At 41.2% G+C, this 72,089-nt stretch overlaps 1 protein-coding gene across 1 annotated transcript; it reads left to right on the top strand.

Annotated features, from left to right (window-relative positions):
* Positions 1 to 25,743: 25,743 nt before the first annotated feature.
* On the top strand, positions 25,744 to 63,393 carry LOC145407738 (glutamate receptor ionotropic, kainate 1-like). The gene is made up of 7 exons (XM_080278615.1): positions 25,744 to 25,845; positions 30,565 to 30,794; positions 31,310 to 31,438; positions 45,702 to 45,860; positions 52,110 to 52,200; positions 60,030 to 60,330; positions 63,383 to 63,393. The coding sequence occupies exons 1-7, from the start codon at positions 25,744 to 25,746 to the stop codon at positions 63,391 to 63,393; spliced, it is 1,023 nt and encodes a 340-aa protein (XP_080134741.1).
* The last annotated feature ends 8,696 nt before the right edge of the window (positions 63,394 to 72,089 follow it).

Here is a 72,089-nt window from a genome sequence, read left to right as displayed (position 1 = left end):
CACTCAGGCTCATGCTGCATGGGAGAGCTTCACTTGCAGACTCAGGTAGAACAGCTACAGTGCAGACTGGATTATTTTCGTCCCGCCTGTGATATAACTTAGCATGTTGATGTGACAAAGTTGCTTGTTCTTTCTACGATCTGGTGTGGCGATGACATAGTTGACATCACTGAGTTTTTTCTCCACGAAATAAGGACCACTAAACTTGGCTTGAAGAGGTTGCCCATGAACTGGTAGTAGAATCAAAACCTGATCTCCTGGCTGAAAGTGGCGTAACCTGGACTTCTTATCATACCAAGTCTTCATCTTCTCCTGAGCAGCTCCTAAATTCTCTCTCGCCAGCTGTAAAGCAGTGGACAGCCGTTCTTTGAACTTCATCACATACTCCAGCAGGTTGACATCATCTTCCTCCGACAGGCAGCATTCCTTGAGCAGCTTAAGGGGTCCTCTTACTTCATGGCCAAACAGTAGTTCAAAAGGTGAGAAGCCCAGTGATTCATTTGGAGATTCTATTGCGGCAAACACAACGAATGGAAGACCTTTATCCCAGTCTTTCTGATGTTCCAAACAGTATTTCTTGAGCATCGATTTGAGTGTTTGATGATATCTCTCCAACGCTCCTTGGGTCTGGGGATGGTAAACTGAAGACGTGATCTGGGTGATGCCCAACTCTTTCAGAGACTGCTTGAAAACATTTTTCATGAAATTACTTCCCCGGTCGGACTGTACCTCCTTGGGCAGACCAAACTTTGTGAAGAACCCTAGCATTTCCTTAACCACGTTCTTTGCTGAGATATTTCTAAGTGGAATGGCTTCAGGATAACGAGTAGCCATATCAATCAGGGTCAACACATAAGAAAATCCTGAAGAAGTCTTAGGAAGAGGGCCCACAATATCCACCAACACACGGGTGAAAGGCGCCTCAAAAGGAGGAATGGGAACTAGAGGTGCAACCTTTTTGGTCTGATTACACTTCCCCACAACTTGACAGGTGTGACAAGACTTACAATACCAGGAAACATCCCTGAAGATACCTGGCCAGTAGAAGTGTTTCAAAATGCGTGCCACAGTCTTCCTCACTCCAAGGTGTCCTGCCAAACTGGAATCATGAGCCACTCTAATGATATCCTGCCTACAAATACGAGGGATGACAACTTGATGTACAACCTCCCATTCACAGTCGGCTGATGCTGTTGGGGGTCTCCACTTCCTCATAAGTACTCCTGACTTTACATAATAACAAGTAGAAGCACCGGCTGACTCTTCTTCACTGTAAGCAGAGTTAGCTAGACCTTTCAACTCAGGGTCAGCAACCTGCAACTCAACCAACTCTTGACGAGACAAATTATCAACACTACGGGGTACTGCCTCATCTGGTAAGTGGTCCAAATTAGCAAGAAAAGTGTCAGCTAGGATAACATCATCATCATCATTATCCTCTAAATCACCAGTAACTTTAGACTTAGCCCTAGTGACAGCACATGCAGGGAACACATCAGGGACATCACAATCCTGGGTCGCAGCCACTGGCTCACTAGACAACTGAAGAGCTGGACACACTTGACTTCCACCAATATCATTTTCAAGTAAGAAAGTTACACCTGACATCTCAACCAACCCAATCATAACGGAACCATTAACAAAACCAGACTCTAAATTCACTCTGCACAGAGGGACAGAGAAGTAATTATTCCCTACACCTTGTAAGATTACAGTTTCATCAGAGGAATTAACATTAGAGCCTAGAACACTGGTCAGCATAAGGGATTGGCAAGCACCTGTATCACGTTATTTTTAACTGATTTCCTGTCATTATTGTCCAGAGGACTGACAAAACCATCAGACAGGAAATTAGCACATAAACTCTTGAGAGTGTCACCCACGTTACTGCTCAAAAGAGGAGCTCCATCATGAGAATTTAAGTTACCCCTCAAAGCAGGTTCAGTTAACTCAGTTAAAGAATTCTGGGAACTCTCAAGGGTGGACACTAGACCAATTGACTGAATATTTAAAGACTCCTTTTTGTTCACATCACGCTGTCTCCTGAAACATTTCTCCGTAGTATGACCAAGCTTACTACAATAAGTACATTTACTTTTCTGAAATCTAGAGGTGAAGCTGGTATTTACTTCCTGAGAAACATCATCTTTATTCTCTTTCCTGTTACCTGTACTCTGAGTAGAGGCAACGTACTCAGCTTTCCCTTTTTCTTTAGAATATCTCTTGTGAGTGAGAACATATTCATCAGCTAAAACTGCAGCATCAGACAAATTATCTATTCTTTTCTCATCAAGATATAGGCTTACATCTTTATTAACACACCTCTTGAAGTTCTCCAGCAAAATCATCTGCTTAAATTTACCAAAATCAGAATCCACATTCTTAGAATTTAACCACTGCTCTAACAGATCTTCTTCGATTTTTGCATACTCAACATGGGATTGATTATCTTGCTTATAAGTTGTCCTAAATTTTACTCTATAGCCTTCAGGAACAAGCTCATAGGCCTTAAGAATCAAGCTCTTAACTACATCATAATTATCAGATTGATCCTGAGGCAAAGATGCATAAGTTACTTGAGCTTTACCGGTGAGAACAGTTTGAAGGAGTACTGTCCAATACTTTTTGGGCCAATAAAAACCTGTAGCTACCCTCTCAAACAACTGAAAATACTTTGTTAAATCAGATTCATTAAAAGGAGGGACAAGTTTAACATTTTTAGCCACATCAAAATCATCAGAGCTAGATGATCCAGTTCCACCTTGTTTCATGCGATACTCATGGTCTGCCTGAATCCTAGCAATTTCAACTTGTGCCTCAGCCTCCTTAGAACGGGCCTGAAATTCAGCCTCCTTAGCACGAGACTCCGCCTCCTTACCACGAGACTCCTGCAGGGCTAGCTGTAACTTAGCTAATTCAATCTGTGTTTGCTCATTTGGAGGAGTTACATTAAACAAGCTTTCATTAATCATGTCATCAATTTGATCTTTAGAATGATGAGAGCGAACAGCAATTCCCAATTGTTGAGCAACAAGCTTAAGTTCATTCTTTGTTCTGTTTTCTACATCACACACTGTTTGCACATTTGACAAAAAATCTTTGGCTTCATAAAGTGTAGTAATAGTAGACATCATGAATAAGTAACAGTCACAAAATATCAAGCAATATCCTTATGATAATATCCTGAATATCCTGATGAGAGGTCGCCAAATTTATGTTACGGAACAGCGAAAGATAATGTACACTTTAAGTGAGAATACTAAAAATCACTACTGTCCCGTAAAGTTCCAGGTTCAAAACAAAGAGTTAAGTAAAATTACAAGTTAAAGTTTAATGCTCAAACTAACAACAAAACATTCAGGACTCATAAGGATAATGTAATGGCAAAAATAGGTTAAATATATGGTTAACTGCAATAGCCTCTATTAACACGAAATTAGCAAGAGTAAATTTATCTAAGTCAGCCCTGATAAAATGAAAATACACTGGGTAATGCTCAGTTAATGCTAGATTAATTATTACAGATACAAAATGCTGTTAAAAATGATGGCTGACAATAAGAACCTTTATATAAATTACAAAAACCCTACTAGGCCTAAGAATTAACCTTAGGCTACACAGTACAAGAAAAAATGCAATAACACTTATACTCAAATTACACAGCTGCTAGATGGTTGGAGACTTCCTGAGCACTCACAATAATAATAACTGTACAGGGGAGGACAGAGATGTGAGCAAAATGAGGAGTAGATCTAAGTGGCAATAATGCAGAGACTGAGCTCATTATATAGGGGCCGGCAGAGCTTGATACAACTTGTAAGAAGGACGTGCAAATGAAGCCATGGGGACAAAGAGTTGACAATCCTGCTCTGAACAACAGAAAGAACGACTTACTCTACTATAACGGTAGAAGGGTGGACTGAGGTAGAACACGCTCGTGATCAAACATGCAGCATGATGTACGTTAGAATTACACAAAGGATGATGAAATCATAGGCTATGTAACAATATCAAGACAAGGTTACCTCTGACAGGTACATCCACCCCTGCTTTAGTGTGAGGGGGGGTGAAAAACAATTATTTACGGGAGACAGGGAGGAGCGAATACCCTGGAGTCCCACCCTCCATAAACCCTGATCCGTGTGAAGGTATACTACTTTGCAAAATTTTGTATACATACTAAAAACTATGATGTTGTCCCCTGTGGGGCAGTCTCCCCCTTGGGACGTGGCCATCGAGAGTCCCACCCTGCTTAAAACGTGGCCTGGATGAATATCCACCAGTATGCAAATTATCATGTTTCTTGGTAAAAAAAACAGACCGTGCATTAAAGCTTTGGCCAGTATCCCCAGCGGCAGCTCGCCCTCCCCCATAGAGGGGGGCCTTTGGGGGTCTCTACTTGCCCAAAACGTGACTACAATGATGATCTACCATTGTGTAAAACTTAATAAAAAAAAAAAAACTATGGCGTTGTTCTCCCTGGAGCCTGTCCTCTGCCCCTGGGGGGTGGTTAGTGGAGTCCCATCCTGTCTAAAACGTGGCTGGAGTAAGCACCTACCAATAAGCATAATTTCGGGTTCATATGTTATTAAATATGCCCATGCATAATGGCTTTGCCAGGACGCCTGGGACTGTCCCCACGAGCATGAGAAGTGACCCACGATGGTTCCTTCCTTTCTAAAACATATGCTGGGATGAACATCCGTCAATATGCAGTTTTACGTATTTAGGGTCACATGTTGCTGTGGATGGAAGAATAGATGCAAAAGTGAAGTTTAGAATGAATGAAGTAGGAAAGGTGCTGGGAGGAATGAAAAAAGTGTTTAGATGTTGTTCACTTAGAATGGATATAAAGAGAAGGCTGTATGAGGGTGTTGTGGTATCGACTGCATTATATGGGGCTGAAACATGGAATATGGGTGTAGCAGAGAGGAAAAGTTTGAATGTAATGGAGATGACGTGTCTGAGGAATATGTGTGGAGTGATGCATATGGATCGAGCGTGAAATGATGAAGTGTGAAGAACTGGAGTTGTTCGGGAGATGGCTGATCGAGTTGAGCAGAGGGTGTTGCGATGGTTTGGGCATATGGAGAGAATGGATAATGAGTGATTGGTGAAAAAGATAACTAGATCTGATGTGAGAGGTGTAAGGCTGAGAGGGAGACCACGAATAGGATGGATGGACAGTGTGAAGAGAGCGTTGGATGCGAGAGGGATGTCTGTTGAACAAGGAAGTGTGGCTGTGTGTGACAGAAATAAATGGAGAAAAATTGTGAATGAATAAATGATGATGCAGCCCTGAGGGGATATTCTCTTGCATTTGGTCTGATCAACTAATCAGGTCAGGTGTAGGTAAGGGGATGGGTCTATTATGATGTGGCAGGGGTAAATCAGCTCTGCTGTCGGGCCCTGCTACGGATGTCACTGATTGCACTGTGCAGTTAACCCTCATGCGGTGTGGTGCGGTGAGGATCTGTCCCTTCTCCTCTTTTGGGCTAAGATGCAAATGAATGTTTTTGAATGGATGAGTAAATGGGGAGTGTGTCGTCCTGTCTCGGCTACCTCCCTTTCCTTGGGGGAGCCTAGGTATATAGATAGATAGATAATGGCTTTGGCTGATACTACCGTGAGCCATCCCTCCTGTGGGGGGTTGCCACATGGGGTCTCGCCAAATTTATAACTTAAGCGAGTGAAACTACCACCGTGCAAAAAATCGTGTCTCTAGGCCAAACGCTAACCGTGGCTAGAGGTTTTGTGTGGAGCATCCCGGATTCTGCCTCCTTTGAGGGGGATGACCCTTTTGGCTCCCACCCTGCCTGAAACCTGGTCTGGGGGAGTGCTACCAGTGAACAAGACTTAATTTTCCTAACACTCCTTCCATAAGGCTTGGTCTCCATTCTTCAAGGAAGAACAGTAACTCTGAGTGAGTGAGTGAGGGCATGAGGAAGTGACACAGTCTGGAACACGCACTATATATATTTGACTGTTCAAGTGGGTGCAGCAAAAGTACCCCAGCTAATACAGTCACACTGGTCATGAATGAAATAGTCCTGGGCGACTGGTATTAGCACTAAGGGCACGTAGTGAGACTACTGGGCCTCAGGGAACGGACTAGCAAATTTTATCCCATAGTTGTGCGCGTATGCACCAACACAAGATCGTGCAACGAGAATGAAAGAAGAGTTCTGGGCAAATGTGAGAGTGCCCGGAAAAGTCTGAGAGGAATGAGAGAGTGTTTTTGATAGGAGATATGAATGGAAATGTAGGAAATGTGAAGGCAGATGGAGTAGTTGATGAGTGGGGTGTGCCTGCAGAATTGGATGAGAATGGCAATGCTCTAGTGGACATATGTGTAGGGAGGGGGTTGGTGATAGCCAATACCCTCTTTAGGAAGAAAATGATCCACAGGTATATGCGACCAGTGATGGGAAGGGTGAGTAGTGAACTGAATGAATGGATGGCAATGATAGATTGTGTGTGTGTGGATAAGAATATGGAGGTATGTAATGGATGCAAGAACATACAAAGGATGAGGGAGTGGACTTTCTGACCACCACTTGATGGTGGTGAAAGTCAGAGTACAAATGCAATGGATGAACAGAAGGAGGGAAGGACACGGTGAAAGTAATCCATGCAAAGAAGATAGAAAGGTTGTAGGAGGATGGGAAAAAGACTGAATGTAAGGTAGAAGTGGAGGAGCAATTGGGTAAATATGATTTGGAGCAGATGGGTGAGGTGGAATGTGTGTTCAAGATATTCAGAAAGAAATCTGTGCAGCATGTGAGGTGGTGTGTGGGGTGAAGAGAAGACAAAAGGGGATGCATGGAAAAGCATGGTGGAATGAAGAGGTGAGACAAACTGTGGTGCAAAAGAAGAAACCATATAACGAGTGGACGGGAAGCAGAAATATGGAGGAATTAAGAGACGGAAGAGAGAGTTATATGTAGATAGGAAGAGAGGTGAAAAGATGAGTAAAAAAGAGTTATCTTGTAGTGTTACATAGCCTATGATTTCATCATCCTTTGTGCAATTCTAACGTACAGTATGCTGCATGTTTGATCACGAGCGTGTTCTACCTCACTCCCCCCCTCCTCCCTTATAGTAGAGTAAGTCGATCTTTCTGTTGTTCAGAGTAGGATTATCAACTCTTTGTCCCCATGGATTCATTTGCGCGTCCTTCTTACAAGTTGTATCAAGCTCTGCCGGCCCCTATATAATGAGCTCAGTCTCTGCATTATTGCCACTTAGATCTACTCCTCATTTTGTTCACATCTCTGTCCTCCCCTGTACAGTTGTTATTATTGTGAGTGCTCAGGAAGTCTCCAACCATCTAGCAGCTGTGTAATTTGAGTATAACTGTTATTGCATTTTTCTTGTACTGTGTAGCGTAAGGTGTTAATTCTTAGGCCTAGTAAGGTTTTTGTGATTCATGTGTTTTGGGTGTCAGCCCTTATTAATAATATTTTGTATCTGTAATAATATATCTTGCATTCACTGAGTATTATCTGGTATTCTCATTTTATCAGGGCTGACTTAGATAAATTTACTCATGCTAATTTCGTGTTAATAGAGGCTATTGCAGTTAACCATATATTTAACCTGTTTTTTGCCATTACATTATCCTTATGAGTCCTGAATGTTTTGTTGTTAGTTTGAGCATTAAACTTTAACTTGTAATTTTACCTAACTCTTTTGTTTTGAACCTGGAACTTTACGGAACAGTAGTGATTTTTAGTATTCTCACTTAAAGTGTACATTATCTTTCTCTGTTCCGTAACAGTAGAAACTGGATGAGGAATTTGGGAGGAATTTTGTGTAAAGTGAAAGGATTGTGAGAATATTTTCTGGAAGGTAGTAAGGAGAGTTAGACAGGATGAAAAAGAAGTTAGCAGGGGAGTGAAAGATAAAACTGGTAGGTTGATAGTGGTGAAGGGAGAAAAAGTGAGCAGATGGAGAGAACACTTTAAGATGCTGTTGAACATGGAGAATGAAAGTAATGCAAGCATAAGTGGCTGGGGAAGGGCTGGGAGAAGGAGGGAGGTGAGAAGGGAGGAAGAGATCTATAGTATGGAAGCAGTGGAAGCAATAAAGAAAGTTAAAATGGGGAAAGCCCCAGGAGTTGACGGAGTGTGTGGTGAAATGCTGAAGCATGGGGGACATAGAAATAGAATGAATATGGAAGATGTGTAGATTGACCTGGGAGGAAGGTAGAGTCCCAGGTTATTGGAAGTCAGATATAATAGGAGATGATGAACCAAGTTAAAAAAAGGCACAAATACTACATACTGGGAGAATTTTTAATTTCCAGTTTTATTTTGCGGCAATGCGGAGTGCTCACATACGGGTCTTTTTCGTAACAATATTATGTACAAATTTTTCCCATTCATTTAAGGTTAGCCCCATCCAAATAATGTCCCAATATACAATACTTTGTGATGTGGTTTGAATATTTCGTGGTGTTGGTTGTATACGTCAAGGGATGAAGATTTATCGGTTTTATGCATATGTATGAATATTTCTTGGTCTATACTTTTTGTCAAATACTCCCAGTGGTCACCAGCAAAGGCATTAAAAGAAAGTTGCTTCACCAGATGGTCGCTGCCTGCGGTACAACATGCTCTACAAATCAAAACACACCCACATGTTTTCTCGTGGCTCCCACTAGCAAGATTTTGTGTTATCTTCTTTCTTGAGTCCGATTTGCAGCCAGCCAAGGCACATATAAAGTGGGTCATATTAATTTTTGACAAAGTCTGTTGACAAATGCTCGTACCCCAGGCACCTTGGTTTTCTGGAGCCGAGACCGCATTCTGTATCTTTTTACAGCAGATAACTCTGCTGATTTGATATCACCGTAATATCCATGAGTTTACTATGGTGTGAGTTCATATAAAGGCGGATACTAAAATAGCTCCTTAGCCGTACTAATCGTTATTAACCCTATACATAAGATTCCAGCACCGGTTATAATGGTTCGGTTTGTGAAATATAAGCAGTTTTACGCATATTATCTCTAAATAATAATATTTAGACATATATTAACTATTATTTGCGTCTCAGACAGTGATCAGTTTCTCCATATATGAGTTGAGAAATGATTCATAGACCTTCATTGTTGAGTCTGTTCCTTTGCCACTGTGGCCTCTGTTCGTAGGAACAGTAATCTCTGACGAAAATCTTATTTTTTTCTTTTAATACCTTTGCTGGTGACCATTGGGAGTATTTGAAGAAAGGTATAAATCAAGAAATATTCGTACATATGTATATAACTAATAAATATTCATCCCTTGACGTAAAACACCACAAAACATTCGAACAACATCACAAAGTATATTGTGACCTCATTCTTAGCACGAGGCTCACCTTAAATGAATGAGAAAAATTGTGTACATATTACTGTTATGAAAAAACACCCGCATGTGAGCACTCTGCATTACCCGCAAAATAACATCGGAAATAAAAATTCGGGCAGTATGTTGTATCTGTGCCTTACTGCGAATGTTCCTATTACTCCCCTGTCCAGAGGAAAAGGGGAAAAGTGTGTGGTAATCATAGGGGTATTTGTCTTGGTGTAACAGAAAAATATATGGTAGATACTTATCGACAGACTTAGGGAAATAACAGAGGAATTAGTTGGAGAAGAACAGGGAAGTTTTAGGAAAGGAAAAGGTTGTGTAGATCAGATACTGATCCAAGTAAAAAAGTTTCTAGAGAAGAAGTTGTATGCAGCCTTCATGGACTTAGAGAAGGCATACGACAGAGTGGATAGACAAGGAATGTGCAAAATACTAAGAACATATGGAGTAAATGGGAATCTGGCTAATGCCGTGAAGAGTATGAATGGAGGCGCAAGGGATGCAGTGAGTGTGGATGATGAATGAGTGATTTTTTCTATCTGAATGGTGGACTGAAACAGGGATGAGTCACGTCTCCATGGTTGTTTAATCTGTATATGGATGGGGTTTTGAAAGCGATACAAGGTGGGGCAGTGGATGTTAGAGTGGCCCTAACGAGAGAGGGCAGCGTTTAAAAACTTCCTTTACTGCTGTTTGCAGATCTGTAGGCTACCTTTAGGTAAAGACGAAAGGAAACTACAAGGCTTGGTGAATGAGTTTGGGAGAGTGTGTACGAAACGAAATCTAAAGGTGACTGTAGGGAAAAGTAAAGTTATGATCTTCGAGAGAAATGAAGTCAGTGAATGTACAGTAAGGTTGGATGAGGAAATGGAATATGCGAGTGCATTTATGATCTTGGGTAGTGTGATGAGTAAGGTTGGAAGTCTGGAGGATGAAATGCTTGAAAGGGTACAAGAGGGAAGAAAGGGGACTGGTTCTTGGAAAACAGTGACACGAAACAAGGAAGTAAGCATGGAAATAAAAAGGTCGCTGCATGATAGTATTGTGATACCAACTCTGACGTATGGAAACGAAGCTTGGACCTTGTTGGAAGGATACAGGTCAAGAGTGAAAGCAGTGGAAATGAGTTATTTGAGAGGAGCATGTGGAGTTTACTTGGAGAAACGGACTGACAAATGAGGAAGTGAAGGTGCGTTGTGGTGTGGATGTGGATGTGATAGAAAATGTTAGTATAGAGATACACTGATGTGGTTTAGCCATGTGGAGAGAACGGAGAGCGAGAGACTAACGAGGAGAGTGTATGTGAGTGAAGTGGAAGGGGGGGAGAGGGAGGGGGAGACCAATGATGAAATGAAGTGATGGAGTGGAGAGGTATATGAGAGAGGGGTGCGTGGGCTGGGGGAGGGCAGCGAAATGGCGGCCGACAGGGCCCAGTGGGGGCAATTTGTTTGTGGCCACCCCTCACGGGATTAAGGCGTCTGGCAATAGATAAATGAATAGTTGGAAAAAAAAATCTTTCTCGATATGTGGGATAGGTTAAGTTATTTAGCTTCACAATTAGGTTAAGTCCGTTAAGTTGAGTTTGAGTGATTTATACTTTTAGATTTTCGAGATCATCGGATATTGAACTACATAGTAATACATACATGTACACAGGAACTACAGATAGCTGGTCTGTTGGCACATAACGAGGGTATGTTTTTGATAAAATATGTACTGCGATCTAAGTAACATGTATGAGAAAACGATGGGAAAGATGAAGGCTGTCCCTCATTCGCCACACCTTTCGGGCAAAACCTGAAGGAAAACGATAGAAATATGCTATTCTTGTTAGGAAGATTACACACAGAAATTTTTATAGGACAGGTAGAAGAAAAACTATACATCCTGTTATCTCCAGTCTACGAAACTGGAAGAAAGATCATAGAGAATCGCAGATGTTCTCGGAATTAGGCTGTCGTCTCAGTGTCGTCAGCATCTACTTCAGCTTGGAAATATTCAACACTGAATTAGTTATGACCTATGATCTTGCAATATTTGTCTACTGAATTTTAAAATGCATCATCAGTTTTTGCACTGATTATTGTTGCTTACCATACTCAGTTGTTCCATTATGCTAATATTAATTTCCCATCTATTAGTGTTGCATCTCTTGCTTATGAGTTTGATTCCATCATTTCTAGTTACAGTATCACTGTGTATTTCGAACAAATTATCATTGATAACATCGTCTTCTATGTTAAGAATTTTACATAGGACTACTTATATTAGATCTCCACCGAGTCGTCGTGTTTTTGAAGAAAACATACATAGTTTCTTTAGTCACCCTTCGTAGGGTCATTTCGCAGCGATGGGATGATTTTTAAGGCTCTGCGTTGCACTCGAGCTGTCTTCGTCCTTAATAAGGTTTCGGGGACCAGTGAAACACACAGTATTCCAGATGCTAACTAATGACGTATAGAGATGACATCGGAGAATTTATCATGGAAGTTCCATGCAATGAGGCAGAATATTTTGTTATTTTGTTTACCTCGTTACTGGCTGCAACGCTATACTTTGTTTAGAGTTGTAGAGGTCGTGACTGATAATACGAGTAACACTTTCCCACCCTTTGCTCCGTCAGTGGGGTATCGATCATAAAGTATTTTTATTTAATATTATTCTCACCAATGTGCATTAACTTATACTGATGAACGTTAAATTTCAGCTGCTTGTTTCGCTCTAAGATATTAATTTATCCAGGTAGTTTTGTATAAATTCTCACCTTCTTTCTTAATTACTTTGCTTCCAATCTTCGATTCATCTGCAATTTTCGCTGCCTTAGCAGCAAGTCCACTGTCTACATCGCTGATATAATATATTGTGAAAAGAGCTGGTCCCGGAACTGACCCTTGAAGTAGCTACTTCCACCCTACTAGCTGCTTGCTATTCGTTAGCCAGTCCCCAATTCGTAAACACAATTTTTTTTTTCGAGAGGCCGTGGGCTTTTACTTATTCTGTTTTGGAAATCTAGGCAGATGACATCTGACATTTTTGTGTCCCAGTTATCATATACTATCTATCTATCTATCTATCTATAGCCCGACGCCCTAATGCCGCAAAGGGTGGCCGCAGACAAAACGCCTCCAAGTCGCTCTGTCACCCACCATTTGACTACCCTCCCCCCAACTCACCCCCCCCCCTCATATACCTCTCAACTCCATCCCTCCACCTCATCCTCGGTCTGCCTCTCCCTCTCCCTCCCTCCACCTCACCTACATACACCCTCTTAGTCAGTCTTTCATTCTCCATTCTCTTCACATGTCCAAACCACCTCAGTGTATTTCTCCTAATCTTCTCAACCACATCCACATCCACCCCACAGCGTTCCTTCACTTCTTGATTCGTGAACCTGTCCCTCCACGTCACTCCACATGCTCCTCTCAAGTATCCACTGCTCTCACTCTTGACTTGTTACCCTCTTGCAAGGTCCACGCCTCGCTTCCATACGTCAGGGTAGGGATCACAGTACTATCATGCAGTGACTTCTTAACTTCCATACTCACCTCCCTATTTCTCATCACTGCTTTCAGTGTACCAACAACCTTCCTTCCCTGGTGTACCCTTTCACGCACTTCATCCCCCAAAGTTCCATCCTTACTCATCACACTACCCAAGTACTTGAATGCACTCACATCCTCCATATCCTCACCATCCAACCTTACTGCACACTCTGTGACTTCATTCCTCTCAAATACCATAACTTTACTTTTGTTTACATTAACTTTCAGATTCCTCCTCCTACACACTGTCCCAAATTCATTCACCAAACCTTGCAACTCCCATTCATCTTCACTCATATACATCTTTTAAAATATTCAAATAAATTTGTAAGGCACGATCTGTTTTAACGAAAATCACGTTGTGAATCTGTTTTAACATTATGACTCAACCCTTTTTCCCAAAAGTTTGTTTAGTATTGACATTACACTATTTGTGCGGTAATCTGTGGTGAATTTACACACACACACACACACACACACACACACACACACACACACACACACAGTGTAATTCTCTCTCTCTCTCTTTCTCTTTCTCTTTCTCTACCGTATTTATTTTTATACTGTATATATGGATAGGTGATACATTAAGAAGTTTCAATTGATCAGGTACAGTAGGCTACCCTACATTCGGGTAATGAATAACTGGAAATTTCAGTTATAGGAAAGGCTAATTGTCTGTAGCATTCATGGAGTACATGATCAGTTGATTTAGTTGGGTCGATTTTCTGAAGGTAACTTAATACTTTACCTCCTGTCCTGTTACTTTGTTGACTGACAACTTATCATCTGGTACTGGGAAAACCTGTTATGGGATGGAATATTTATCCTTTTTGTGTGTGAAAACATGGTGGAAGGAGTCATTCAGTACCGGTAATATTATTGCTTGGTTATCATGAACAAGATCGTCCTCGAATTTAGGAGAGTCCTATGGCATCTCTTACATTTTTTTTGCTCATTGTTTTGGTGGTAGGTGGTGGCGACCATCATCCACTCACTTGATGTAGTGCTGCCTACTTCTTTCTTAGCCTTTGTCATTCTTTTTCTGTGCCTCCCCTTCTCTCTTCCTATTTCTCGCATCTTTCCTTTCACTTCTTATTGCTTTTCTTTCCTTTACAGGTGGCTTTACATTGAGTGACAAGCCAAATGGTTTCCTGTAAGCCAAGAAACCATTTACAACGCTGGGTGGTAACCATATAACCAAACCATACGTGCTCCCTACGTGTGAACAAGTGGGTTGGTGGAGGGTTAGTGCCCCTCCCCTTAAAACAAATAACTCAAAGTCAAATGGCCACCCCTTAAGGGATTATGGTGTCTGGCTATAGATAGATAGATAGATAGTATTTTGAAAAACTCTCTTAAGGTATACGACGTTGCTACAAAAGAAATATTTCTCTCATGGTCTCCTTTACTTTTCTGGACAATTTTCATACATTGTTGAAGTACTTTGAAATATTTGGTATTGTAATGCGATTTCCTGTACGTTTATATTTTCAATATGCCCTTCTCATGGACGCCATGATTTCTTCACTATTCGCTAACATCCAGACTGGATTATTAGTGATAATTTCCTCGGGCAATTCTTGGCATATTATTTCGCTCGAAAGACTTCGGTCGATAAGTGAATATTTCCGACATTTCTTCCAAGTTATTTACTCGTAATAACTTAATCTAGCTGGTGTTGACAATTTATTTTCTCATAATAGCGAAATTAGCGTATTTGAATTAATGAACTAACCGGCTTTATACCACTCTTTCAGGTTTTATTAATTTTAAGTCTTATGGTATTATGGCCTCTGTTGCTAAAATTTCATCATCACAGATATTGTTTTGATTATCGTCAGCTGCTAGGGCAAGGTTTAGTACCGGTATATTATTACCATGAACTGGTATAGTCACCGACGTGAAAACCCGTTATCTGCCAGTTCTTGCGACCGGTTCCCTTCTTTGTACATTATTTTTTCCAGTCAATACTTCGGATAATAGTTACCTAAAACAACACCGTCCTTGTTTTCTGTGACTGATCTTATTTCTTTATTCAGTATTTTATTATTTTCCTCACAGAACTTGAGTGGTCTGTATGCTATGTTAAGACCCGGATAGGTACAACACACCACTAACAACCGAGAGTGCACACAAGTAGCCTACCTTCCTTTCATAAACGAGGACTGAATCAGGGGAATTATTATCACAGAGAGGTAAGTGGAAAGCCACACTAAACGGTAATGCATATACCGAAGAAAATCGCCAATTAGTACACAAAGGGGGGAAGGGGGTGATCGATGCAATATCTATTAAGCACTCCTTTTCTCCAATTTTAAACTGAAAAGAGAGTTGGCAAATAAGCAGAAATAACTCCATCAACACTGGGGTTCATATAATGCCTGTAAAGCACGGGGTTACAATATTGAGGGATTTGCAAAGCGGAAATACGCCAAGTCACAGGGTAATGTTACTAGTTGTAAATGGTTACAACGATGGGAGAAAAAGCCAGACACTGCTTACATCAATGGTCTACAATCTCCAAGTATCAGAACTCTGGGGAGACAACTCAGGCTCAAAACAACGTCGTTCAAGGTGGGGGTCAGGATGAGTGAGTTCAAACAGTGGCGGGGGAGGAACTAACTTGTTACGCACGTTCTTACTGCTCATATGTGAGTGAGGGGGTTACATGGTGGTGCAATTGTGTGGTAATCATTATAAATATTACATGGTGAAATGGTGGAGGGTGGTCATAGGAAAACGTGACATGCTGTAACAGTTGGAAACACTATGTAATTTATAGTAATACATATAAAAACTACACGAGAGTATAGTAAGAATATCATATGAACAGTAAATTCAATACACATTTCACGTGGGAGCAAAAATGTAAAGAAACAACTCATCACTGAGCAAACATGTTCTCTCACGCGCGATGCGCTGAGCGAGCGGGGCATTATACCCTAAGACATACAGACATATTTCACCATTCGCAACACACCCATCCAAAGACAGAACTTCTCCGGAAGTTCTGGCTGAGATCTGGACAATCCATTTGCCAGTACACTGATAACACCCTTGACGTGCTGGATTGACAATTCTTACTCTTGTAAAAACAGACTCCAGTGAGTCAGTCGCTACTGTCGCTGGTTCTTATTAACTTATCATGGAACATTAAAGGGTGATGATCAGTATAGATGGTTATAACTGGGCCAGACTGTGGCAAATATACAGAGGAGAACTGGAAAGCAAGGATCATGGCAAAAAGTTCCTTTTCACTGACTGAGTAGCTGCGTTGAGCAGAATTAAATTTCATACTGAAATAATTGACTGGATGATCTATACCCTGTTCGTCGCTCTGCATTAACACTGCACCAGCACCAAGACTGCTAGCATCCACAGCTAATTTGAAATGGAGGACAAAATTAGGTGCAACAAATATAGGTTGGGTAATTGAAAGCTACTTAATGGTCTCAAAGGAATCTCGGCACTGTTGCGACCACACAGATTTACAGTCCATCTTCAAAAGATCAGTAAGGGGTGCCACCACATCAGCTAAATTTTACCCAAACCTCTTATAGTATCCAATCATACCAAGAAATCTCTGAAGCTCACTCGTATTCCTCGGTTGAGCAAATTTTGAAATAGCTTCTATTTTATTGAAAGGAGGGCAAACCTTGCAATGACCGACAACATATCCAAGGTACTAACCTTTGACTCTAACAAACTCACATTTGGCCAAATTCAGAACAAGTGAGACTTCAGCTAGTCTGCTAAACACACTCTTCATCTGTGACACATGTTCATTCCAAGTGGTACTGGATATGACGATGTCATCAGTGTACAGTAGATTGTAACACCAGGTATACCACTCAGTAGGTAGTTCATGAGTCTTTGGTAGCTAGCTGGGGTGTTTTTCAACTCGAAAGTCAAAACTTCAAACTTAAATGTACCCTGAGGTGTTACAAATGTAAAGATGTCTTTGACTCGCTCGGTCAGAGGTATTTGCCAGTAATCACAAAGAACGTCAACTTTAATGATAAATTTTGAGTTTCCAATACTATCAATACATGCACCTACACGGAAAAGTGGATAAGTGTCTGACTTACTGAGGGGATTCACTTTCTTAAGGTCAACACGGAACCTATAGGTACCGTCAGATTTCGGCACTAAAGTTACTGAGGAGCTCCACTCACTGATACACAGACTAATTATTTTCTTTTCTAACATGTAATCTAGTTCCTGCTGTAGCACTGTTTGTCGATGTGGATGCACATGATATGGGAGAAGTTTAACAGGGGAAACATCTCCGAAAATTCAATGTAGTGACACATGACGGTTGTACGCTCTGGACAATCACTGGCGATGGTGGGGAGCGACAGCATTAAATTCAACAGCTCCCCTTTCTGTTCTGGGTTAAGATGAGAATCATACCTGGGAGCTCCTGCCTGGCCTTCAGATTGCGCTGCCAATGCACTGCACTCTTCAAACTGAGAGGGCAATTGGGCTCTTTAGCTGGTTTGTCAGCACCACCAGGCTCGGCAACCAAGTTGCAAACAACACTGGGCAGGGTCTTGGATAGGTGATAGGGTTTCAGCATGTTCATATGACAGTGTTGATGCCTATTTTGTCGACCATGCATCTCGCTCAAGTAGTCAGTGGAGTGGAGCATTCTACAAACTCAGTAGGGAACCAGAAACTTGGCAGAAGATGGGTGGCCATGTAAGGGCAAGAGTACCAGAACTTCATCACCTTGGTCGAATTCTCTCTCTTGGGCATCCTCGTCATGCCACTCCTTCGTAGCACGTTGGTACTCTTCAAGCTTCTCGTGTGCAGCTTGCAAACTGCGGGAAAGTCTCTCCTTGATCTCCATGACATAGCATAGTACTTCAGTTGTGGCTTATGTTCTATTACTCCAAATCTTCTTCACAAACGTCAGGGGTTCTCTCACTTGATGTCCAAACACCAACTCATTTGGGGAGATTCCAAGTGACTCCGTTGGAACTTCTCACATTGCAAAGAGCAGAAACGGTACATCTTTGTCCCAGTCTTGACCAGTTTCTTCACAGTACTTCTGGAGCATACTCTTCAGAGTCTGATGATAACGTTCAAATGTGCCCTGGGACTGGGGATGGTAGGGACTGGAAGTGATGTGGGTGATGCCTAACTCCTTCAAACTCTGCTCGAAGACCTTACGGTTGAAGTTGCTGCCTTGGTCTGATTACACTTAACAGAGGAAACCAAACTTCACGAAGAAGAACAGCAGTTCCTTCATTACTACCTTTGTATGGATCTTTTGGAGGGGAATCGCCTCAAGATAACGTGTTCTTGTGTCCATCAGGGTCAGAAGATAACTGTACCCTGAGGAAGTCTCGGGATGAGGTCCAACTATGTCAGTGATGATCCTCTTGAATGGGGAAGTCAAGGCTGGTATGGGCACAACAGGGCTCATGAGGATGGTCTGGTTGGGTTTCCCAGCTACTTGACACATGCGACATGTGGGGCCAGTAGAAGTGTGTGCGGAGTCTCTGCAGAGTCTTGAATACTCCTAGGTGATCAACCACTAGTATGTCATAGGCCTTCTGAATAAGCTGTTGACGACACTGTCCAGGTGCAGCAATCTGGTTGAAAGTCCAATGCCCCATCCTCAGCATTGTCATAAAGGGGTCTCCATCTTCTCCACAATAATCCATCTTTCATATAGACGTATTCACACTTCTTCTTTTTACTACCAATTTCTGATACTGCAACCTTTTGCAATGGGGAGACAACAGAGTCATTTTCTTGTAGTTGCTTTAAGCTCGCAAGGGAAATCTCATCAAGGGAAGGCAAGGGATCATCATTATACGAGTCAGCCATAAATGTACCTTCATGGACCAGGGGGTCAGTATCAGCATTCTCCTTTTCCTTACCTCTGAGACAACCTCCTCATTCTTCATGCTCTCATGTACAGTACTGGTTACATCAGAATCACACTTAGCTCCCCGTTTCATAGATCTGGTTACTGCACACACTGTAAACACTTCAGGGTGCTTCCTCTCCAACTCAGATGTACCACTCACACTCACAGGAAACTCAGATACAACAGGGTTACGAAGGACCTTTGCTCCAGCTACAGCAGTCCCTAACAATAGTCACACCTGGAACAGCCAAATGCTGCACTACTCCAGCAGGTGCTTTACAACTGGGGGTCAGCATAGGATTAAGCGAATAATATTTTAGAACCTTTAGACAAAGTTAGGAGACTCAGGTCAATGGCAATGATTCGACCCTTTGTGTCATCTACCTATTCGATTTGGAGGACAGTAATTATTAAAAGGTCAGTGTCATAAGACAAGGCCAACATAAATATCTTCATTCAAATTCGACCCAGTATTCGTCAAATGGCTGAGGGTCCATACATGTAGTATACATATAGTAACTGGAATTTACAATGCTTGGTCGAAGGTAAAGGCTACAAGATAGGGTCAAAAGTTACCATCATAGACAAATTGTGTGGCACGGATGTTGCACTCTGAGCTCTCGTTATTGTTTACTTTGAAACCAACTATGCATGGAAATGAAATATATTCTGATTTACACAATAGTTTTGGATATGTCGTGTTTAATACCTAAGTGGAATGCACATGTTATATTTACTTGTATGTAAACTGGCCTGTGTGATGCATTCTGTAAAAATAAATCCGCTGTTATTTCTCTTCCAGCAATGTACCTTCGCGCATGTTGGAGAGGAGAATGTTTTTTCATCGGTTAATATAACATGAGCCCAGTAAATAAGATCTTCCTACACAGTTCTCTGCAGACTTTGATCTGCCCTCACAAAGACTAGATAGTAGTTGCTGTTTTTTTGCCGATGCCATGTGATGAACACCATCAACAACCTGCACAGTCTGAGCAGTCACATGTAGTTATTTTCGTATGGCCGCCGCGTCGGTAAAAGGATTATTTCCGCGGCTTCTCGTATCTGTTGATTATCTTTGGCCGTCGTCTTCCTTGGTGGTCATTCCCTCAGTTGGTTGTTCACGTCTCCAAACTTTTTGCCCAACACGTCAGCCATAATGAAACTGTTGTCTTTGATATTCCTAGGGTGTTGCCAATCTCTGTAATAGACTTTCCACTTTCTCGCTTGCCGACAGTTCGATCTCGAAGGACGAGACTATCTTGATGCCGGTTCATCATTTATATTTCTGCTCCGTGCTAGGTTTGTGATAAATATTGACAATGTCTTTAAATTGCAGCACAAACAACTTCGAACGATAATTAACCATAAACAAATACCTATCAAAGAGACAGCAACTTGAAGTTAGTGGATTCCCTGCTATCCCTGCTCCTCCTCCGAGCGCCCAGTGGCACGACTGACTGGTGACACACAGCTAGGGTTAAAGCTGATGTGAAGTGGCCGGGCGAAGGAGAGAGAGAGAGAGATAGATAGAGAGAGAGAGAGAGAGAGAGAGAGAGAGAGAGAGAGAGAGAGAGAGAGAGAGAGAGAGAGAGTTTCAATAAGAATGGTTTATCGACCGCAGTACGGTTTTAAGGAAGATAACCACCATGAATTTAATATGTAGGGAGAGCAGATTCTGCGATCTCCACCACCCTCAGTCAAAAGAGAGTGGGGAGAGGGGAGGAATTGGTTGTTTAGAGGGAGATGAGGAGAGTGCGGGGGGTAGGGGGTTCAGGGGAGGAAGCTGTGAATGGGAAAGACGGGAGTGAGTTCCCAGCAATGAAATAGTTGACAGGAAGGGAAGGATTATGTTTTATGAAGGCAGCAGCAGCCACTAACCACATCTGTGTATGACGTGTTATTTTTATGAATAGAAAATGCCATATAATTTATGAAAACGACTTGATTTTGGTATCAAATTAATAACTGATGAAATATTCCCCATCATCTGGCAACGCAAGACAGGAGTGAGTGAGCACCCAAAGGTTCGGTCTATGATACGGAAATCTCTTCATATCATTTTATTATCATTGCAGTTGAAAATTATCTGTCAACGAAATGAGCTATGATAATAATGGAAAACAGCCTTACGTATGTTACATACACTACAGGATTCTAAATATATGATTCGTAGCTATGCGTCAGTTTTAAACAGTGATTGGCAACCTATTCATTCATTCTCCTAGACACAGCATAGTTGTGAATACGTCACGGGTCGCAGGCGTACCAACTGCCAGACTCAAGCTACACACTTATCTTTACTAGGTTCTTATGTTGCCAATAGTACGTTCTCGGTGGTCTTTACCCGTGTTCCTATTAAATTCACCAACAAACTGCCAGTGGCTGCGGTGTCTCTAAGTACGGTGACATAATAAGTAATGTTATAAAAAAAACACCTTACCTGGGAACATAAAGAGGAGATAAGCAGAAACACTAGAGTCAGGGGCAATGCTTGACAACAACACGTTGATCAAATTTCTTCTCCCTCAAATAGAACTCAGTTTGTCTATGAACCTTACTTCAAAACTGTTCAAGTAACATCATATTATACAACTTAATGAAACTGGCATGGTCTGAGCTGGTTGATACTCCCATTGCTCTAATCCACTTAATGTAAGCATGTTTCAACCTCGTGGCAAAGTCTTCTGGCATTTTCTGTAACTTCCTGATCTGTTGTCAGTAGGCTTTGGGGGTTAATCCATAGGTTTTCAAAACTTGTTCCTTTAAGAGGAAATATGTTTGGCTCTGATCAAAGGCCATGCTATCATATGTTTTCCTGGCCTTACCTTTGAAGGCAGTCTGAGCTACTACTGACCACTGAGACTGAAGCCACTCAAAACCTCAGGCAATTTTCTCAAAAGACGTGAAAAACTGAAGGACATTTGCTTCATTAAATGGGAGAAAGACCTTCAAGCGATCAGAAATACGGTCGACAAAGTCTTTGCGTTCACCATCTTGATTAGCACTGGCTGAAACGTGTTGACCTGACTGAACCTTAAGCTCCACTCCTGCTATTGAATAGCTAGCCTTTGTGCTTCAGGGTTCACTTTTTGTTGTCCAAGATCTGCATTTAGTTCCAGCTCTCTCAACTTATAATAATCACAGTATTACAAATTTGGGTGAACTGAATGGTGCAAGGGGGATCAAAGGTTCACGAGGGGGAAATGTGGATGTAGCCTGAGAAGGAATTTCATTCTCCTGGCTAATGTAAGACCGGGTATATAGAGATTCTTGGGAACCTGATATCTCGTCACCTGGCTTCACATTTGATTCTCGAGGATTCGGCTGCACATAAAGATCGCCAGACATTGGTGCAGGGAAATTAAGAGAGGTACTAGTAACGATACCTATACTGAATAGATTATTGTGAAACCAGTAATGCTTCGGAAAGCTTCACAGAATATTAAATTCTCACCACATAACCAAGCAAACACAAGTTCACGGGTGATACAAACTCCTAGTAGATTTAAGACTAGGGGAAAATCACCATGCTTGAAATAGTACACGTAGTTCGTCCTGTCACAGCAGCCAATAATCCTGTTATGACGCGGACAGGCACAACACACCACTAAGAAACTGACCGTGCACACAAGTACCTTCCGAGTCGTAAATGAGGACTGAATCAGGGGATTTATGATCACGGAGGGGGGGGGGCGGATAATGGAAAGCCACACTAAAAGGTAGTGCATATGATATAGAAAATCACCAATTAATACACTGTGCAGGCTTACAAAGGGGGGGAGGGGGGTGATGGATGCGATAACTACTAAGAACTCCTTTTCTCCAATGTTAAAACTAAAAAGGTAGTTGGCAAACAAACACAGAGATAATTCCAACGTCAACATTCATAGGATAATGCCTGTAAAGCACCGTGGTAAAATACCGGGGAAAATACACCAAGTCACAGGGTAATGTTACCAATTGTAAACAGGTTACAACAGGAACTTGCACTAGGGTTTAACCACGATTCAGTACTCACAGTTATTTTGGGATTTTCATCAGCTGCTTAAAAATAATTAACTCACCTCTTTCATAAAATACTTCTCACATTCGTACACATGATATTCATGATAAAACTTGATCTAGTACATCTGTAAGACACGCTAAAATTACTATTTTTATTCACTGAAATCTTCGATAAAGATTGCAATACTTTAACGATCCACAGATATGACGTCCCCATCCTCCCCAGAAATCCCCTAATGGTCTACGTGTACCTGAGATGAGGTCATGTCTACCTGACTTGCCGGATGATGTGATCTCACCTCACCCTACCATTGTTTGCCTCAGAGATTGGATTGCGAACAAATACGCCATTCACTGTCCCTCTTCACACTCTCTATCGCTATATAAAGCATGCTTAACACTGTCATCTAGAACCCTGCATAACCTATCTTTTCCTGCCTTAGTAAGGTTAAGGCGTCCTCTACCATACAAACGCCTGTCATGACTAAAATTGTCCAAAACATCAACAAACATCACACTCTCTTTCCTAGACAGTCTGTCTGGTCTACTATTGATTTCTATCAATCTACCGAGGATCACAGAACCAATGCTAAATCTTGGTACAAACCAGAGATAACTAACTTTCAGTGGTTTTCCTTGAACTTCCTACTATGGTCTTCTTAAGTATCTGTTAAGGCGCATTCACACTGGCGACAAAACACGTCGGCAGCACAAAATACAACATAATAGGCAACAACCTGTTGTTAGTGATACAGTGGTGCAGACATGTTGCTACTAATCTGAAGGTGATATGTTGGTAACGCTGGTGCAGACGAGTCAATGTAGTTGGGGGAGATATCTGGGCACACACACACACACACACACACACACACACACACACACACAGCGGCGGCGCCAGGTACTCGGGTTGGACTACGGAGCAAACTATGGAGTGGGCCAGACAGCAGACGTTACAATTAATAGACAGTTACTGCGGACACACTCTACTATGTACTTTACAAGCACAAATTTAAGTGGGCAGATGCGTGGTGAGAGATCGCAGAAATTCTGAAGGTGGAGAAAGGTGAGGCCGAAAAAAAAAAAAAAACATGAAAAACTTAATTACTCAATTCACAAGAGAGCTGAAGAAAACAAAAGAGAAAATCTGGCAATGGAGTTGATTAGGCGTACAGGAGCCAGTGGTTTGCTTTCAACAGCATGTGGTGTGAGGGGTTTCTGGCATTAATATAATTATTTTAAAGGATACTCATGGTACATGTTGTTTTATTATCAACTTGATCATAATTTCATTTTAGTATACTACTCTATTATATATCCGCCTCGTCATTTAGTTCAGTGTTGTTTCTTGAGTTGAAAGCATGTAGCACTCGCGCCCCTCCATTTCCGCCGCTGCTAGAGGGCCCTGTGACCTCTACCCCTACTAAACCTCGTGTGGGAAGGGGTAAAGGACTAAATGACTCTGCTGTGGAGCGTGAACTGGCTAATTTATCCATGATAATGATGGACAGTGAATACAATCTTTCTGGTGAATCGTGTGATGAGCCAGTGGAGGAAATGGTGATAAACTACGAGTGCTTCAGTGTCCCAAGTTCATCCTGGCTCCAAGGGAAAGGAGCCTTTATTTACTGGAAGTGACAGTGTATAACATAGTGTAAAAAAAAATAGAAATGTAAATAATTACTAATATAAGAATATGAGTACAAATACTTGGAGTAATGACAGTCAAAGCTTTGCTCTCTACGCTAATTGACTGAACGAGAAAGTTGCCTGGAGTGAAAATTATCTACTGTTACTGAAGGAAACTTATGGATAAATACTGTATATATATATATATATATATATATATATATATATATATATATATATATATATATATATATATATATATATATATAAGTGTAATAAAGTAATAGGAATATAAAGTGTGACAGAATACCAGCGGGGAACGAGCGCAAGTGGGAAGCTTGTACACGCTCGTAATTTTCATTGCTTTCACAGTATTTTTTTTTTGGGGTGTATGGATTCCAAACTACTTGAAAATCATAGAATAGTGTTTCTAGTGATAATATCAGGCTGTGGTAATCATATTACGGGGTGTCGGGAAGTGTGAAGAGGAGAATTCGTTACCCAACTTCAGAAGCCTCCACAAGTCCTAAGGTACTCGATGAAGGCTCAACAAACATCCCAGGAGAAAGCTGAAGGTATGTGCCATATGCACATATAATTATAGTATTCTAGGACTAATAACTGATTTTTTGCAAATATTTTTAAAAAGTCAGTCAGAGCGCAAATATCCTCGCAGGACACGCAAAGAGAGCAAAATCATGACCTCCGTGTAGCGGTTAATGTAGTCACTGAGAGATGTAATCAATGCATCACAAACCTCTGGCACTATCTGACTGATTGCTTGCTTGAACGTGTAGCCGAGGCTGCTGTAGGAGTCACCTGATGCCAGAAACTGCAATGTCACGGCAAGGCGGTCTGTTGCCGATGTTGGCTGTCTAAGTTTGTGTCATGTTTACTTATATGGGTGCCAATCATGAGCAACAAATGCTCGCAATCAGATCTGGATATCCGAAAGAAATTATGGAATACTTCTTGTACTGTAGGTGGCAAAAGACAGGCATCATCATCTGTTAAACTGTGCACGAGACCCAGCTGTCCCGCACTGTTCCTAATATGTATTAAGGACGGTCTCGAGCAAACACTACGTCGGCGTCTCCTCCGATCCCCACACAAAATAACAACCTCAGCAACTGCCGCCAAGGCGTCCTTGCATGCCGACATGACCTTCGCGTCTACAGACACCAAGTACGGACGGCCTCACTAAGTCGCCTCTTGTTGCCAACATATTGTCAATATTTTTACAAACACTGTTGCGTACATCGTTGTAGATATGTATCCAAATGTCAACCGAGGTGTTTAGGGCAGTGTTTTCAACTTGTCTGGAGACCAAATGTCGCAAGTGTGGACGCACATTTATGCCCTGGTTGAAGCAGCATTGTTTGTTCCCATTCTAGTGACACCTTCTGCCCCTCTCCTGGTGATGACTCAAGATGTTTGGAACAATTGTCTGACTCTCTTCTTAACTTCTGCAACATTCGTGGCCTTTCCTCTAACTTTCGCTCTGTTGAGCACCACCTCTCCTTCTCAAAAACTCACCTTCTTTTTGTAACTGAGACTCAGCTGTCTGAGGCAACTGACAGCAGACCCTTTTCTGTATCCCCCTACTTTCTCTATACTCATTTCAAAGCCAAAGGTGGCTGTTGTGTAAATATACGCAACAACTTATTTTGTTCTCGTGTTCCTGAACTCGATTCTTCTGAATACTCTACACTCTGGCTTCGGCTTTCCCGTCATTCTCTTACTAAATATATCTGTGCTGTTTACTTATATCCCAATTCTACTATCAAAAATTCTTTGACTATCTTACTTCTACGATGGAACACATTCTATCCATTTCTCCTTTCTCTGAAATCTCCATTCTTGGAGATTTCAATGTTCACTACCACCTTTGGCTCTCCTCTCCTATCACTGATCCACCTGGCGAACAAGCCGACACCTTTTCTATCCTCAATGACCTAGAGCAGCTTGTACATCACCCTACCCGTATCCCTAACCGCCTTGGAGAGAGCTCCAACATACTTGATCTCTTCCTTACAACTAATCCTTCTGCTTACACTGTTAATCTTTTCTCTCTGTTGGGCTCCTCCGATCACACCCTTATCACCTTAACCTGTCCTATCGCTCCGGTATGGCCTGCGGACCCTCCAAAGAAACGTCATCTCTGGCAATATGGAGCTGCGGATTGGGAGGTCTCAGGCAGTACTTCTTTGGTTTTCCCTGGAATGATTATTGCTTCCATGGCCGGGAGCCATCTGGGTGTGCCTTGCACATTACGGAGGTTATTCTCTCAGGCATGGAAGCACACATTCCCTTCTCATATCCTTTGACTAATGCACGAAAGCCTTGGTTTAATCACGCTTGTTCTAATGCTGCCCGCAACAAGGAGAGGGCCTATAAAAGGTACCGGAGCCAACCCACCCCTGAATCACATCTTTTATACGTTTCTGCCCAGAATCGTGCTAAGTCTGTTCTTCGCTCTGCTAAAAATAATTTCATCCATACAAAATGCTCTCAACTCTCTAACTCAAATTCTTCCCGCTCCTTCTTGCAACTTGCCAAAAACCTTTCTAACAACTGTACCTCATCATCCTTCCCTCCTCTATTCTATTCTTATGGCTCTGTAACTATTTCTTCTACTGATAAAGCAGATCTCTTCGCTCAGACTTTCTCCTCCAATTACACCTTAGACGATTCCGGTGCTGTTCCTCCATCACTTCCCCCCTCTGACTTCCCCATGGCTGACATTAAAATTTCTTCAGCTGATGTATTTTCTGCCATCACTGGCCTCAGTACTAATAAGGCATATGGGCCTGATGAGGTCCCTCCTGTTGCTCTCAAGAACTGTGCTTCTGTGCTTACACCCTGCATAGGCAAACTCTTTCGCCTCTGTCTATCAACTTGTACCTTTCCTCCTTGCTGGATGTTTGCTCTCATTCAGCCAGCCCCAAAGAAGGGTGACCATTCCCAACCCTCTAACTATCGTCCAATTGCTTTAACATCCTGTTTTCGAGTCTATTCTTAATAGAACAATTTTAAAGCATCTTTCCTATCACAACCTTCTCTCTGATTGTCAGTATGGGTTCCGTCAGGGACGCTCCACATGCGATCTTCTCACCTACCTTTCAGACTCCTGGTCATCCTCCTTTCGGGACTCTGGCGAAAGATTTGCCATTGCACTTGACATCTCAAAGGCTTTCGATCAACTCTGGCATAAATCATTAATTTTCAAACTGCCCTCTTACGGCTTCTATCCTTCTATCTGTGCCTTCATCTCTAGCTTCCTTTCTGGTCGTTCTACTGTATAGCTGCTGTTGTAGACGGCCATCGTTCTTCTCCTAGATCTATCAGCAGTGTTCCTCAGGGCTCTGTCCTATCACCAACTCTCTTCCTTTTATTCATCAATGACCTTCTAAGCTGTACATCTAACCCTATCCACTCATATGGTGATGACTCCACCCTTCACCTTTCCATTTGATTCCCACAACGTCCATCTCAGAAGTTACTTCAACAAACAAGGGATGAGGCTATGGCACACCTAATGTCTGACTTGGCTCGTATCTCCGATTGGGGTAAAAATAATCTGGTTGTTTTTAATGCATCAAAGACTCAGTTTTGCATCTATCAACCCGACAAAATCTTCCACAGGTATACCCATTAATGTTTAATAATATTCAGCTTAATCTTGCATCATCGTTGAATATGCTTGGGGTTTCATTTACTCGGAACTTATCTTGGAAAGATCATATTACATCTCTTGTAAAATCTGCTTCTAAGAGATTGGGTGTGCTAAGCCGACTCCGTTCCTTCTTTACCCCTGCACAATTGTTGACTCTATACAGGAGTTTTATCCGCCCCTGCGTGGAGTACAACTCTCATGTGTGGGGAGGCTCCCCACATACAGCTCTTTTCAATAGGGTGGAGTCAAAGGCTTTTCGTCTCATTAACTCTCCCTTTCTTACTGACCCCTTCAACGTCTGTCTCTTCGCCGCACTGTTGCATCTTTATCTCTTTTCCATCGCTACTTCAATGGTCACTGTTCCTCTGAACTGTCTGTATGCATTCCTCCACCTCTACGACGGGCACGCAGGACCCGTCTAGCAGCAAACTCTCACCCCTTTTCTGTCCAACTCTCTAATGCAAGAGTTAACCGTTACTCCCAGTCCTTCATTTATGCAACAGGTCAACTCTGGAACTGTCTCCCTCTGTCTGTATTTCCAGCTTCCTATGATCTCCAGTCTTTCAAACGCAGTGTGTCCAGGCATCTCGAAATGAATGGATCTTGAATTTGGCTCTCTCTTGTATTTTGTTTTTCTCTTGGATGGAACAGTTTTGCTGGCGCATTGTCTTCGGTTCCTTCTTCCTCACATAAAAAAAAACATACCAAGTTCTCGGAGGTGTTGTTGGCAAAGTAAAAACTCCTTTTCCTAGAATCCATAGCACAAAACTCCATCTGATGCCTAATCAACGAATCCCCGTCGTCTTTTAGACACTGAAACCCATTCTCAGTAATCTCACTTATATCACTGTTACTTACCTTAGTCTTGGACTGTTCTTTCACTACCTCGAAGCCATCGTAATTGTGGTCTATATAAGCTAGGGGCAATGCGGGGATCCGCTGTTTGGGTCAGTGGTAATGTGCGCTTAAGTTGTGTGCGAGGGCTTAAATCCAAATACCGCCCAGGACAGGGATTACTTTCGTACAGGCTTTACACCCTCACTGTCATGTAGTTTGGTCTTAACCTTAACCATTTTAGTTTCTAAACTATCTACCTTTTAACACTTTTGTTTCCACTTCCTCTACATACACAGCCTTAGCACTCATCATACCAGCCTCACATTCTCACCCGTTTAACCTGTCACTTAACATAATGGTCTCGCTGTTTTTCCAAATGTCTAAACTAAGCCTGCTCGCAAACTCACATGATGAACAATACGTGTACCTATTTTGCTCTTTCACCATCAAATTTCACAAATTCCTTTGAGTACGATGATCAGGAGAATCACTGGGCAAAACGGAAGGTTTGGCTAGAGCAGTGGAAGTATGTTCTAACTGAGCAGATCAGAGATCAGACTATGCTCGTGAATATGCAAACAAGAATACATATGCCACGTAAGCACTAGTTAGTGGATCTAACCTATGAACAGGCAATGTAAGTGCAAACTAATTCTACACCCAGACACTAGTTAGTGGATCTAACCTATGATCAGGCAATGTAAGTGTAAACTGTCTCTAATCAAAAGCATACTTACAGCCATATCACGTATTTCATCACGTAATGGAAGGTCTACAGACAAGCGGCGATAATCATGCCTCAACAGAGGTTGTTTTATAAAGTATTGTTGCTCTAAGGCAGTTGATTAAATAGGGTGTTCCAGATAAGTATACCGAACTGAAAGAGGTCATTTCTTGGCGATTTTGAGTAATAAGAATTTCTAAGTGTAGCAACAATGGGAAATGGTTATTAGTCGCTCTTGATTTGGTAACTCTACTTCTTCAGGGTGGTACCCATACGGTTTACAAGTGGACTCCTGGTTGTCTACTAGGTATACTGTAAGTGCCACTACAACTTGATGTGGCCGTCAACGGTATAAATTCGAGGAATGAATGATGTGTATTGCTCACATAATACTAGTCAGGGGAGCCTAATTGGTGACTCTTGCCTATAATGTCCGGAGTGTGTAGCTTACATCTGAGACTTTACGTTCCTGATAGGGCAGGATTATATGAAACAATAATCAACACAGTGCAGCTCTGCTCCACTGCAGGACACGATAATTAAGAATCATAGAGTCTGACAGAAAACGCGAATAATAGTACAGATAGTCTTAAAGATATTTCTGTAGCAATTTCTGCAGCAGTTGCTAAGTAGCACATTCGGTTAAAACCTTTTTCTCTCCCTCCTCCACCTCCCCCTCCTCTTCCTACCTCTCCTCCTCCTCCTACTCACCATCATCATCATCATCATCATCATCATCATGAAAAAAGGCCTTGTTTTTGTTTTTCATGGAAGGAATAATCTTGAGGTCTCGTAGCCTTTGGTTCCTTCTTTCTTGTCCCTCTCCCCCACCAAAAAAAAAAAAAAAAACTGGCACAAATTAGGGACTGGGAAAAAGAGACCTCGAATGCTAATACTGCGTGTAAATTTATCAGTTGCGAAAAGAGCTACACTGCGTGACGGTGGTGGTGGTGAGCGAGGACCCAGTCTTCCTCGCCTCCTTCTTTGAGTCCGCCTTCAGGAGCCGCCTCCTGCTTGTTCACACAACGAGGTTGCTCGCCTTCACTCGCCTGTCTCTCCACCGTCTCCACACCCTCCATCACCTTCACAAGACTCTATCACGCACCAACTCACTCATCGCCGTCATCAACAACGCTCCTTTCAGGTATTACCAGAATCTAAAAATCATCTCTTATAATTTAGCATTGTATTTAATTAACAGATTGCGCTTTAAAAAGGATGTACCGCTGGAGACATTGATATTTCTTCCATAACTGATTGTACACCTATGAAGCTCCTAGATGACACTGATGTAAGTCTACTACATTCCAAATATGGTACTTTGTGATTTAAAAAAATAAAATAAAACACCATCTCGTTACTGAGTTAGTGCTCGTGTCTGCACGTCAAAAAGTCCAAAGCATACTACATCCTCATATGAAGCAAGTTTCAGAACAGAATGATTATTAGTCTCTCTCTCTCTCTCTCTCTCTCTCTCTCTCTCTCTCTCTCTCTCTATATATATATATATATATTAATACATAAATATCTTTTGAACAGGCCAGGACTGACGAAATCCCATTCTGTCAGTTTGTAATATAATACCGAGTTCTTTAGGTACTGCTAGAGTTTAATGTCCATGAAAAGGAGCCTTCGTGACCGTGCTTATACTTTGCACAGGATCGCCGTGTACTACATGTTGCCGTACAGCCATCCTGATACTTGGCCACTGTGTGTGGCCATCTGGACTGCTGGCCGGGGTCTGGTCCTCACATCGTCCACGCAGCTCTTCATAAACAAGTTTCTAAAGTTGGTCGAAGTCACTTATGTATCAAATGGAGCCAAGAAATTTGAAAGCTTTAACGACGAGTGAATGGATGTGTGGTTCATCTTTTCTGGACACTGTGTTGATAGTTCTTCTACTCTAATTTGCTCTTCCTGGTTTTCGATCCTTCTCACCCCATGTAAGTCATAAAGAGGGTTAGGATGATCCTCTTGAAGTTACAGTACTTGAATTGTATGATTTTCCCCCGATTCTGGATGTGGACTTGCTAGTCTCTTGCCTGAGGCCCAGTAGTCCTATGATCCACACTTTATATGTCACCACTCAGGCAGTAATATCTACCTTCCATATCAAATGCATCCTAGAGTTGCCTCATTCAAGTGTGGTGTAATGGTAATAGCGGGAGTATAGTCATAACAAAATGACTGGTCTTTGTGAAAGTTCATTAAAGTTTCCTGGCCGAATCTCAGCTATTTAGACTGCTCCCCGTCCACCATTTTTTTTTTTTTTTTCCGAGAAGAATTGGTAATTCCGTCACCCTGGCAACATCGAATCGAGTGCCTCGAGAAAAAACTCAGCATTTCCGTCAACCCCTCCCAAACAAAATAAGGTATTATGATAGGTTAACGTTAGGTTAGGCCTTAGTTAGTGAAGTATAGGTTGGCTCAATGTCAAAACACGGCTTTTCCTATGGTTTTTCAGACTAAGCGGAATTGCTTCATGTATTCTCGAGCAAAGGCTTGACGATGCCGAATTATGTCTCGCTGAACTTGCTCAAATGTTGCCAATGTGACTGGATGACTAATTGTACCCGAATAAAAAACACGCTCCCCGCCTCAGTCTGGGGTAGAACTCATGTCATTTCAGATAGCAGACAGTTTTTCCTAACTACCCGACCATCACCTCATATGACAGCATTCCTTTTCGCAGGATGAGGCTGTGCTGACTATACTATGTTTATCCTGGTCCAGATTTTCTTCCTCTTGCAGCTTATTTCACAGAAAACACTACAGTGGCAGTAGAAGACAGTACTATAGCTTTACACTCTTTTATATGGCTCATTTTTCTTTCCTAGCATCACACTGTACTGATGATCCCATATTACAGCTGGCATTAAAGATGTAGAGACGGCAATCTTAGCCTGTGTGTGTGTTATATTGTCAGACTCTGGGCAAAGGCTTCAGAGCGCATCCCCAAGGCCCTGTAATCCTCTTACATACCAAACACTCCCACATGTCACCACTTCGGCGCTAACACCCACCGTCCATATTGAATACATGTTAGGGCTGTCTCATACAGGACTGGTGTACTAGTATAAGCGGGGGTATTTTTACATGTCGTCAGCGGGTCATCTGGTAGATCAGAAAATTCTGCCCTACGAAATTAAGATCCTTAAACTGTTCCCTGCCCCGGCCGGGATTCAAACCTGCTTTCATTGGGACTGCAGGCCGCCTCTCTACCAATTCATAAAGATGCAGTATAGTTTATTTTTCTTTGTCGTCCCCAAGACGTCGTTCTTTCTTTGTTTTGGCTAATGATGGGCGATGTTTTTCAGCTTGGGCATATGTCATGGTAGTGAAGTGATTAAAGAAAATTATCATCTAACACTTTCGAATCAGAAAGTCTCCTCGAAACCGTATTAGACTACCTGTAATAACTAGATAAAATAATAAAAAAAGTTGGCATCACAGCGCATGAGAAAAGTCATTGCTAACTGTGCTAAAAATGTTATTACTACTCTTATTACTAAAACTAGAAGGGCAAAGGGTCAGGAGAGCTTCATATTTTTGACGGATCGTTATGAAACGCTTAAGGTTATTAGAATAAGTCAGCTTGGAATCCATATAATAGTATGGTCAGCAATGGCAGGTCAGACACTTGCCGTTTTTGTCACTTACATAAAAAACTATGTCAATAAATGGGCAATGGCTTCCCCTTTTTCATGTCACACAGACCGATACGCAGACTTAACGCTTATGGCAAGACAATGAGCCAGAACAGATCTTGGAGACTTGGAAAGTCAGATTAACTCCTCGATCGAGACATATATTTTTAAATTTTATTTGGTCGTCACCAGAAAATTGTATTCAGCTAATGAAGGATCATCAGGAGTGAAGAGATTAAAGATGGGTTTATGTAACCCTAAGCTGAGCAAAATCTGAGTCCAGGAGGATTAAAATACAAATGACATTCCATGACTGACGTACTTATAGTGTTCGGGTGTGTGGATGTACTTATGTTGGGATACGCGAGAGGTGTGATGTTTTACCCCTACGTAAGAAAATTAGGTATAATAGGTCTGAGTACAATTAACCTAATGGTGCAGTGTCGCAAGGCGAAAGGGAGAGAATCACACGCTGCTGCTCTGAGCTATACGGTACCAATCTAACTGGCACAGTGGCACTTTATTCTGAATCATACAACACATAACCTTCGAAATATTGTACATGATTCGAGCCAGCGAAAGATGGAACAAAAAAAAAAATGTCAGGACAGTTGCAAACCTTACAAATAAAACAAAAGGATGATAAGTCTGGGGATGTAAGGGGAAAAGTAAGAGACAGATTGCTGATGACAGATAGGTTATGGAATTTCGTCTGTGAATGAAAAAAGGCGATTCTATGCTGATATTAAACAGAAGTACTAAGCAAGATGTGGGTGATAATGCAATGCATAAAAAGCCCTGTAGAGAGATGGATGCAGAGAAGGGGAAGAAGTTAAGGGAGTGTATATTAATTTTGAGGAGTGGGAGTAGGACGATGTAGTCGTTGATTAAAATGGAAGGATGGAGGATAAGGAATAACACTGATGATGGGATGTTTTGTTTAAGTGAGGAATGTGAAATGTTTAGACTTTCCTGGATAGGGATTATGCTCGTTTTACCCTAACTTGCCCTAAAACTGTCATCTCTCCATGTTGAATGCTGAGCTCTAATAATAGATTAACACTAGAATATTATGTTAGTCACGAAGATGTATAATGGAAAGGATGTAGAGCCGCAGCACTGTCTTATTTCTGTCACTGAGCTACGTGAAATAAGCTACAACAGGATGGAAATCTGGGCCAAGTTAAGGTGGAAGAACTGGTACAAACGTAGGATTCGTTTCACTCCTGACACCAACTGTTACACCGTAGTATTCGTAGATACTCCAGGAATGACGCCGTAGACAAGTCTGGCGGTTAAACAAAGGCAGATACACACTTCTGGGTTTTATTCGATCTAGATACAGCTGAGGTATACACCTGCAAAACACTGACTTCTCTCTCCCACGGTAACTCTGCCCTTCACTCATTACCACTCATTCACCGATTAATTCTCATTGAATCCGTTTAACTACTCCGACCTTCATTGATTACTCTCACTGTTTGACTCACTAACTCTGTCAATGTCTAGCACCCTCTCTGGCACATTGCCAGCACATCAGGAGAGCCCCTCAATAACCTCCCCCCCTCCCCACGGCTTCCCCTACTAGTCTAGTCCAGAATGTTCTTGTAAAGGAACTCATATTTTCTGATGCAATTGTCACGGGGTTTTTTAAGAAGTATACAATATTAAAGGATAATTTTCAATTATACTGAGAGCAGGGACAATGAATTGTCTTGTGAAAATCAAGCAATGATTACTTCATACCGGCTTGCTTCGCCGATTCTCTAAGAACGAGAATTTATAAACTTTCTCAACAGTACACAGCAGAGACTAATTCCTCACAATTGCTGTTTGTTAGTACTGTTAGCCTCTGGAGAAAGTGACTTCACCCCTGACAATCAATAACTAATGCTATTAATGATATCAATTTCTTTCTGATGCATTAACTCCTAGATGGCACAACGGATTTTAAGCTTAATACAAAAAGACTGGCCTAAGTACCAGTTATGAATAGCAAAGCGTTTATGCAAACTAGGAGCTATAAGTGACATTAGCTTAACCCCTACACCGCGGGCTTGTTTACCAATGACTTGCGTGTGCCGCGGGGTTATTTGGGCTCCGACAGACTCTCAAAAAATATTTGCCAAAAATCAGTTATTAGCCCTAGAATAATAAAATTAAATATGCTTATGGCACATACATTCAGCTTTCTCCTGGAATGATTGTTGTGCCTTCGTCGGTTACCGTAGGACTTGTTGAGACCTCTGAAGTAGGGTAACGAAGTCTCCACTTTACACTTCCCGACAACCCGTAATATGATTACCACAGCCAGATACAAACACTATAAACACTATTCTACAATTTTCAAGTAGTTTGGGATCCATACTAAAAAAAAAAAACACTGTGAAAGCAATGGAAATTACGAGCGCGTCTGATCGTCGCACTGGCACTAGTTCGCTTTTGTTACTCTGTCATTTATTATTCATAAAACCCCTCACACTTTATATTTCTATTACTATATAACACTTATATATATCTACAGTCTTTATCCATAAGTTTCCTTCAGTAGTATTAGTTTATTGTCACTGTAGGGATTCAATTTCTTTCAGTAAAATACGTAGCATTCACTTTCTCGTCCTGTATACTGGCATTGAGAGTGAATGTCACTTTCATCTTCACTCTCATAACTCATAGCATTCAGACATGCTAGAGTGAAACTTTCACTTTCATTACTCCTAGGGTATATACTCGTATTCTTATAATACTACTCATTTACATTTCTATTTACGTTCTCTATTTTATTTACGTTATTTACATTTCTATTTTATTTACAGTGTTGTGCACTGTCACTTGAAATAACTTATAAAACTATTTTCCATTGTTCACGTATATTTACATTCATTACTTTCACTTGCTGTTTACACATTATTTACACATTATTTACAATTCCACTTGCACTGTTTTACTCAATAGAAAGATCGTAGTCACTCTTTTATCAATTGTCAGCCCTTTACCTCTTTCCACACGAGGTTTAGTAGGGGGTAAAGGTCACAGAGTCATTTGCATAGGGGTGAAAAAAGGCCTTGAAGTCAGCAAGAAGAAACATACGTCCCCTCACTTCGGAAGATGAGAGTAAACTGATAACGCAGGGCCAGCCTGGAGGCCTGTTTAGGGGTTATTCAGAGTTACCAATATTGGTTCTTGAAACAGCTAAGTCTGGCACTGATATGATTGGCAGGAAATCTAGACAATACATTATAAATTTGGTAGTTCCAGGTGAATGTAAATATCACTTAGGCTTCTCCCTTCCCTCCTTACATGTATATTTATTACGAAAATAGATTAGAGGCCTACTTAGGAGATATATAATCAGAGCTACCAATGTTAAATCTTGAAACAGCTTTGTGTAGCACTGATATGATTGGCAGGAAATCTAGACAATACATTATAAATTAGGTAGTTCCAGGTGAATGTAAATATCACTTAGGCTTCTCCCTTCCCTCCTTACATGTATATTTATTACGAAAATAGATTATACGACATATTTCAAGGGGAAAAAAACAGCGAAAATTAGAGAACGAGTGCACGTGAGGTGTTGTCAGGTGATAATTAGCCAATTCCAGGTGTATGGCACTCTCACTTACCTTATTTCTTTCTTGTATATATTATTTGGTATAAGAATACGACATAGGGCTTATTTCAATGGATGAAATCAGTGAAAAATTCCAGGGAAGATTTACTTAGCATAGCATGGCCGGGCAGGCGAGAGGATAGGGTAATGGAGGGGGGGTAGGGAGGGGAGTCAAGAACGGGGAGAAATGGCTAAATTGTCAACAATGGATGGGAGTACAGATGAGATTAGGAGTGCTGACTAGTGTTGGACATTGGTAGTACTGATAGATGATACAAGCCCCCACTTGGAAGCCCGGGTGAATTCAAAATAACACAGAATCACAAAAGCGACGCCCCGCGGTATGATCCCTTGCTCCCAAGCGTCACGAAAGTGACGCCCCGTGGTTAAGGGGTTAATATGGAAAATAAAACACGAGTTTACATTACATTAAGCTCGAGAAAAAGAACAGTTAAATTTATTGATTACAAAGAAATAAATTAACGTTACATGAGTCTTAAGATGAATTCAAATAAGGAGATCGCACTCACTCGCTCACTCAAAAGCTAACTCTTAAACCTAGGAAAAAATAAAAAGAAATACTGGTCAAAGAGTGGACTAAGCGGATGACTGGGCATAGTTACTAGAAGGACACTGCACTTGCTAAGTCTCTCGCCAATCACACTTGGTGGAATTTCAGGAACTGGACAACGGCGGCACTGCTACGCACTGGGCCCAACTTGCTTTCACGGCGTACAAACCTTGACTAACTTCAAATCGTGGGAAAGAGGCAAGTGTTGTGGCCGCATTGCTAACGGCTAGAATAAGCGAAACACGCCCATAATAAATCGTTCAGCAGAAGTGTTAATGTCTCGCACAAAGACGATAATTTCTGACACACTGAAAAATTGCCTGAAAAACACTCCCGACTGGGTGAATACATAATGGTTAAACTGAACGATAAACACTTAGATTCCACTAGAGTTCGCTGTTTCCCACCAAATGATGTCATGAGCCAACTCGTGACATTACACCCCATCAAAAGGTGAAATTTTTTTCTCAGGAAAAAAATTTCAATATACATACATATAAATCCTAACTCAGTCACACAAGATTCACACTGTGGTGTGTGTGTGCTATCCTGCTACAGGAGAAAGTCACAGTCGCCAGTGAGCGAAAAAAACCCTCATATTTACGTTAATAGAAGGAAGCATGAGGGAAAAACTCCATGACGATGGTGAAAAATCCTGTACTCAGGTCAAACTGAGCGAAAAGTTTGCCACATTTACATTAACAACTAAATGTTATGTAGCATAATGTATGTAATACACGGTGTAGGTGTGACAGTTGTGGTGTAACTGTACCTACATGTAAAATCATGTAATACAAATTTATAGTAAATAATGACGATGAGGCAGAAGAGAAGGGGCAGCAGCATGCGACAGGGATGACCAGCTGATCTGCATGGCAATGCTGCACCTGCGAAAGGAATTAAGGTGGAGCATCAAAAGTGTCATTTCTCTCTCTCTGCCTAGCAATCAGTACTTATGTCATTATTAACCAGGAAACGTAATTATTGAATTCACAAATTTCTTAGAACCCTTATAGTTTACTGGTTAACGCTTATTAACTAGGAAACGTGCCAGTTCTTGAATTGCTCAAATCTCTTAGAATGGGCAGTTTACTAGTTAACCTAACATTATTAACCAGGAAACGTGCCAGTTCTTAAATTGCTCAAATCTCTTAGAACGGGCAGTTTACTGGTTAACCTAACTCTACACTTTCGACTAATAACAGGAAGCTGAGAATCCCTACGCAATCTCAGGCAGGTCACATTTTAACACCCACCGTGGGTGTGAACACTCATGTGGATATTGTGCATTCTCTGGGAATCCTCAGAGAGGCCCACAGCTCAAGACGTTCCAAAAAGGTAATTCATACACAACCTTGGACTGTCTCTGCGGGGTTCTCGAACTTCCCCCTTAACTTATGGTATACATGTATATACAAGTCCTGGACGAAACGTGTCCTGTGGGACCAACGGGTGAGACGTCAGGTCTACACTTTTAACTGGGAACCAGACTGGTCCTTGGATTACTCAAATCTCTGAGAACGCCTATCTTACGGAACCCAGCATACCACAGTTGCCCGTGTTAGTCAGCAGTTAGCAGGCGAGACATCAGGTCTGCACCTACTTCACCACTGCCCTGTCTCTCAACTGACTCAGAGATTACGGGTGTGGTTTCAAACAGCGCATGAAGGACATGTCCCTGATTAGTGGTACTTTGACACACACTGCAGGAACGCACAAAGCTATCTATTTCTCGTCCCATCCCTGGCCAGAAAAAGTCAGCTCGGATACGGCCCTGGGTCTTCCTTTTGCCCAGGTGACCTCCTGAGGCTGAACAATGACCCCATTCTAACACTGCTAGGCGGTACTTCACGGGAACGACGAACTGCAGTCGAACCTTGCCCTCGGGTGTTCGTGACTCACGGTACAGCCATCCTTGTTTGCGAAGGAACTTGGCTTGACCTACCCGTGAATACTTTATCACTCTACCCTTTTGTTTCTTCCACACGGCAGCAAGTGTCGGGTCAGAATGTTGTTCTTGAACAACAACTTGGCTACACATCAGATCTTGCGGCGATTCAATGGTCACTGGGGTGACACAGTTTGGAGCCTCAGGCATGGCTCATGTTACTGTAACCGAAGTCTGAGTAGCGTCATCTTCGGTGCAACTATACTTGGCACTGGGAATATTGCCTATGATTAGGTCAAATAAAGGTTCTGGCATGACAACTGCGACTGTCGTACCAGTATAAAATGGAGATGCCACCTGGATACGTGCCTCAGGGAACAATCTCATTGATCCATCAATAAGGTTTGCTTGGATCTGTCGACCTGTGTACTGCTCAGGCTGAACTAGACTCTGCCTGACAGAGGAACCTGAGGATCCATTATCTCTCAGGACCTTCACATGAATGCCTCCCACAAACCCTGGCTGAACAAGGAAAGCACTGTCACCTGTGGGAGGGCCTGTGGAGGAAGCAGCTAGCCACTGATTAGGCTGCTGAATAAATGATGCAGCAAACATGGTGCCCTGAGAATTAGATACTTGAGGGGTCGTACTCACTGCCTGGGGAGATGGAGCATTGGCCATCTGTGGAGGGGGGTTAACTGTTGCTGTGGGACTAGAGAACTGTGGGGGAGTACCCGTACTGGTAGGGAAGTGACCATTGTGCTGCTGCTGAAGAATGAAAGCTGCGTTCGCCTCCTACCTCCGATACACTGGGGCTGGTGCTGAAAAAGACAGTCCCGACGGTCGGTTGCGTGGCTGATACTGCTGCTAGTTAGGGTACTTGTTGTACCTCTTCCATTCAGGCTTCTGAGTGTTTTGCCCCTGGTCCTTTCTCTGTGGTTTTGGACCTTGGCCATTATTCTGAGAATGGCCTTGTTGCTGGGGTTCAGTCTGAGACGGTTTCCCAGATTTATCAGATTTTCTGTTCCAGGTATGCTGCTTGCGAGTTTGATACTCGTATGCAGTGAAGAATGCGTCAGGCTTCTTCACCATTTGGCTGGCATCTCTTACCTGGCAGATCTTAAGCTGAGCCATAAGTTCAGTAGGCCACGACTTTTCCAGCTGCGTGCGCAGCATAAGGTCAATTATCCCCTCACACATGGATGGAGTTTCATCTTTCTCCATCCACTCATCTAGGTAAGCAGTAAGCCGGTCAAGAAATTGAACGGCAGACTCTTTATCCTGTAAATGCGCCCTCATGAACTGACTCTTGGCGTCGTCAACTGTGAGCCCGTACACTTTGACGAGTGCGGCCTTCATCATCTCATACGTGAGATTGTCTCCACGAATTCTATGGAGGATATCGAGGGCAGGGCCCTCAAACAGGCTAAGAAATTGAAGCCGCTTAGCTGCATCATCCAGCTGGTACAGTTGAGCCATGTCTTCAAAACGAGCTATGTATGGCTCGATTCGCTTGCATTCTTTGTATGGGGGAAGCTTGATGTGTGGGGTGGCCAGAACATGTGCAGGGAGAACGCTCGTGGAGCTTGGGCCAGCTGCACCAGATGTGTCTGAAGCCAAGGAATCTCACTTGAGCTTCAGCATTACAAATTCATGTTTTTTGCGTGCTTCTCGCTCGGCACGTTCGTGTTCTTGTTCTCTCTCGCGTTGTTGTAACTCGTATTGACGTTCTCTCTCTCGTTCCTCATGCTGTTCTCGCTCATGTTCTAACTCGAGTTCGTGTTGTTTTCGCTCGTGTTCTAACTCGAGTTTGCATTGTTTTTGTTCGTGTTTGTGCTGTTCTCACTCGTGTTCGCGTTGGATTCTACGCTCTTCACGAGCATCACTCTCGTATTGCTGCTCGTGACTAAGCTGAGAGAGGACATAATTCTTAATTTCAGTTGGGTCTGTAAGACCCATATCTTTGGCTTCCTGTATATAGATGCTGGTGGACATGATGCTAACTCAATCTAATAAACTAGCGACTCACTACTGACTGCGATTTTTGCAAAGAAAGATGTCAATAATCAAGAATAAAGAATATAGGCACAGGTTAGTGGTGACCAGTTTTATCTAATTAAACTGGTAAAGAAAGAAAATTAAACAAACAATTGATTTTGAAAACTATTATGTAAATTAATGAATCAATAATCACCAGTAAGGTAGTGCCTATAGATAATGATAAATACCTAAGTATGAACAAGTGAGTATTATCTCGTGAATTGCTTTAGAGCTAGGAGTTAATATCCTGGAATGAGGTCGACAATTGTCACGGGGTTTTTAAAGAAGTATACAATATTAAAGGATAATTTTCAATAATACTGAGAGCAGGGACAATAAATTGTCTTGTGAAAATCAAGCAATAATTACTTTATGTCGGCTTGCTTCGCCGATTCTCTAAGAACGAGAATTTATAAACTTTCTCAACAGTACACAGCAGAGACTAATTCCTCACAATTGCTGTTTGTTAGTACTGTTAGCCACTGGAGAAAGTGACTTCACCCCTGACAATCAATAACTAATGCTATTAATGATATCAAGTTCTTGCTGATGCATTAACTCCTAGATGGCACAACGGATTTTAAGCTTAATACAAAAAGACTGGCCTAAGTACCAGTTATGAATAGCAAAGTGTTTATGCAAAATAGGAGCTATAAGTGACATAAGCTTAATATAGAAAATAAAACACGAGTTTACATTACATTAAGCTCGAGAAAAAGAACTGTTAAATTTATTGATTACAAAGAAATAAATTAACGTTACATGAGTCTTATGATGAATTCAAATAAGGAGATCGCACTCATTTGCTCACTCAAAAGCTAACTCTTAAACCTAGGAAAAAACGAAAAGAAATACTGGTCAAAGAGTGGACTAAGCGGATGACTGGGCATAGTTACTGGAAGGATACTGCACTCGCTAAGTCTCTCGCCAATCACACTTGGTGGAATTTCAGGAACTGGACAACGACGGCACTGCTACGCACTGGGCCCAACCTGCTTTCACGGCGTACAAACCTTGACTGACTTCAAATCGTGGGAAAGAGGCAAGTGTTGTGGCCGCATTGCTAACGGCTAGAATGAGCGAAACACGCCCATAATAAATCGCTTAGCGGAAGTGCTAATGTCTCGCACAAAGACGATAATTTCTGACACACTGAAAAATTGCCTGAAAAACACTTCCTACCGGGTGAATACATAACGGTTAAACTGAACGATAAACACTGGGATTCCATTAGAGTTCGCTGTTTCCCACCAAATGATGTCACGAGCCGACTCGTGACAGCAATAATGCGCATTCTAGATCCTAGGGGAGTACTCACAATTTCTCTCTCTCTGTCTCTCTCTCTTTTTTATGTGTCCAACTCTGGGCATAAGCGTCACTGCCTGCTCCCAAGGCCCAGCAGTCCTTCTACATACCATACACCTCTACATGTCACCACTTCGGCGCTAACACCCACTGTCCATATTGAATACATGCTAGGGCTGTCATATGGGACTGGTGTATTTGTATTAGCGGGGGTATTTTTACGACATATTGGCAGGTCTTCTGGTAGATCGTTAAAGTCTGCTTTTATGAAATTCAAACCTGTAAACTGTTCCCTGCCCCAGCGGAGATTTGAACCTGGGTACATTATAACTGCAGGCCACCTGTCTACCAACTAAGCCAACGTCTCCCTTTTTCACACAGTAATACCTTAAGTTAATACTGTACAATAATAGTAGTGACAGAAACTAATTCGTACCGTAAGATAAAATGAAAGCAAAACAAATGGCCAGTTTTTCCAGAATGTTCCTCACATTTCCAGAAGCAAACACCAGGCTAAACCTACAAGAGAACATCTAATTTCTAGAATTTTCCTTATCTCCCTATATAAAACACTATCGGTATAACAGAACTATAAAAACACGTGGCTACAAAATACTTCGTACACCCATACTTACGCACAGATGAATGGAATGAATCAAAGAATTAATTAAATAATATAAGATATTTATACTGTACTCATAAATAGATGTACAAGAAAAAGGTTGCCTGATGTAGATGTTTCATGATGGTTGTTTACTGAAGACTACAGTTCTTTTGCACTAAATTGGCCCAGACTTTCATCCTTTTGCAGAATATTTCACATACTTGTATTTCAAGGGAAGACAACAGGTGGTACTACAGCTCCACATCCTTTGGGCAACAGGTTTGCTTGACTAGTACTGGATTCTAATGTTGACCTCTTATCGCAACTCCATATACGGCATGGAGAGATGACAGTTTTAGGCCAGATTAGAGTATAATGGGCATAATGTTACAAACCTAAGATATAAGTAAAGAATATGGGAGTGATAAAAAAAACTGAGGTTGCACAGAGATGAACAACAACAACAATAGTAATAACAAAAACAACAACGATAACAAGAAAAGCAGCAGCAGAAGCAGCAGGTGTGGTGACGACAGCGGCAGCACCAGCTGCTGCAGCAGCGATACTGAATACTTCCAATAATTACACTTATAATTACAAACATAATTACAACTATTTCATCATCATCATCCAATCCTACGTTGCCTTATGAGGAGCGTAGGAGTCCGGGGCTAGGCAGTTGGTCCCGACATTTCAGATGAGAGTGGCCAGCCTCACTCATCCCTGAGTGGCATTACATGAGCAATCAATCCCAACCATTCCTTGGATATAAACCTTCACCGGCTCAATCCTATTGGAGCACAATAATTACCCACTAAACCACCAGGTGCCAAAATTTGGTTATATGGTTACCACTCAGCGTAGTAAATGGTTTCCTGGAGTACAGGAAACCATTTGGCTTGTCACTCAGTGTAGAGTCACTCACAGGCAGAAGGAAGAGGAAAGAATGAAGGAAATGACAGAAGAGGGAGCGGAACGTTACCCGTAGGCAGAAGGACAAGAAAAGAATGAAGGAAAGGAAGACAGAAGAGGATGGAAGGAAAGAAGGATGAAGGAAAGGAAAGGGCAGATATCCGACAGCAGCGCTACATCGAGTGAGTGGATGGTGAGCGCCCCCACCTACCACATACTCTGTAGCCACAATAAGGAAGCTACGCCATAACTATTTACGGTACCTAAAGTATGAAATTTTGGCGTCATAAACAAGTCTGTGACCCTTTAAAGTCATTCGTATTTGATACATATACTTAGATTAACCTAAGGTAGCTTCTTGTTTAATATTAACAAGATCTGAAGCAAAAGTGTCGAAGAACACATGTGTACATTTTACATCTGTCTTAATAACTGGCTAAATGCATGCTTAACTTTAACCCTGTTCCTTTCAGATCATAAGAGGGACCACAGCTATATATCTGTAAAGTCACAGATTTACTGCTTCTGTGGTTTTCTCTAAAACGTGTTACAAAGGAAACAATAAGCAGATTTGAGTTCGGTACTTTCCACGAGGTTAAATGGGAAAATATTCGGCGAAAATTCTCACCAAACTATCTTACCTTAGGATTTTCAATCAAATAGCTGTATCTCAGTTTCTGAGATATTTCAATTTCAAGTATGCAATTTTTGCACCAAAAATGAGTATATGGCCTTCAAAAGTAGGCCAAGATCATTTATATTTGGCACAAGTTACCCTAGAATACCTTAGATCACAATGATCTAAGAAAAGTGCAAAGAAAAATAATAATAATATTTACCAAAACAATACGCTTGACCATATATATGGCGAAGCTTAATAATACCGACGAAAACAATAAGCTATGCCATTTATATGACGAAGTTTAATAATACTAATCATAAGTGTACCTAAACTAAAATGAAATAAATAGCAGTAAAAGCACCAAATATGCTGACAGGTAAATTTGGAATAGGTGATACTTACACAAACGTAACAGATAGGGAAAGCACCCCACAATGATAGAGTCCTATTTGTCTTACAGTACTGGTAAGTTTAAAGAATATGTATATAATTAAATTGGACAACAGTCTATGTGATTTATACAGTAATTTATTTTAGTAAGGCACTGATGAGATATTAACAGTTGAGACACTTGAGATAACTGTGTATCTTTGATCAGTGTCTGCTTATACACACTCTGACGCAACACCAGAAAGGCGTTCATAAGGATAAAGGTATACACCATGCCAATATACAAGCCTCCTCTCACCTTGGTACAAGTTAGCGAACAAAACACTTCACCTATCTGTAACACTAGTGATTGATGTTTGGCAATGATGTTCATGGTCATGATGGTGTTGATGATATGCGTAATGAGTGATGACTGTTCTTGATGACTGATGACGATTATGATACTGCTGGTGGTATCAGGTACCCACACGGCCCCCACCTGCTGGTGACGGGAGAGGAGCTGCCCGATCAGAAGGCCATCATGGTTGACGACCCCACAGCACCAGGGGGCAAGAGGCTCACCTTCAAGGGACCCATGGATGACGTCACGAGGGTCGTCAGCAAGCACATGAATATCACGTATGTACTGTACGTTAAACATTTCATTGTGGTTGGGACACTTGCCTAATTTTTCAAGCTAACAGAAAAAAAATATTAGTCGACTAAAGAAATATGTAACATATATTATCATTGAAATTTGACATTACCAATTATTGCTTATATTGAAGGAGATAACAAACGGTGTTCTTGATGTTGACTGCTTTATTTTTTAACGGAATAGCGCATACTCGTACAGTACATGTGCCCTTATAACAAACTCGATGTCTCAGATGCTGTCAGGTTCATTATTACAGTTACTCCACACCCGATAAGTAAATTTATATACTATACTACGGACCCAACTCTTTTAAGTGGTCAGAATACACAACTAAAATGGAACATATTTATGAACATCCAACAGGTGTTTCACTTGCAACCCCAGCTTCAAAGATAAGCCCATATTGCTTATATCAATTAGGCTCATGTTTATATATATATATATATATATATATATATATATATATATATATGTGTGTGTGTGTGTGTGTGTGTGTGTGTACTCCAAAGTAAATTAATAAGGATATTACAGTATCCTCAAGGCCTGGAAAGAGTGAGTGTGGGACTGTTTTTCTGGGTTGGAGCAAATTTATCTGCGAGCACCATTACTACCGTCATTTAAATCAGTGTTAACATTACCTCTGGCTGTCAACACCATCTCAACGGCTCACCACTCTCCTAAAATAACTATAGCCAAATTTTTCACTTAAAGATACAGTCTGTATTCACTAATCTAGACTGAACTAAACTCATGAAATTACTGCAGCAGCTTCACACTACATGTGTCAAATTAAGGTGCTTTATCTTCACAACCCTAGGTAAACACTAAAGACTCGAGAAGGTGATACAGAGCTCGCCGACACTCGCCTCCAACCACAGCAAACCCAGATCCAACACTACCGAGTCAAGCCCTGTCTGTATCGCACACTCCGCTCCTCCAATCACAGTTCCTTGTTACCTCTACGTCATAGCAACCAGTTAGCTAGAAGTTCCACCTGTTTACAAGGGACCAATAGACGCTTCGCATGTTTCACAGACTCTTGAAATCCTTAAACTACTACCTTTGATACATTTATTTTAATGACTTCAAAGACTAGAATAATAAAATTAATGAAAACGATATTAACAAACTATCAACGAACATCATCAGTAAAAAAAAAACAATAAAAAATTTTTTTACTAGGGCATGAAACTATTCCTTTAATCTGTCTCAAACCTTGTATCAGGTAATGAAGCCTTACTCTGTAAACCCAAATAAATTTAATACATAAGGAAGCTTCAGTCAGAAATATAGATTCATGACATATCCCCCAACCCAAGTGAAAAATTACACATTTTCCACTACATCATTCTCCACTCTACTCAAGTAGTCTGCTCCTACATTTCCAGAACTTTTAATTTCTCGAACTCTAAACATACTGTATATGGCTGTAGAGTCATGGCCCATCTCATGATTCTACTATTAAGAGCTTTGGCACTATGTAAATAACCTAATGGCTGATGATCTGCTTCTAGGATGCATGAGCGTCCATACAGGTAAGCAGAGAACACATTCATTCACATCATAGCCCCAAAGGGGAAAAGGGGCAGATCCTCACCGCACCACACCGCACGAGGGTCAACTGCACAGTAGAATCAATGACATCTGCAGCAGGGCCTGACAGCAGAGCTTGTTTTACCCCTGCCACATCATAATAGACCCATCCCCTTACCCACACCTGACCTGATCAGCTGATAAGACAAAATGCGGGAGAATATCCCCTCAGGGCTGCGTCATCATTTATTAATTTACAATTTCTCTCCATTCATTTCTATCACGCACAGCCACTCTTTCTTGCTCAAAAGACATCCCTCTCGCATCCAACAATCTCTTCACATTGTCCATCCATCCTATTCATGGTCTTCCTCTCAGCCTTACACCTCTCACATCAGATCTAGTTATCTTTTTCACTAATTGCTCATTATCCATTCTCTCCATATGCCCAAACCATTGCAACACCCTCTGCTCAACTCGATCAGCCATCTCCCGAACAATTCCAGTTCTCCATTGCACTCCATCATTTCTCACTCGATCCATACGCGTCACTCCACACATACTCCTCAGACACCTCATCTCCAATACATTCAAACTTTTCCTCTCTGCTACACCCATATTCCATGTTTCAGCCCCATATAACGCAGTTGGTGCCACAACACCCTCATACAGCCTTCTTATACATCCATTCTAAGCAAACGACATCTAAATACTTTTTTCATTTCTCTCAGCACCTTTCCTACTTCATTCATTCGAAACTTCACTTCTGCATCTATTCTTCCATCCACAGCAACATATGACCCTAAATACTTAAACATTCTACTTCCTCAAGCAACTCACCATTCAAAGCTTTATTCATCCTCCTACCATCTACCAACCTTGTACATTTCATCACTTAACTCTTCTCATTTATTTTCAATTTCCTCCATTCACACACCGTTCCAAACTCCTCTACCAACTGTCTCAATCTCTCCTCTGAATCAGCCACCAGTGCAGTATCATCCGCAAACAGCAGCTGCATCAGACTCCACTCTCTACCAAGAACATTCACCAGACTCAGACTTCCACCTAACACTCTTGCATTAACCTCCCCTACAACACCATCCATATAAATATTAAACAACCAAGGCAACATCACACATCCCTGCTGCAGCCCTACTCTCACAGGAAACCAGTCACTCACAGTATTTCCCATTCTTACACATGCTCTGCTATTTAAATAAAAACTTTTCACTCCTTTTAGTAACCTACCATCAAGTCCAAACAATCTTAAAACACTCCACAAAGCCTCTCTGTCAATTCTGTCATACGCTTTCTCTAAATCCATGAACACCCAAAACACATCCTTACCTTTTGTTAAATACTTTTCACACATCTGTCTCACAGCAAACACCTGATCCACGCATCCCCTCCCTCTCTTAAAGCCAAACTGCTCATCACCAGCCACTCCCTCTGTACCCTCTTTAACTCTCATAATTAACACTCTACCATACACCTTACCTACAACACTCAAGAGACTTATACCCCTAAAGCTAGTATATTCATACTTATCACCCTTACCTTTATACAATGGGACCACACAAGCACTTGCCCAGTCAACTGCCACCATACCTTGCACAAAGCACACATTCAACAGTCTTACTAACCAGTCAACAATAGTCGCTCGACCACCTTTCAGACATTCCACACCACACTCATCCATACCTGCAGCCCTCCCTGTTTTCATTTCCTTTACTGCCTCCTGCACTTCCTCCTTCGTGATCAAAGAATCATTCAGCTCTCCCAACACATTTATTCCTTGCACCCTTCCATCCACCACAAACTCAGCCTCCCATTCCTCCTCTACATTTAACAATCTTTCAAAATACTCCGCCCATCTCTTCCTTACTGGATCCATCTCAGTTAACATCCTTCCATCCTCTGCTTTTACTCACTCTTCTTTCCCAGACTCTCCTTTTTGCACCCTTATCACCTCCTTCTAAAACATTTTCTTATTCTGTTGAAAATTCTCAGTCAGCCGCCTACCCCACCTGTCATCTGCTGCCACTTTAGCATCACGCACAGCCCTTCTTGCGCTATTCCTCTTTTCCTTATACCTCTCTTATGACAGTTCATCCTCTGCAGCCACACTTCATATGCACGTCTCTTCTCAGCCACAGCCATACTTACTGTATTTCCTCACACCACCATTCACTTCCTTTTCTTACATCATCACCCACTCGTCTCACATCACACACCTCTTCCGCATGTCCCACCACAGCACTCTTAACTGCCATTCCCCCTCCACACTGCCATTTTCCTGATCTTTTACTGCATTCCACTCATCTTTCAATTTCTCCTGATACTCTATCATTTTCTCTCTTTTATCCAACTCACTGACTTTCAAAACCTCCCTGCCACACCTAACTCTCCAAGCTCTCACCCATCTCTCACCTACTCTTAACTTTCCCTCCTCCAGGTAGTGGTCAGACATACCTCCACTTTCCCTTCTCAAAACTCTCACATCCAATAATTTTCCTGTTGCATTCCTGGACACAACCACATAGTCCGTCAGTGCTCTATCAACAACCCCTTCCACCCTCCTGTCTCACCCATGTATACTTATAAATATCTTTCTTCTCAAACATGGTATTTCCAATCACCATCTCTCGTTCAGTGCACATCCCTATCATTCGTTCCCCATTTTCATTTCTTCCAGGCATACCAAGCATACCAACTACACCTTCACCTGCTACATTTCCCACTCTAGCATTCAGATCTTCCATCATTACCACATTCACATCCTTTTCAAAACTTTGCAAACATTCATCAACATCATTCCAGAAAGACTCCCTCTCTTCTGCATCCCTTTCACTACCAGGCCCATATGCACTCACAAATACCCACAACTCACGTTCAAGTTTCGCTTTCACCCACATGAGTCTCGATAACACCTCCTTCCATTCAGTCACACACTGCTGTACTTCCGGACTCACTAACAAGGCCACACCTTCTCTTGCCCTCCCTCTATCAACACATGACAATCTTCCATTCACACTTCCAAATGTAGACTCACCTTTCCCTTTCATCTTTGTTTCACTCAAAGCTAACACATCCAACTTTCTTCTCATAAACATTCTCCCAATCTCCTCCCGTTTAGTCTCAATCGTACTACATCCACGCAGATTCATAGACCCAATCATCAGGGTACGGGGATAAGTCGATCCCCCATCCCTTTCTCTGGCCTGTCTCTTTTTAGGAACCAAAAAAACAGAGGAGGGGGTTCCTGGTCCCCTCGTCCCGTCCCTTTTAGTCGTTTTTTACCACACGCAGCGAATACGGTGACAGTATTCTTCCTAACACAGACTGGCCGCAGAGTAGTAGTACCATCCCATAGTGCGGCCAGATTGTCCCCCCCCCCACAGAGGGGGAGGGACACAATATCATCATATGTAATTGTGTGCCAGCTCGTTCTTGTCAGCCAGGGTTTGGTACAAACATCCTATGTTGTCAACACTGAAATGAGGCTATGTTTTTTACAGGTATTTAAACAGCATACGATGGAACACTTTTATCACACAGGCAAACAATCCTTCAGAAAACCCATACTTTGATGTATATATATATATATATATATATATATATATATATATATATATATATATCATCAGATCAGTCGTTTGAGTGTCCACTGCAGGAGCGGCTTTTCTCTACCGAAGTGGGGACGATACAACCTGTGTATCTCTACCAAGTGCCTTAGACCAGTGGTTCCCAACCTTTTTGGTCCTGTGGCCCCCCGAGAAAATTATGAGAAGCTCCATGGCCCCTATATAACTCAGATCGTATATTTATATATTTTTAATATTTGATATTGTGCAGAAAACGGTAATTACCCCAATATACTTAAGGCTAAACTAGCACAGTAAGGTATATTTCATACTTGATTTCTGTCAGGTTTTACCCAGACCAAATACCTTATAATATCTTATATTACCAATAAGGCCCATGGCTCCCAGGTTGGGAACCGCTGCCTTAGACTGTCTAGTAGAGATTGTATGTAGGGTGAGAAGTGCTTGTAAATGTAATTGTAGTGTTGGAGTGGCTTTGGATGTGTGAACCAAGTGTAATTGGCCCGCACGCCGACTGGGTGCAAGCATACTTTATAGTATGCGACACTGCTTCAACCACAGCACCCACTGTGTCCGCCAGTGCAGCACGTGGCCAGAAGAACACTCCCAAAGTTTATTTCCCTGGCGGGGCGCGAACCCTCATTCTTCAGTGTACGAAAACTGCACACTTTACCACTGTACCACAGAGTATATACGGTATATATATATATATATATATATATCTATATATCTATCTATCTATCTATATATATATAAATATATATATATATAGATAGATAGATAGATAGACAGATATAGATATACATATGGTGTGCGTGAATTAATTATGGTTCAGACTCTCGTCCGCATGTTTTCCCCCTTCAGTTCTCCATCATTGCTTACTTAAAACTTTTTGACAAAAAAAAAAAAAAGTATTTTCCTATTCCTCATAAAGGTTCACCTCTTCTTGATAAACACCAGATATTTTATGTCATCTGCCTCGTCCACTTTAAACCGTTTAACTTTACCTCCCACAGAACCATATCTACTAAGTTACCTTTTTTTTTTTTTTTTTTTTTTTTTTTGCTTGAAATTCATCTGTTGATTCAGGTATTCGTACATCCGAGCTGAGGACCGCACGTGGGGCGTGTTGCAGAGTGATGGCTCCTGGACTGGCATGCTGGGCCTTTTGATGAATGAGGTTAGTGTTGGTTTTCAGTAATATCACGTTATTTTTCTTATTTGCGAGCAGAAACACAGTTGATTTTTGTTAACTTCTTTATTGCTGGACCATCCCAGCACCCAGCCTGCGACTGGAATGGTCTCTGAGTCACTCGCCGTAATGTCATCAGATGTAATCGTGTGCCAGCCAACTCGTTGTTGTCAGTCAGGGTTTGGTACAAACATCCTATGCTGTCGACTTGTAATGTAAGACTAGAGCTCTCATTTGAGTCCCATCTTAAGAGCCTCCATGTGTAAAGTATGTGTAATATTTATTGTATACATGGTACTAAATATATGACTAAAAAGTATAAGTAATGATCAGGGCTGAGGAGAGGGGGTGGGTGGGCATCTGGGGATAATCCCCGGGGCATGGACCAGAGGGGGTGCCCGTGCCCTCCCAGATAGTGTTACGAAGTAGGAAGAAAATTACATAGCGTAATTCACTCTATAATGACACACTGGATTTCTAGAGAGAGAGAATTATATATATATATATATATATATATATATATATATATATATATATATATATTCGTATATATATATATTCGTATATATATATATATATATATATATATATATATATATATATATATATATATATATATATATATATATATATATATATAAGGAAATAAGAATAGTTATATCTAAACACATTAAAATGAGGCTATGTATAACATTTACAGTCCAGAGTTATGTATTACTGTATTTTTGTCATAGTGAAGAGGTCGAGGGATATAGAGAACCTCTGAACCGCCGTCTTCTTTTGTTTTAACATGTTATAGATTTATGAATCAGGAATACATATACATAAACAAACACAGCACTCCCTTGCCAACCACGGGTGTTTGGTTCCTGAAAACCACCTTGGTTGGGAAAACCGTTGTTAAGTTAAATTTATATGGGGAAAATAGAGTTAGGGAAACATAGGTCGTAGGTAAAAAGGGTACAACATGAAAAAATGTACTATTTTTCTGGTCTTTATTGCACAATATTGCAATGTGCCAAATGTAATCATAAACAAATAAACAAAATATGGTACGAAGTGATTTACTATACAACTTTAGAAACAAAAGTTATTGGCTGGCTAGAGCGTCGTACTTGTGATGGGCTGGGGACCACTAACAGCTGACTTAGATGATGGTTTCAAGTTGCACAGCATAGATGGTTGCTTCATTTTATTTCGGAGATCTCTCTGCACCTTTTTGTATGGAGCCAGTAACGTGTTTAATCAATCCATATTTGAATTTTAGACTTCATTCCATGAAGGGATCTATGTTAATGAAGAAGTCAGCAAGACTGTTGGCCACGAGTATCTCTTTCCTAAGGGTAGCAAGAGTAATTTTTGATAAATGTACGTTTTACTTTAAGAAACAAAAAGGCCTTACCGGTTCAACTGATATTCCTCTAGAGTGTTTTAGGTGTTTTTCTATTTTCAGTATGGTAATTACCTTTTCCTGTTGAAAAATTACTCCCCTATTATTATCACCACAGTCCATAACCCGTATCTATGATTGTTTCCGGCGTAATGGAAGAAATTTCATGTACTCAAAGGTTAATTTCATTTCATAATTTCCCAGCTGGAGGATGGGTTAGGTTAGGTTAAATTATTAAAAGCAGTTAAGCCCCCATCACACCAGAGGCTGTCTGCAGTCGGTCCATGAAGTCTGCAATCGGTCCTTAGGACCAACTATGGACCGAGCAAATTGGCAAAATCTCTCCACTGCTACATAAGTGGTTCATACATGATGTGTCCGTGACCGGTTCAAACTCTGTCCTTCAGGTCTGTACATGGTCAAAGCAGCCCCCGTGATCGGTCTGCGACTCGCTTAACTGGTTTGAGCTTGGTTCAACTGGTCCACAACCGGTTCAAACTCGCTCACACTTGGCTTGTGGTCGGTCTGCGACCAGTCTGAACCAGTCCTGCCCGTCCTATAAAAAGCCTGCAGCACAGCGGCAGGTGTTGAGTTGCATGTCAGCTGCACTGAGTGCCACATCATGCCGCCAAAAGCCACCAAAAAGGGCCAGGGCAAGGGTCGTGTTGCTGCCACATCATCTTCGCCGCCCCCGCAGCCACGTTCCAACCCACCATCTGGCGTGGAGGTAGAATCGGTAGCAGTACAGGCTTCAGCCAGCGGTGCAGAGAGAGGCCAGGCCACAGCAACAAGTGATGATGATGACAGTGCCAGTGTAGCCAGCGTCGTCAGCAAATCAAAGAAAATTAAAGTTGTTTCTGACCTGTCCATGGAACAAGAAGAGTCGATGATAGAATGGCTCCGGGAAAATCCTGTCATATACGATAAAAAGATGGCACTCTACAAAGACACAGCAAAGAGGGAGTTGTTATGGGCAGAGAAGGCTTCTGAACTTGGGAAGACTGTGGCGGTTTTGAAGACATGGTACAGCAGCCTCCGCAGCTGATACGGGAGACTGAGGAAGAAGAAGTCCGGGGACCCCTGCCCAGAATTCACCGACCGAGAACAATGGGTGCTGGAAAAGTTTGAGTTCCTGAAGTAACACATGTATGAGATCCACAAGCAGACAGCAGTCAGTGTAAGTACAAAAATTTTCATGAAATAATAATGATTTCTTAAATTTTTGATGTAATATCTTTGTACAATAATAATAATGATTCTGGTAAAATAATAATGGCATGTCATGCTAATACTTAGTGTTTTTTCAGCAAATATCTTTCTCACATACTTACTGTGTATATTTATCATTCCTTTTTGTTCTGTTTTTTTAGTTGAAGGAAAAGATTGCAGCCTCCCAGGCCAGTGCCAGTGATGTCTATGATCCCAAGTCTAGCAGTCCTCCCGAGTTCGTCACCAGGGGAACTCCAAGCTCTTTTTCTTCAATCACCCCCAAAGCCAGGTCCCAGAAGCAATATTCTGAGACTGAAGCGGCGGTCCTTGCTGGTATCCAAAAGAGATCTTCCCAGATGCTGGCCATGCAACAACAAGTCATTGATAGCCTCAAGCCCTCTTGGAACCAGGAGCAGGTTGCTTTCATGGACTGGGTTCGTTCTGTGGTGCATGAGCTAGACCAGTCTCTTTGGTGGCAGTGTCAGCAGACTATCAGCAGCATGCTCTATCAGCTTATGGCGGTGAATGACCAGCTGAAAGCCCAGGGCAGAGCAGCACCACCAGCACCTACAGCTCCAGCTAAATTTCAGCAGCCGTCTTTCTCCCAGGTCTGCAACTCTGCAATGTGGCAGCCACCATCGTTCATGTGGCCATTGCAACCAACTAGTCAAGTCTCTGTGTCGTACTCCCAGGATCCACAGTGGGTTTCTCAGCAGTTTTCTCAGCAGCAACAGTTTCATCAGCAGCAGCAGCTGCAGTACATGCCTCCTCCTAGGCCAGAATCCATGTGCCTACGGTGTCTTGGTCCTGCGACATGGCCAGTACTCCTCTGGGGGCTCTGCCTTCCCCCATCAAAATGTTGGACAGATTAAATAATAGCCAGTCATCTTTTCGTCTCAGCCAGCTTCTATCACCTACACCCGACCTCACAGACTAGCAGCCCAGCCAACAAGACAGTGCCAACAAGGATCAAGATCAAGCCAGCAAGGATGATTTATATTTAAAATTATGTAAAATGAACAGTAAAAAACTTTGTGCTTTGTGACATGGACAGTTAAAAATAATCAAAATGTCTTTTTTTTTTTTTTTATAATTATAATCTTAGTCAAATAAAAACTTGTTTTCGTTTCACACAAAATGTTTCTAAGGAAATAAACAAACTTTGTTGTTTAAGACAATAAATGTATTCTGTGGCCAAAAAAAATTGTTTTTATTTTTACTACAAATGATGGATTTCTGGTCCTATGTTCTGTGAATTAATTTAAAAATGCAATGCTTTCAAATCACTGTTCTTTTATTACAAGCTTAACTGTTTAATACAAGACATATACAGAGCTAACATACACTGAGAACACTTGTTGATTTTACATCATCACAAATCACTTGCTCAACTGCCATTAGCACACACACAAAAAAGTCCATTTCACATTCTCAAATTTGTATTTAAACTGTAATCATCCTGTCCTGCCATGGAACACTTCTTGCCGAGCTATTGAAATACAACTTGAGGTACTCCCTTTGTTTCTTGCCCGCTACAGTGTCTCTGTTAGGCCCCGTTACGCTTGTGACTTCATGCGTGTTGGCTCCAGCTCTCCAGCTCCCTAGAACAAAATTGTGTTGTGCATCCTCTGTGTCTGTTGTGACAACGTTGACAGTTTTATATTTCTTCCTGATCATCAGGTTATGCAGGCACACACAGGACTTGACCATGCCTCTGGCGATATCAGGTGCCTGCTGCATGGCTGTTAGAAGAACCTGCCATCTTTGAGCCAGTATTCTAAACACGTTGTCCTCGTGATAACCTGTAGTTCAGAATGAGCTGCTCCTTGGTGAGGTCTCTGTGAGAGTAGGGTTTCATGAGATAAGTCCTGAATGCAAAGGCATCATCGCCTAGGATAAAATAAGGCATATCCCGGTCATCATTGGGCATAGGATCTGGATTTGGGAAGACAATAGTGCCATTCTCTAAATACTCCTTCAGTTCAGAGACATTATATATCTAAGCGTCCGACACTGAGTCAAAGCCTCCAACATCAATCCACATGAACTTGCATTGTGCATCAACTAGAGCAAGGAGCACAATTGAGAAGAAGCCCTTATAACTGTGGTACAGGGATCCAGACTTTGGAGGTCACTTTATAGCAACATGCTTCCCATCCAAGGCACTGCAGGCATGGGGTACATTTCAATTCTGGAGGAACTCTGTAGCAACCAGACGCCATTCACCAGGTGTAGTTGAACAGGTCATCCCGGTACTCCTCGAGGATGGCCTGGCAAACCTCAGGAATAAAGCAGCATATTGTATTCCGTAGAACCCTGAAGTCATATTGAAGTGTTGGGTATTTGTTACTAGAGAAAAGGTATCTCACAGTCACTGCTAGTTTCAATCCTGGCTCAAGGGCTTTCCTGTAGTGAGTATCTGCATTCTGATTCTTGGACCATCTCTGTTTAACAGTTCAACGAACAGTTCTGGAGGCATACGGACGAAGTTGAAGAATGACTGCTGATCTTCAAAACGTATTTGTTCCATCAGCCTATCATAGCGGCCAAACTGCAATCGCCGATCTGCTCTCAGCCAATCCCGAACCCCACAACTACAAGCTCTTCTTCGGTTTCTTCTTCTCATTCTTCTTGCCAGCACTAAAGCAGCTACTTCACCATCCAAAGTAGTTTGTTGTCCTTGCAATAGGACAAGTTGTTGCAAGAGGGCTTGTCTACGAACGATTGCCATCATCAGCAGCAGGAACAAAATTGAGATGAGCAAGCATGGTGCAGGCAGTTTATATACCCCTCCCCCGCACTGGTCACAGACCAATTGTAAGCAACTTGCAGACCTTGTACTGACCGACCATGGAAATGGAAGACCAACTATGGACCTATCATGGACCAACCGCGGTCCTGCATAGGCTAAATTAAGGACTGAATGTGGACCGATCGGACCTATCAGGACAAAGTACAGACCAACTGCACACCAAGTGCGAGTGACTTGCTGCAGTGACCGGTCTGCAACTGGTCCTTGCGGTCCGTACCTCATATTCGGTCAGTCCTTAGTAGGTCCTGTCGGTCAGCAACCAGTCAATGCTAGGCTCATGATCGGTCCTTTGATCAACTCGTCCTCACTACACAAATTTTGAGCATGTCCAAAACGTGCCGAGTGGCTCCTGGTCCTTGCGGACCACACTCGGTCCATTGCAGCCCTCAGTCAGTGCTAGGTTGGTCCGACCAAGACCACGACCAGTCCATGCCAATTTTCGTGGACCGACTGCAGACCGGCTCTGGCGTGATGCTGGCTTTAGGTTAGATTTAGTTAAACACTTAGGTTAGGACAGTTCCTTCCGCCATTACGCTGACGAATCAAACGAGTTGTCACAGGAGAACAGCTAATAACAATGGGGAAACAAACTTAACAAGAAATATTTACATACCACCCCAGATATAATCAGAAAAATATAACATATTATCAGGAAGAAGAACTGTTTTGGTTAGGTGCTTCTACCGCTTAAAGCATATGTTACCTCATTTTGCTACTCTCCTCCCTGTCGTCCTCGTCCTCGTCCTCACTAGACTTAACGATTTGGCAACAGGACAAGTGATAAATTGTTAGAGAAAGGTACTGTAACAACACATTTACACTGTCTGCTCCTAGTAACAACACAGACTGAACTGGAAGGCGGGAAATCTGCTGGCAAGGAAGATCATTGGTGCCACTTGGTGGCAGTCATTGCAAATCGAATGTACGTGAACCAAGGACCCCCGGCAGGTGATGTGTTATACAAATATATTACCGTGTACAGTATAAGTGAATTCCTCGGTTGGTGAACCACGTGGTTGGTTGGGGATTACTGTACATGCTAAATGGTATTTCTAATTTTTCTTTACATAATATCCTATAATTTCCTAGTTATTATTGTTGTTTTATAAAGAGTAAGGGGAAGGTCCTATGGTACACCAGGATTTTTTTTTTTTTTTTGGCAGTACATGAATGTGCCGTGACACAATGGTTAAGGAGCAGACTAGCCAAGAGCTAAACTTCAAGCACAGTATATTCAACACAGTTTTCAGGGGGAGGTGGGGGTCCGTTGTCGATAATCTTCCCCCAGGCCAGGTGATGGCTGTCAGTAGCCCTAGTAATGAATTTAAAAAATTCAACTAATTTTTCAGCTTGAAGACCTCTGGCACCAAATAGCAGCCGTGTTGAACTCCACTAATCTCATCTATTTAATGACATGTAGAAAATAAATATTTCTGTGTAGTTTTTATGTGCCTTTTGGAGGGTCCAACAAATGCAGCAAGTGCTGCTCTTTTAATTCACATATTCATTTGTTCATTTATTATTATTATTATTTTTTTTTTTTGCCTTTTACCCTGTCCAAAGTTAAAGGTTCGTGGTTATTGTTACTAGATCACTTATTTTCACGTCCAACTCCAGCATCCAGATATTCTATTCTCTGTAAAAAGTTCCCCCTCTTGATGGGGGAAGATATCCCTTGAGAACCCCGAGGCTAAGCTGGTAGATATGAAATTACCCTCGTATTCTTTGCTTGTTCTTGAATGCAACTAAATGACTGAGTCTGATATGAACCGAAAATCTTAATACACTTCAATCAATCAAGCCAGGGCCAAGTAAAACAAGGCATTCTCATGTGGGCGTATGATGCATTGGAGGTGTAAATTGGAAATGTGAAAGAAAAGGTAGTGAAAAACTTCATGGATAATTATGATGTAGTAGTAGTGTGCAAGTTAGCAACACAGAGAGTGTAGTGTAGGCATAGGAAGATGTGGAAATATATTAATGCCAGTTACGAGCATTCATTGCTGATGTAATGAAAGAGTTAATATAAATATTTTGGGTGCATCTCAGTGTAGTATCACCACTCTTGCACTGGGGTGTTGGCGGGATACCTGAGGTGATGGGAGAGACAGTTATGCATTCTTCACTCCTGCTAACAAGCGATGATAACAGTGGAGGCTGTCGAGACTTCCCTAGGTTGCCTGATGATGTAAGAAGCAGAATGTTCTTTGTTTCTCCTGATGCAGATGAGTATGCCCTGCGTATTGATGCCACAGAACATTGCCAAATTGGAAGCTGACGTGGTTGAATACCAGTATTATATAAAGAAAATGAACAGAAGTTTACCCCTAGATATTTCGGAGCCATAGTGTGAGTAATATAGTTATAAATGACAATATAAAGAATAAAGAATCATTTGATTCTCAGGAAGTGGAGTTGGCTCTTGGTCCATTCGGCATGACTGCTGAGCGGAACCACTGGATGGACTTCACGCAGTATCTGACTCTGACTGGGTTCCGGGTTCTTGCTGCCCGTGGTCGTCCTGAGGTGGACCCGTGGGGCTTCCTGCTGCCTTGGTCACCACTGGTGTGGGCGGCCGTGGTGACGGCGCTGTTGGCAGTGATCACTGTCATGCTGATCCTGCCCTCATGCCTTCCCACACACACACAGTACACAGCCAGGCACTGGGCAAAAGGCTTCAGCTGTGTGCGTGTTTTGCTTCAACAAGGTAATGCCAACATATTCCATTGGAAATTTCAGACAGGATGTGAGAATAATGTCATAAATTTTATTACTATATTCCTGCTATTTCCTACTGTTTATTGTTAAGTATATGGGAAGGAATTTAAAGTAAATTATTGTTTATATATATATATATATATATATATATATATATATATATATATATATATATATATATATATATATATATATATATATATATATATATATACAAGGTCTATTCAGAAAGTATCCGACCTTAGGCCCTACAAAAATAAAAAAAACTAACTTGTTGAACTAGGACACTAATCTCCCTCAAACAGGCTTCTTCTGACTTGACATACATAGCCCAATGTTCTTTCCAGTACTTGAAACGTTTTTCAAAGTCGATTTTCGGTATCTGTTGCAGGTGCCTCGTTGTATTCGCCGTAATCTCTCTCTCGGATGAACGTTGCTCAAGACATGATGGAGTGCGCAAATAGCAATCCACACTCTCTGAAGACTGTTATCATTGGAGATGAGACTTGACTGTACGGGCATGACCCAGAAACCAAAGCACAGTCGTCCCAGTGGAAGCATGCATGGTCACCTCGGCCAAAAGATGTACGACAGGTCTGTAGCAAGGTGAAATACACTTGCATGGTGACAGTATTTTTTTGACTACTGTTCTGTTGTGCATCATGAAAATGCACCAGATCAGACTGTCAACAAAAATTACTACCTCGACGTTATCCGGCGTCTTCGAGATGCAATTCGGGAAAAGACCAGATCTTTGGAAAGTGGCAATATGAAAGCTGCAACTTGACAATGCCCCTGCTAATTCTTCTCATCTGATTCAAGAATTTTTTCCAGGCACAACATCCCACAGGTCCGGCAGGCTCCCTGCTCGCCAGACATGGCTCCGTGTGACTTTTCTTTATTTCCCAAGATAAAAACTCTGCTGAAGGGTTCTTGATTTGAGACGAGAGAAGAGGTCATGACGAATGTGACAAAGCACTTGCCGGAGATGCCGAAAACCGACGTAAAAAGTGTTTCAGACAGTGGAAAGAATGCTGGGTTATGTGTGTCCAGTCAGGAAGGGCCTGCTTTGAGAAAGATTAGTGTCCTACCTCAACAGGTTAGCTATTTATCTTTCAAGAGCCGAAGGTCGGATACTTTCTGAACTGGTCTTGTGTAAATAAATAAATAAATAAAGATATAAATAAATAATTTTATATATATATATATATATATATATATATATATATATATATATATATATATATATATATATATATATATATATATATATATATTTGAGTAGGAGGTATATAATATGAAACTTACTGACCTTCATCACACCATTGCAAAGGCAGGCAGTTCAGAGAGGTATTGATCATCTGTTTAACTGGGCCCAAGCATGGCAAATGGACTCCAGTATCAATAAATGTAAAGTGCCAAACATTGGCAGTAAAAATGTATAAGTTAGTTATAACATGAATAATGTCCAACTTGACAGGATAAACTATGAAAAAGACTTAGAAGTTATAATAACAAACAGTTTGAAACCAAGTAAACGATGTACAGATGTGAAAAATGCCAATAAATTGATTGGATTTATAGGTAGAGCACTTGAATAAAAATCCGATAATATCGTCCCCATTTTGTATAATTCCTTGTTACGCCTGCACTTGGAGTATTGCATTCAATTTTGGTCTCCGTATTATAAAAAAGGATATGGAGATACTTGAAAGAGTACAGTTTGGGATGACAAAGATAATACCTAGATTGAGAAATAAACAATACGAGGACCAATTAGAAGCCCTCAATCTCCTTACGCTAACTAAACGGAGGTTATGAGGAGATTTTATTAAAGTATTCAAAACATTCAAAGGGTACGATAACTTGGCTGTCGATGAACACTTCACAGTTGATTACTCGAATTATACTAGAGGCAAACGATTCCAGTCGCATGAAGTTAAGCATTCCTTCTGTTATAGAGATGTAAATGTTTGGAACAAATTGCCCTCCAATGCAGTAAACTGTAACACAGTATTAACATTTAAAGGTCGTTCGGATAAGTATCTGTCGTCTAACCCCCAGCTTAATATGTTTACTCCCGAATAAAACACTTGTATCTCTCTCTCTCTCTCTCTCTCTCTCTCTCTCTCTCTCTCTCTCTCTCTCTCTATATATATATATATATATATATATATATAGATAGATAGATAGATAGATAGATAGATAGATAGATGGATAGGTAGATGGATATAAAGTGATGGACATCGATACAAGGAACTGTCTAAGGCGATACCGATATATCGATAATTGAAAACTGTCTAGAGCAATACTGATACATCGATTCTTTGCAGTTCAAGCGATACCGATACCAATACATGTATCACCAATACAGCATCGTCGATACTTTATTATAAGAAAATATCCCACTAATTTGTAAATTTGTAGTTTGGATGTTTGATGTAATACAAACAATGACTGCAGCAGAAAAGTGTATTTCATGACTTACAAAATTATCACACTTATATTTAAAGATGTAATTTGGGTATTTTGATGTAATACAGATTACGCGGTGATTTAAAAAGAAAAGTATACTGATGACCTGCACACCACATTTATAGCAATTCCATTTATAGGTAAATATGTAATCAGGGTACGTTTGCTGCAAATTATGATTGCAACTGAAAGGTGCACTTATGACCTTCAAAGCAAAAATTATATATTTAATAAACTTGTCATGGAAAAAAGAAAACTTGCTGGTGATTTAACCTACCTTTCATGAAATCATTATTGAGACATCAGTCATTATAACAATGGACCTCATAAATTAATAATTATTGCCTTTCAAAAAGACCAGTTGACTGAACATCTTATCTAACAGTCTACTTCTCTTTGGAGAGTGAATGTGGCCTGCCAAATTAAAAAGTCGTTCTACATGAGCAGAGGATGGAAGAGCAGCGTTGTACTGTATTTCATGAAAACTTTCGTTATTCCTGGGTACTGATATAGTGAGGACAACGAACTGCTTGGATCACCTAGGTATTTTAACACTTCCATTTCAGATGAGTCTTGATCTAGCATGACAGTGGATGAAGCACATTCATATTCAAAGAAAACATCGGAACTCTCATCAGGTGGACTGCCACTCTGCTTATCATGATGACCTGAACTGAGTATGCATTGTGACTGTTCATCCAGATAATTAACGGCAATCACCAATATTTCTTGAACTAGTTTCTTAGTGGCGTCTGTATTGTGTTTTCTAGCTATTCTCAACCATTTCAACTTGAACTAAGGACTGGATGCCGATGCCAAAATGGCTGATTTCCTGTCATGAGAATCATCGAGGGTGAGAAACTTCTCAGAGCGCTTAGTGAAGCCTGATGCAACTGCAGAGAGGAGGGATTGGCGGTGCCGTAATGGTGCTGAATTGAGCCGCTCTAATTTCTTCTCTACAGCTAAGAGTGTTGGGAGCATGCATCCATAGAAGCATTCTTTTTCTGACTGCAACCTGTCATGGGCTGATGCAAGAGGTTGTAGTACGGTGACATACTCTTCGGTGAATTCGAGCTCGGCATCTCTGAAGGCTGGCAAACCAAGGCGAGACGTCGTTTCATTTAGCTGATCCTTGTGCTTTAATATGAGAGAGAAACTGTCGAATAGGGAATTCCGTCTAGTGGCACAGGATAAATTTAGCTGACAGTTCAGTGTTTCCTTAATGATTTCGCCAGATCTTGGTCTGCCAGATGAGTTCCAAAGGGCAGAACACTTACCCATAACACTGCTGTGAAGCTTAGAGTATGGTTCTTTCATCATAGACATTGCATCGGTGGTGCAGACAAGACTGACGGTATGGGAGCAGCATCTTAGGTGTACAGGAAACGCTATATCTTCGCAATTAACTTCAACGTGTACACTGGAAACTGGAGAATCATCTTCAGCATTGTCTTCGTCACCAGCCATGGGATTCTCATGGTACTCCTCGTCTTCTGTGTATTCCTGTGGTTGAGGAACACTAATTCCATATTCTTTGAAAGCCTTCACGAAGCTGCTTCCATTGTTAGTGACAGTAGCAACAATCTTGCTCTCACAGATCGAAAACGCTCTTCTGATGTCATCCAACTTCTCTGCTATTTTGTCGGAAGTGAGACATCCACCAAATCTGTCACATGCCAGAGCAGCACTTTTGCGATCAAATATTCTATCATCAATCTGAAATAAAATAAAAATTCATTTGTAAATTCGCCTTTTATTTACTGAAAAACACATCTGAAGCAATTTTAAATGTTCCTGTGTCAAAGACCATGTACTGTATCCTTATCTTTGTTTTAGCTCACCCTTGAAGGCCCTAATTAATCCTCATTACCTTGCCCCCCAGACGCAATTAGACCCAGATTTTTCAAGTTCCACCATGGCAAATTTTGGTCTTTATTGTTTCAGGGGTTTGATTTTACACAGGAGAAAGTGTATATTGCACTCTCATATTTAAAATACATACCGAACAGTGGAGTGTCAAAGTATAAAAAAGTTACCACTCGAGTATGAGGAAATTGGAAAAAAAAAAAAAAGTTTCGCGAAATAACCTTACAGAATTCACTGAAAGCAATATGTTCCTAAAAAGCAATAAAACATATATTTATCATATAAATCAATAAAACATGTATTTAGATGTATTAATGGTAAGAAAAAAAAAATCATGTCTCCAGAGGAGCAGCGCCAGCCTGCAGGGAGAGGAGGGGGTCCTAGGGGAAGGGGAAGGGATGGGGTGACCGTGTCCGTGTGTAATGGTCTCTTAAGCCTCGTACACACCAAGATACAAAGTCGCGCAACATTGTCTCTGGACTGTCTCGCATCTGTCTCAGAAAAATCCAAATTTGTCTCGCAACAGTCGCTAGACACTGTCTCTGGGTCACGTACACACAAAGATACTTTATCCAGCAAAAGTCGCGCGACAGTGTCACTAGACTGTTGCGCGACTGTCTCAGGAAAGTCTAAATCTGTCACTGGACAGTCGTGGGACAGTCCGGAGACAAGATTTCGGCTGTATCTTGTCTCTCACTAGATATGGGAGACAAGATACAAGTTGCTCGGTGCGGAGGGGTTTGGCAATGGATGACGGAGTTTTTTTTTTTTTTTTTTTTTTTTTAAGTTCGCATATAAAAATGCACGCCTCCTCCTATGAGGCGTCAGTATTCACATATTTTAACATTATTTATGCAAAACAGTTGTACATACATTGAATAATTATATGCATATGGTTCAATCCTAAATAATTACAGAGTATATATATATACTCTAATTTTGCATAAAAGCTTTACATCATCGTTGAAAGATTATACTGTATGTATACGGGTCTGTTCTAATAATAATTATGGTGTATTTACACGTTTTACATACATCGTTGAAAAATTATGGGTACATATATGGTTCAGTCATGACAGTTATTAGCTTTAGTGATTACACTGTTGGTTTTGGCAATTATTCACACACACACACACACACACACACACATACACACACATATATATATATATATATATATATATATATATATATATATATATATATATATAAAGATAAACACCAACGTAATCAGGAACATCTTTAATAAATTGGTGACGTTTCGACAACTCGTTTGTCATTTTCAAACCTATAGAAAATACAATAAAATCAAAGTAAACACCATGTCTATGATAAAAATACGAAAACTAAAGTAAAAAACCAAAGTAAAACACCATGTCTAATAAAATACAAGTGAAGAATTATTATGATAAGATGAGGAAATGAATTATACATAGCTAACGTTGGTGGGATGCTACTAAGTACAAGGAAAATTTAAACAGAAATACATGTAATAAGACAATACATAAGTCAAACCTTAAAAACAGAGAAGGGGCGTGGAGCAGTCATGTGTGCCCAGTGTGGGCTGTACAGTAGGTGGTGAGTGAGGAGTGATTCAGCCAGGAGGCGTGTTACCTCGTCACGACAAGCGTGGACAACAGAAACACGCCTCCTGGCTGAATCACTCCTCACTCACCACCTACAGCCCACACTGGGCACACATGACTGCTCCACGCCCCTTCTCTGTTTTTAAGGTTTGACTTATGTATTGTCTTATTACATGTATTTCTGTTTAAATTTTCCTTGTACTTAGTAGCATCCCACCAACGTTAGCTATGTATAATTCATTTCCTCATCTTATCATAATAATTCTTCACTTGTATTTTATTAGACATGGTGTTTTACTTTGGTTTTTTACTTTAGTTTTCGTATTTTTATCATAGACATGGTGTTTACTTTGATTTTATTGTATTTTCTATAGGTTTGAAAATGACAAACGAGTTGTCGAAACGTCACCAATTTATTAAAGATGTTCCTGATTACGTTGGTGTTTATCTTCATATTGAGACTACGCTTCCCCCATGGTGAATCTATTGCATCTGTATATATATATATACGTAGGTGCGGGCGCTCACCATCCACTCACTCGATGTAGTGCTGCTCTCGGGTGTCTGCCCTTTCCTCTCCTCCATTCTTCTTTCCTTCCATCCTCTTCTGTGTTTCTTTCCTTCATTCTCTCCTCCTCCTTCTGCCTACGGGTGACTTTACACTCCCTCTTCTGTCTTTCATTCCTTCATTCTCTCCTCTTCCTTTTGCCTGCGGGTTACTACACTGAGTGACAAGACAAATGGTTTCTTGTACACAAGAAAACCATTTACTATGCTGGGTGGTAACCATATAACCAAATTTTGGCGCCTGGTGGTTTAGTGAGTAATTACAGCGCTCCAATCAGATTGAGCCGGTGAGGGTTTATATCAAAGGGGTAGTTGGGGTTTATTGCTCACGTAATGCCACTCAGGGATGAATGAGGCTGGTCGCTCTCATCTTAAATATCAGGACCAACTTGCCTAGCCCCGAGCTCCTATGCTCCTCATGGGGCAATGTAGGATTAGGTGGTGAATGAATGAAATGAAATATATACAGTATACCGGTATATATGGTATATACTGTGTACATATATATATATATATATATATATATATATATATATATATATATATATATATATATATATATATATATATATATATATATATATATTCGTCCATAAATGTATATCTTCACATGTACATATTGCCTGTGACTGGAATATCACTTCTTGAGTTTAACCCCTACACCACGGGCTTGTTTACCAATGACTTGCGTGTCCCGCGGGGTTATTTGGGCTCCGACAGACTCTCAAAAATTATTTGCCAAAAATCAGTTATTAGTCCTAGAATAATAAAATTACATATGCTTATGGCACATACCTTCAGCTTTCTCCTGGAATGATTGTTGAGCCTTCGTCTGTTACCGTAGGACTTGTGGAGACCTCTGAAGTAGGGTAACGAAGTCTCCACTTTACACTTCCCGACAACCCGTAATATGATTACCACAGCCAGATACAAACACTATAAACACTATTCTACAATTTTCAAGTAGTTTGGGATCCATACTCAAAAAAAAAAAAACACTGTGAAAGCAATGGAAATTACGAGCCCGTCTGATCGTCGCACTGGCACTAGTTCGCTCTTGGTACTCTGTCATTTATTATTCATAAAACCCCTCACACTTTATATTTCTATTACTATATAACACTTATATATATCTACAGTCTTTATCCATAAGTTTCCTTCAGTAGTATTAGTTTATTGTCACTGTAGGGATTCAATTTCTTTCAGTAAAATACGTAGCATTCACTTTCTCGTCCTGTATACTAGCACTGAGAGTGAATGTCACTTTCATCTTCACTCTCATAACTCATAGCATTCAGACATGCTAGAGTGAAACTTTCACTTTCATGACTCCTAGGGTATATACTCGTATTCTTATAATACTACTCATTTACATTTCTATTTACGTTCTCTATTTTATTTACGTTATATACATTTCTATTTTATTTACACTGTGTTATGCACTGTCACTTGAAGTAACTTATAAAACTATTTTCCATTGTTCACGTATATTTACATTCATTACTTTCACTTGCTGTTTACACATTATTTACACATTATTTACAATTCCACTTGCACTGTTTTACTCAATAGAAAGATCGTAGTCACTCTTTTATCAATTGTCAGCCCTTTACCTCTTTCCACACGAGGTTTAGTAGGGGGTAAAGGTCACAGGGCCCTTTGCATGGGGGTGAAAAAGTCCTTGAAGTCAGAAAGAAGAAACATACGTCCCCTCACTTCGGAAGATGAGAGTAAACTGATAACAGAGGGCCGGGGTGGAGGCCTACTTAGGGGATATTCAGAGCTACCAATGTTAGCTCTTGAAACAGCTATGTCTAGCACTGAAATGACTGGCAGGAAATCTAGACAATACATTATAAATTAGGTAGTTCCAGGTGAATGTAAATATCAATTAGGCTTCTCCCTTTCCTCCTTACATGTATGTTTATTACGAAAATAGATTATACGGCATATTTCAAGGGGGAAAAAACAGCGAAAATTAGCGAACGAGTGCACGTGAAGTGTTGTCAGGTGATAATTAGCCAATTCCAGGTGTATGGCACTCTCACTTACCTTATTTCTTTCTTGTATATATTATTTGGTATAAGAATAGTACATAGGGCTTATTTTAATGGATGAAATCAGTGAAAAATTCCAGGGAAGATTTACTTAGCCTAGCACGGCCGGGCAGGCGAGAGGATAGGGTAATGGAGGGGGGGTAGGGAGGGGAGTCAAGAACGGGGAGAAATGGCTAAATTGTCAACAATGGATGGGAGTACAGATGAGATTAGGAGTGCTGACTAGTGTTGGACATTGGCAGTACTGATAGATGATACAAGCCCCCACTTGGAAGCCCAGGTGAATTCAAAATAACACAGAATCACAAAAGCAACGCCCCGCGGTATGATCCCTTGCTCCCAAGCATCACGAAAGTGACGCCCCGCGGTTAAGGGGTTAATATGACAAATGTTAGTTGTAAACTGATATTTCAAAATTCACGAGGTGGATGGTTCAATCATGGACGCGCTACAAAGTCGCTGGACTGTCTCTCAATTATCTAGCAACAGTCCAGCGAGAAAGTACCAGAAATGTCTAGCGACCGTCTCACAACAGTCTCTAGACAATCCAGAGACAAAGTTGCCTTGTCTCTAGTGTGTCTCTGGACTGTTGCCCATCTGTATCTGGATTGTCTCACAACAGTTGAGATACATAGTCGCTCGACTGTCTCTAAACTTTGTATCTCGGTGTGTACAAAGCTTTTGGTCTGGCAAATTGTAAATGTATTACAAGTCGAACTACTAGTAAATCAAGAAACACCTATTTTTATATGAAAAATCTTTTGTCATTAAACAAGCAATATCGTGATGATTATTTCTTTTCACATTATATTGCCTTGAAATAAATTTGTAGATTAACTGTTTAGGATAAAAATGGATCGTAGTAAATGAGAGATGGGAGAAACAAAAAAAAATGTTATGAATGAAAGGATAAGGATTCTTTTTTTTTTTTTTTTTTTTTAATGTAGCTGGCTGGTTCAGGCTGCCTGAGCTCAGTAAGTGCTGACCAGTACACCAGTGGTGCAACCACTCGTCCTCTGAATGTTACTCTGGCTAATTTGTTAATCTATCCATCAAATGCAGATTAACAACTGGCAAAGAGTACTGTTCACTTAGGCTTGTATGCTATATCAGCCATATATATGGTCAATTAGCTCTATATGCTATATGAGAATTACGTATATTTTTGTTAACATATTATGAACTATACTTACCCAGTGTACTGTCACGCCCAAGAAACTGCGGTGGTTCGTAGACCAGATGTCTGCAGTTGTGCAGAGACTGTTCTGGCCTTTGAGTTCTTTCAGTTTTGTGCGAACACCCAAAGCAAGAGAAGAAAGTAGACGGCTCAAAGAATGTTGAGAGGGAGCTTTCAGCAATGGGTAGACACCTGCACACATGTAACATTGCACTGACATTGCGAATGAAAGCATATAAATAAATGAAAAACAGTTTACAGTTGTCAGTATATTAACCCTCTCACGGATTACAAGTTTTCAATAAGTTTTGATTCCATGCACAGAACCAAAATCTCGCTCAGGCCGGCTACACTCGCGCGGCAAGGAAAAAGTTCTCTGTCCCATTTTACCCTCGGAAAGTCCTTATATTGTTATAAATTGTTTCTCAACATCTTCGTTGGTGTTTATACTATCAGATAAGGGAAAGAAAACATAAAACGGATGAATAAATGTACAGAAATGAAGCCTGAATAAACCTTATTTACGTGAAAACTAGCTTCTGATAACTTCCCATCACCGTGAAAATTTTTTCCCGTGACGCGCAGCTGCAAAGGACATGTCTACATGCAGAATTTCACAATCTTTCATCTGTGAAAATTTGAAGTTGATACGTCCAATAGTTTTCGAGTAAATCGAAAAAACTAAATAAATTGCCTAAAAATGTCTGATTTGTTTATTATTTCGTATGTTGTTAGTGACACTGTAACAAACATAAATGTAAATTCTATCCAGTTTTGTAGGCCAAAGGTTAAGGAAGCCAGTGATATAATTCACAGTGTAATAACCATTATTGTTATGGAGGAAATGAATTTTGAAAAATAACGATGGGTTGCACGTAGTTTGCGTGCTGTAACAGCTTGTACACTCAGTCCCGTGGGCTGTGAATGTTCATCTTTTGTAACTTTTCCCCATTTACTTTCACACGTGGTACTTTGCTTTACAAATGTATACATAGGAAATCATCGGCTTGATCAAGGTTTTTTCAGACTTTAGATGCGACCTCTACTTTATGAGTAAAATGACTGAGAGAATAGCAATGAAATGCACCATATTTTCCCTATGAGAAATATATAGTAAACACACAATTTATACCTTACAATACAATGGTAAAAAAACTAGACAAATAAGCTGGTTACTCACGTCCTCTAGCAGTGTTGTAGTGTTTCTTGAGAGGAGATGGAGTTGCTGAGAGGAGGATAGGTACGATCACAGCCTGAGTGTGAGTGTAAGTATTTGTTATGTGTGTGTGTGTGTGTGTGTGTGTGTGTGTGTGTGTGTGTGTGTGTGTTTGCAATATGATTTACTGCTGTGTGCTTTCATCAGTATGATACTGAGGTGGAGCAATTGTTGTATGAGGTGGAGCAATTGTTGCAGGAGGTGGAGCGAGTGTTGCAGGAGGTGGAGCAGAGGCTGCAGTTGATGTGGTTGCTGCAGGTACAGGTGGTCGTCGGTGCAAGGGAAGATCTGGGGCATGGTGAAGGGCATGACCTGATGCCAGTCACTCCTCCTCCCAGAATGTCAGGCGTTTGTGACTTATGTGCCCCTGGAATTCCAGGGGAGTCATAGGTCTCCAAGTGTTCTTCTTGTAGAGGGTGTAGGCATTGAATAGGGCCATGTGGATGAAATAATAGGTCATTTTCTTTGTCCACTTGACTGTCCTCCTTTGGGTGGGGTAGTATTGGATCGTCTGATCAAAATGATCTACCCTGCTCATGTGCTGATTGTAGTCCTCCACCATGACGGGCTTGTGCACTGTTTTCAGAATGTGGTGGAATCTCCCGTCTAGACCCTTGACCTTCCCATGCACCTACTTAGGGACGGTGGTGTCACTCTGGAAGGTGGACACCATACTTACGATACGTTTGTCTTTCCACAACAACACCATTACATTGCCCTTGTGTCTAGCTTCCACTCCATCATCAGGAAGGCATTTAGCACTGCTGATGTCCTGCAGCTCCCTCAGTGCTCCCCTCACCAGTC

This window comes from Coenobita brevimanus, chromosome 8 (assembly GCF_032717465.1).
Source record: "Coenobita brevimanus isolate Jiangsu-jjx chromosome 8, ASM3271746v2, whole genome shotgun sequence".
In the NCBI taxonomy this organism is placed as follows: domain Eukaryota; kingdom Metazoa; phylum Arthropoda; class Malacostraca; order Decapoda; family Coenobitidae; genus Coenobita; species Coenobita brevimanus.
The sequence above is the reverse complement of the archived record's forward strand: the minus strand, read 5'-3'. Positions and strand labels throughout refer to the sequence as shown.

What these genes read in the sequence shown, in the direction of transcription:
- LOC145407738 (XM_080278615.1), top strand. Translation starts at nt 25,744, where the DNA reads ATGTCGCAAGTGTGGACGCACATTTATGCCCTGGTTGAAGCAGCATTG. An exon ending in TCCTGGTGATGACTCAAGAT is followed by an intron (nt 25,846 to 30,564) that starts GTTTGGAACAAT and finishes TAAATTTATCAG; the next exon opens with TTGCGAAAAGAGCTACACTG. An exon ending in AGCAAGCACATGAATATCAC is followed by an intron (nt 45,861 to 52,109) that starts GTATGTACTGTA and finishes CTGTTGATTCAG; the next exon opens with GTATTCGTACATCCGAGCTG.